At 33.4% G+C, this 62,485-nt stretch overlaps 1 pseudogene; it reads right to left on the reverse strand.

Annotated features, from left to right (window-relative positions):
- Positions 1-1,170: 1,170 nt before the first annotated feature.
- Positions 1,171-53,224, reverse strand: LOC128185413 (uncharacterized; annotated as a pseudogene).
- Between the last annotated feature and the right edge of the window lie 9,261 nt (positions 53,225-62,485).

A 62,485-nucleotide genomic window follows, 5' to 3' on the forward strand; every position in this document is an offset into this window, starting at 1 on the left:
TAACACCAGAGTAAAGCCCAATTAACCCGGGGTTTACTTTCTGGGTTTTTTTTGGGTCAACTCGGGGTTTACTTTGGGATTACTCGGGGTTTACTTTGGGTTTACTCGAGAATTGCTTTCGGGATCAACTGTATGAACTGAAGTGTGAAGCAAACCCGTATTTCATCTCACCATCTTACTGCCTGTAATTCCTGCCCCTTGTATATTCCGAATACACATGTAGTGTCTGCTTTCAGGGGGTAAACTTCTGATCGGGGTTTAATCTCTGTGTCCACTCTGGGTTTACTTTGGGTTTACTCTGGGTTTTCTCTGGGTCAACTCTAGTAAACCCAGAGTAAACCCAGAAAGTAAACCTAGGGTTGAGTTGGGGTTAACTTTCTGTAAGGTTGGGTCTGATCGGTACTGTACAATGTATATATTTACATTTTCCACTGCCATTATCGGTGAGAGCAAGATGCATATATTTTGTAACGTAAAGTTTATCAATGACTATTATGATATCGATTTTGCTGTATAGTTGCAAAAATTAATATAAGTATAAGTTAAAAAAAAAATGCACTTTATGCCCGACATATTTGCGTCGGTTTTTTCAATGGGTATGCAAAAATTAAAAAGATATAAATTATAAAAAACGTGGCTTAGCCTTTTTTTATTTGTTTTGTTGTTGTTGTTCTTCTTTTGCTTAGTTTTGTTTTCTTCTGGGTTTTTTTTATTGGCGGGGGAGGGGGGGGGGGGTTACCAAAATAAGAATTGTAAATTTTAATAATTCTATTTTTTTTTTTCAAATTAGTTCTGTTACACAAACAAGACCTTTGTTTTGATTTTGATTATCCCTGCAGCAACATTAGATGATGATGATGATGATGATAATGATGATGATGATGATGATAGCAAAGATAGACCCTATAAACGAGAACGAATGAATGACCAAGAAACGAAGAAAGTGGACATTGAAGCGTCACAGAAAGATGAAATGGATGAACAAACGTCGTGAAATGATATATGTAGGTGACTCGGAGGAAGAGAACCCGGATAACACGCACACCAGCCATGATGAGGGAAACCCAATGGTGATCCGTAGAAGGTGGTTATGTGGAAAAAGCAAAATAAACACGAAAGGTGCCAAAAATGGAGAACAAGTAAAAAGATGGAAAGAGACACCATAAAAAGTCACATCAACAGGCCGTCGTGTTTCTGTTCTTCAGGCTTAGCAACCTGAAAAGCTCCGGAATCTGATAAAAAAAAAAGAAGGACTTGAAAAGGATTTCTCTTAGATTGCTCCGCGCTAGGAAAATCCTGCAGACGACAATTCGTCTGTTGTGCCAGAAGAGGACGATGTCGAAGATATGACAGAGGAAACCGAAGACGTTAATGATGGTGATGACCTCATCATCAATCGATGATATGATTTTTGAGGGACAAATCAGAGGATATGTCGAATTATCCATAAAATTATATCGTACGCAATGTAACTTTAAAATCATTTTTTTCCCCTGTTTTGCAAAAACATGTTTTATCGCATCATCATTTCATTTCTTTTCATGTTTAAATTGTATGTTTTTCATGTGATAAAATATTTTTTTATTCATTTTACATGTATTCCGTCATATTCAGTTACATTTGTATGCACTTGATAACATTAATGGGATGTCACTTCTTTGGACATATGGTCTGATATTAGTGAGATGATTATATGTACATGTACTAAGTATTAAACCCTTTACAACTATAACATCTGTTCGTCAATTAAAATTTGACTTATCTTCTTTGAAAAGGTTGTATCTTGTCTGTACTTTTTTCCACACAAGGAATAAATCGACCGGATTTTGGACGTCTTTTCAAATTGTTAATGAAATAAAATTAAATGATTATTGCACCTCACTACAATTAGACTTAATATCCCTTTGAGGAAACTACGTCATAAGTTGGTGATTTAAATGTTTTGTTAATTTGTTTGTATCAATCGTTTAGGTTGTATACCGTCTTAGCCCAGTGGTTAAAGTTTCGGGCTACTGAACTGCAGTTTACGAGTTGGAATCCGGCTGGGGCTTTTTTGCATATTCACTGAAGTAAAGTTTTCTTTGTTGTTGTTATATAAACAGGTTATAAACTCATCTCTCTGCTGATGAATATTTTTTTTTATGGAAAAAAATCCAAAATAAAAAAATTAATATTCATAAAATTTAACGAATATGTCAATAATTATGTAAATTGAGGTGAAGTTAACGAATTTGTCAATAATTAAGTACATTAAGATGAAATTATGCGAACAATTTATTATGTTCCCCTTTTGGATAGTGAGATTTCCCATTTGGTCAAAGTCTATCTTGACTCTGCTTTTAGCGTGGTCCTTGATTTATATTTTTGTGTTTTATTCAATCTGATTAAAGTTTAATCATGAAAAAGAAAAAAAGAGAGAGAAAACATCATAAAATTATCATTTCTTGACACTATGTGATTTGAATTCAATGTATTGTTTGCCTTTTTACAATCTTTTGATTTTTCTAGTCATCAATTAGCAACCTAACAACATCGTTTTACACAACTTATCTATTACAAAAAATGTTTAAACCTTTAATGATGACAAATGTTATACTTTTAATAATTACTTTGACTATTTCCGTAACCGATTCACAAGTCATAAGCATTGAAATCACAAAATGACACCATTTTCAACTAAGATAATTCTTTATAAAAGCTACAATCGTCCACACCGTATGAAATCCCCCCTCCCCCCTTAAAAATGATTCTATACTACATCAATAAAAATTATGGAGTTTTGTGTTTTAACACCAGTAAATCGGGTGTCAAGTGTTTAAGACATAAACATTTACCAAACATTTACCAAACTTTATTATACCAATCGGAACTACACAATTAATGAATTATCAGCAAAAAAAGTCCTTAAAACCCGCAATATGAACCGAACTAAATTTGAACATCGAAAAGACCTGAGCTTCCGCTACACCTATAGTAAATGAAGCGGATCCACATTTTTTGGTTTAAACCAACTATAACGAGGGGATCTTGCTGTCCATCAATGTGTAAAGAATAAAAAATAACTCATGAAGACTAGAAATACGAATGTACATATATTTTTTTAGGACAGAGCACCCTAATATATATTTAAATGTACGGTGAAAATGCTATCTTAAACCATATGAAAAGAATATTCGGAGGGGGGGGGGGTCAAATCCATCCGATACAGGGAAGGTGGACTCTTTTCTAATATCTTTGCTTATCAAGTCCATAGAAAAATCTTTTGTAGAGAAAGGGTGGTAGAAAAGGCATGGACGTAACAATGTATTTTCTCCTTTTCCAAATTATGCTCACCTTACTTGATCAAACTGTGCACGCACAGATTAAATCTAGTCTTATATAAAAACTATGACTCATGAAAAAGAATTCTTTTAAAATTAGCCAAGCCATCAAACTCCTTTAAACATGCATTCTATTAAAAGCAGTTCTATACATAAGGGAAAACCACGTAGTGGTGTAAACAATAAAATTCTTTCGTGGTGGTTCATAGGGATTTAATGACAGTGCGTATTGCAGATTAAGTCAAATACATATCCCGCCTCATCGCCTTAAGTGTACCAAATATCACTTTAAGGAGGATGAATGCTCAATCAATTACCGATCAGATCTACTTTAAATTTCTAGATGTGAAGTTGAGTAACAAACTATATTATTAAGTAAGGAATAATTTCGATATCTGAAGTTAAAATTTGAATATTTAAAAATACTCCAAACGACCAATATTGACATAGGCAGAACATTTTTTCATGTTTTGTTTACGTTTTGATATGTCAGGTTCGTGAAGCGAATTAATTTATAATGATTTATGCAAAACTATCAATATAATATGCTTTAATACAATAGTTATACTCTGTTTTGTATATCAATTTTTAATTTCCTAAAAATTGATACCTATTTTTTAATTTGGGGAAAAACCCCCAGACGTCTTGCAAATATTACAATTGTCATTTGCGCATGGGGTGCATAGTGCTGAGAGGAGGATTACAAAAAATCAGCATGTAAACATAATTTACTTATGTCTATGAAATGTTCGATTGTAACTTTATCATTTAAAACTAAGCGTTCGGTGATTGAATTAATTTATTGCCGAGTATAGCACTATCTTGGTTGGAACATTTACCAGATTTATACAAGGAGAAGTAAAATACATGAAGATAGATTTGTACAATGCACATATGATTAAACCACTAACAAAAGCCACTAGCGAAATGTTTAAACTCGAACACTCTTTCCTTCCTCCCTGTAAAATATTTTTAGATATATATCTTCGAGAATGACGTGCCATTTATCTAGACATTATATCTAGACCACAGTGTTTGTCCCGGGAATAGAAACTCCACACTGTAAATAATCGGTATATTCAGATATCCATCCATACCAAAAGCTCTCGCCCACATTCGACCTTCTATAGCCTGTAAATAAACATGTGAAAGTCATCAGTTCAAATTCATGTGCCGTAAACGTTACTTTTTTAAGCCAAGCGATTGCTTTACAGAGCAATTTCAAGGCTATAAAGTCAATGGTACCAAATGGTTATGGTATGAAATCGCAAAAATGTATTTGATGGCGTTACACATACTACATTAATCCCTTTACATTTGTTGAGAAAATATTGTACCTATATATGTATTGAAATAATAACTCAACCCTATTATATCTTTTCCTCATTTTCAAATACAATATACACAAATTTCGACCATGCTGTAACATAATGTTACTTTCTAAAATGACTTCGACTGATTTTGCATCTTGAAATACCAAACATGTACATGTACATGTATCAATCACACATTGAAATAATTGTTTATTGAGATATCTTGCAAAATTGAAGTAACAAGTATTCTTCTACTTATTTTTATTGTAATTATTTAATTGAAAATAAATAAATAACTTTAAAGTAAATCCACCCTCCTGTGACGTCATACATTTTACATAAACCATGAATTCATTAAAATTCTTGCAAGTAGAGTTATTATAGGTGCACATCAAAAACTCAAATCAGTGTTTACTTGGAGATATTTTATAAGCGTTTTTCATACTTATATTCGACATAATTCAATAATGACAAAGGGAAATACGTAACTCTTTTCTATTTTTCTGTAAGTGATATATCTAAATGCTATAATTTTTCTAATGTAAACAATTTTTTCTTTTTTTTTTAAATTAATTTTAGTTTTCTGGCATAGTAAGCAATAAAATTTAAATATATAAACACGTATCCATCCACTTTTATTTAATTTTTAAACAAGAAAAAGTGTGATTTTCAGATGATAATTTCAGCCTTTGGTTTTTATCACCTTACATCTTAAATAGTATGGATATATATACATATTTTATTTATTTTTTTATGAAATTCAAGTACAATAAGTTAAAAAACTTAAGTTTTTTAACTTTGAACCCATAATTTTATAGGTACGGAGTTACCTTAAAGATAATTAAAAAAAATACAAAAAATAGTACTACAATTGAAATAGTTCATCTAACTTATACTGAATATTTTTTTAAATCTATATACATGTACCTTTAATTAAATGAGGTTCACTCCTCTCTTTTTGGGCAACTATTTTACGTCACCACTTATCTAAAAATTGTGCATTATATATTGATTATATTTTTATATCTATATTTTACAGTGCCAAATAAACCAAATTATTTAAAATGGTTAATAAAAAAACTATATATTTACAGAGTTTAGTAAGGGACTATATTTTGTAGCGGAAGGTTTTCAAGACGAAAATGAGGAATTTTCATAAGTCAGTAGTTTTAGAGTACTGTTGCTTTTGCCCCTTTTTTCAGCGCAAACTAAACTTCCAGATACTAAATAATAATTCAGACTATAAATATGTGTTTGATTTCTTCAAATAATCAATCTCCATGCCAAATTTAAGCAATTAATTCAGGAAAATTATCATTTCTTTTTGGGGCCCCATATTTCCAAAAAATGGCCTGTGACACAGGTCACAAATAAAATAAATGAACATCTTAGGTCTCTATATTTATGTCCAAGATGTTTTTGGATGATTGACATTACTTGTATTTCAGGGGCCAACCTCCTTAAGTCGGTATGATAAATTTTGCATTCGGAAAATCTTTGAACACAATTGCGAGCTTATTATTGCAATTCAAAGTTTCAAATGTTCAATAAAAATGAAATTATATTTAGAGCTTAAGGTGTATAGTCATTAAAATTATACTTGTACATGAACATGTATATTAATTTTTTTGATTTTTATTATCTGGGCATATAGACTAATTTATTTCAATGCTGCTACAATGATTTTGGATTTTAATCTGCATGTTTCATTTACATGTATTTCATTTTACCCCACCCTTGCGTGCATACGTTAATTGTTGTGTTTCCTCTGAAGAGAAATAGAAGTACGTCCTTAGCTTTAACAAGGACGTTCATATTTAGTAAGTCCTACCCAATTTACCTCTAACATTCGGTGATATGGGGTTCTCTCCTGCTTCTGCATTAGCTTCAGTTCCACCGACGAGTTCACAATGATCATGACCATACCCGTTAGAATCTCTTATGCTCTTGAACGTAGCCCCTAAGCTCGAACCGAGGAAGAACTTGTACCTGGAATAAACGAAGCATTGACAGTTAAAGAAATGAGAGCGGATGATAACATGTATGTAACATTATTTTTATGACGTGTTTTCCCTCTTGTGTGTGTGTGTGTGTGTGTGTGTGTGTGTGTGTGTGTGTGTGTGTGTGTGTGTGTGTGTGTGTGTGTGTGTGCCTGTATATCAAACATGAATAAATACAAAAGGAACTTGTTCAAGTATTTGTGAATTGATTCAACATGAATGTTGAGTTAATGATTCACCCAAACACTTACTGCATGTATTCTTTTCTTGTTATTCCAAGGGATCAATGCAATGTACATGTGCTAAGCATTAAAAAAATCTGACACGAGATAAAAAAAATTCTTTTACTCTTACGATGGCATTGAATAATTAAAAGGAGTGTTTAAGTTACATGTACATCATGTAAAAAGATATAATTTTTTTTTAAAAATAAGGATAATAATTAAAAGAGTTCAAAATATAAATGTGAATATTTCAATGTAAACCTGCATATAATAAAGACTGGTTTAAAAACTGCATGAAACAACAAACACTTCAAAGGACAAACGAATTCAATTTCGTAGACACGGACAATTTTACATCGAGCGGCCGAAGAGTATTTCCCTGGTATTACAACAACAAAATTAAAATTAATTCAGATTTTGACATTTTTGTCTTCATATTTATTTTGTATAGTGGTGCATCTCAGTACCACGTAAGAAAATACCTGTATGGATAATACATGTATGTTACACCGTGAATCAAATTTGTAACGATTAGAGATAAGTATAGTTACAAACATTGATACTGTAGGTAATTGAAGGAACATCATTAAACATTACTGCAGGGACAAGTGGGACATGAGGCCCCATGATCAATATTTCTGGTTTTAAGGACCATTAAACATGTTTAACCGACAGTATAAATATCAAATTTATATATTATCATATATCTTTACCTATGATTTCGTTATTCAAAATTACTAGCTGTGTTTCCTGAGTAACACGACGTACATTTTTACTTGCTACATTGTTCACATTGGGCTTTTGCAATTTGCTAATTTTAGCGTAATAAATTGAATAATAAATGATGATCTAATTTGAATAATATTTGGACACATTATCAAGGTTGTTAATAAAAGTATTGTTGGTCTATTATGTTACCATCAAATATCCATCACGTTACTTAATAAAACGAGAGGATCTTAATCAATTGTGTCTTAAATGAATAACATAAATTTAATTGTTCAAAAAAAATATTTGGGCTCACTTTCATCGAGAGCTGCCATTGGAGCCTTGAGTATTATTTTAAGAAATATTTATGAACACATCTAAAGTCTCTGGTGTTACATACTGGTAGGGTGACATGACAGACAATATCATTACTGACATACATTTACGTCAAATTATTTGACAGAAAAAGATATACACTGGCTTAAGAGGACTGGTGGCTTTTACCCAATTAAAATTTCTTATATTTTGTCAATTTGTTTTATTTTTTTTTTAAAAATGACTGCCTTATATTTCTTCTCTAAAAGACACACATCTCTTTAAAAGATTTTATAAATCGGTTTAAAAAATATGGACAAAAGATGATTTAAAAAAAATAAAATGTCTTATTGACATTTCTGGACATGATTTATTAGATATTAATATAATCAATTTATTCACACCAAATATTAAACTACACAGTGTTTCTTGCAACCAAAACAAATTTTCCACTTTCTCATTAAAAATACAAAAAAAATCGTATAAAGTAATTGAGATTATAATTATATCTCTCTTTGAAAAACAGAATCATGTTTTAGAAATGAAACTTTACCGACCTATAAAATAAAAAGAATGGTGTAGTATTCCACGTTGAGAAACTAGGACGAGTGCAAATAAGGCGTGGTTGATGGACGGATGACTTCAGCACATGTGGCGGAAAATCTTAGTCCTTGATTGAGTTATTGTGAATAATAGTCAAGATCTAGTAAATGAAAGATTGTGAAAATTTGAAATATGAGTTTCTTCAATGATATCATTGAAGAAACTCATATTTCAAATTTTCGCAATCTTTCATTTACTAGATCTTGACTATTATTCACATTAACTCAAACCCGGTAGACCTTTAAACTAGGCTATTGTATGGAGCATCGATTCTTCATACAATAGCCCAGTTTAAAGGTCTACCGGGTTTGATTTTAATTAAAGCTATACACGCTGTAATTTGCGTCAAATTTGAATGACGGGGAAAATACACATTTTCGTTAACTTACCTTTGTTCTGTAAATAACAATGCTGAATTCTAACAAAGATAACAAATCTTAAATGATAAAAAAAATTATATTCCGGCCAGGAAAGTAATTCCTCCTTTCAAATATAAATAGATCACGTGATATCGACGGCTTACATGTATTTTAGACTATTATACAAAAATGAGTGGAGGATCAACACCTTCATGATTTTTATACATTGTTTAAAGCTGCTTGGTCCGATTTTTTTTGTAATTATAGTATCAATTTTTTTTTCATACAAATCATTTATCTGAGAAAGTTATGGACTTTCTCCTATTTACACCAGCAGAATCAGTCTCCTTTCAAAGTTAGAAATATTCAAAGTAAATAAAAATAATTTCTCTTTGGGCAAACGAAAAAACAAACCAGAATGCATCACGGGAATGTTTAGAAAAGGAAACCGCTTGGTTTCGTCCCCCGAATGATTGGGTTTATTTAACCCGCATGCTATGCATCGATTGTAAAGAAAGCAGGCTTTAGAAATATTAGCGAACAAAACGTACACATGTTTATTTGTAATTTGTCTGATCAATTCGACCTTTATTTAAAGCGATGTTAAATTCGTAATACAACCATACCAGTCTCGTCTACAGGGGTGAAATTTTACATGAGGCGAAATAACGCGGTACCTTTTATTGTCGATTGTTTTGTTAGCAAATTTTGTACGTATTTTTCGTCTTTGAAATTTGGCATAATTGACGGGTAAAACTACTGCAATGTCTTATTATTATACATATACTAAGCATAGCCATCGTTTAAAAGCGTGCATAAAATTTGATATAAAATCGGACCAAGCAGCTTTAAACAGTGAAAGACTATGATTTTTTCAACAAACTTTATGGGAGTACGTGACCAATAAGGGACTTACACATATACTTCTCTGTTACAATGAGGTATATGTTTCCCATTAAGGCTATTTTTAGTTTGCATGAGTGTAATTCTATTAAAGGAGACCGAGTTTAGTTTTCATTGCGCATGTTTTTACGCATACTAGTGAAATACAGTGTATTTATTGATTTTTTTTCGATATAATTTATTAAATTAAACACAATACACAAAATACAGATATAAATATAGAGATTTTTTAAAGAAAATTTTATTTTTTTAACAGTTTTTCCGTTGTATGGTAGGTGAGCGTTGCCATTGTGCTATTATGACGTTATGATAAAATTAAGCTTTGTAGAAGTATGCTTTAAGAAATAACATAAAAAAGGTAAAAATTGTACGTCGTTGAAATTTTATACACGGAATAATGCTAATGTCAGGTTTATGTTTCTTAATTTTTGAATGAACCAATTGTACCAATCTACATTTGTAATGCTCCAAAAATGTTGCATTTTTATATTTTGAGATGGATCCTTACTAAAAACCAGACAGTAGAATTTAGTATTTTTTTTTAGCTCACCTGAGCCAAAGGCTCAAGGGAGCTTTTCTGATCACAATTTGTCCGTTGTCTGTCGTTGTCGTCGTTGTCGGCGTTGTCGTCTTTGTCGGCGTTGTCGGCTTTGTCGTCGTCGTCGTTGTAAACTTTTCAAATTTTCATCTTCTTCTCAAGAACCATTGGGCAGATTTCAACCAAATTTGGCACAAAGCACCACTAGGTGAAGGGGATTCAAGTTTGTTCAAATGAAGGGCCACGCCCTCTTTAAAGGGGAGATAATTGAGAATTATTGAAAATTTGTTGGTATTTTTCAAATATCTTCTTCTCAAAATCTATTCGGCCTGAAAAGCTTAAACTTGTGTGGAGGCATCCTCAGGTAGTGTAGATTCAGGTTTATTCAAATCACGGTCCTCGGGGGTAGGGTGGGGACACAAATGGGGGATCAAGTTTTACATAGTGATATATAGAGAAAATCTTTAAAAATCTTCTTTATAAAACGTTTAGGCCAGAAAAGCTCAAATTAAAATGGAAGCATCCTCAGGTAGTGTAGATTCAAGTTCGTTCAAATCATGGTCTCCAGGGGTAGGGTGGGGCCACAATGGGGGGATCAAGTTTAACATAGTAATATATATAGAAAATCTTTGAAAATCTTCTTCTGAAAAAATATTAGGCCAGAAAAGCTCAAATAAAAATGGAAGCATCCTCAGGTAGTGTAGATTCAAGTTCGTTCAAATCATGGTCTCCAGAGGTAGGGTGGGGCCACAATGGGGGGATCAAGTTTAACATAGGAATATATATAGAAAATCTTTAAAAATCTTCTTCTGATAAAATATTTGGCCAGAAAAGCTCAAATTAAAATGGAAGCATTCTCAGGTACTGTAGATTCAAGTTGGGGGGCCACAATGGGGGGATCAAGTTTTACATAGGAATATATATAGAGAAAATCTTAAAAAAAAATTCTTTTAAAAACTATTTGGCCAAGAAAGCTCAAATTGGCGTGTAACCATCCTCAGATAATGTACATTCAAGTTTGTTCAAATCATGGTCCCTGGGGGTAGGGAGGGGCCACAAGAGAGGGATTAAGTTCTACATAGGAATATATAGATAAAATCTTTACAAATCTTCTTCTCAAAAACTATTAGGCCAGGAAAGCTCAAATTAAAATGGAAGCATCCTCAGGTAGTGTAGATTCAAGATTGTTCAATCATGATAACCGGGGGTAGGGTGTGGCCACAAGAGGGTGATCAAGTTTAACATAGGAATATATAGAGAAAATCTTTAAAAATCTTCTTCTCAAAAACTATTAGGCCAGGAAAGCTCAAATAAAAATGGAAGCATCCTCAGGTAGTGTAGATTCAAGTTTTTTCAAATCATGGTAACGGGGGGTAGGGAGGGGCCACAAGATGGGGATCAAGTTTTACATAGGAATATATAAAGAGAAAATTTTTTAAAATCTTCTTCTCAAAAATTATTCAACCAGGAAAGCTCACATTTGAGTGGAAGCATCCTCAGATAGTGTAAATTCAAGTTTGTTCAAATCATGGTCCCCGGGGATAGGGTTGGGCCACAATTGGGGGATCAAGTTTTACATAGGAATATATAGAAAACAATCTTTAAAAAATTTCTTTTAAAAACTATTTGGCCAAGAAAGCTCAAATTGGCGTGTAATTATCCTCAGATAATGTAGATTCAAGTTTGTTCAAATCATGGTCCCTGGGTTTAGGGAGGGGCCACAATGGGGGATACATTTTTATATATAGAGAAAATCTTTAAAAATCTTCTTCTCAAAACCATTAGTCCAGGAAAGCTAAATTTGAGTGGATGCATCCCCAAATCGTATAGATTCAAGTTTGTTTAAATAATAGTCCAGGGGTATGGTGAGGCCACAATGGGGGATGAATTTTTATACAGGAATATATATAGAAAATCTTTAAAAATCTTTTTTTAAAGACTATTTGGCAAGAAAACGCTTAAACTTGTGTAGAGGCATCCTCAGTTAGTGTAAGTTCAAGTTTGCAAAATCACAGTCCCTAGTGATAGGGCTGGGCCGTGATGGCGGTTTGAATTTTTACATAGGAATATACAGAGAAAATCTTTAAAAATATTCTGGGAAAGTTTTCAGTCCAAAACTCAGTACTTAGTGTGAAAGCCCATGTTATGCAGATTTAAGTTTGATGAAACCATGAAAAGTGGGGCCACGAAATAGGGGGGGGGGGTATATAGGAATTGAGAAAAATCTTCTTACAGGTACAATAACAAAAAGGGCTTGGTATTTACTAATAAAAAAGAGGTGGATAAAAATTGGCAGATTTTCAAAATTTTTTTAGCAAGATCTATTGTACTTAGTTGTCAAGATATTTTGGTACCGTAATTCTAATTTGATCAGAATTAAGGCAATTGTTGCTCAGATGAGCGATGTGGCCCCTGGGCCTCTTGTTTACAGATAAGGCAGAGACTGATATTCCTAATCACATATTACAGTTTGAGAAAAATTGCAAATCGCTATTGTAGGATTTTTAAAATCTGCTTCGAAGTGCAAAAGTGGTCGATTTTCTTTAAACTTCGCAAATATACTAGAGTTGGTGTAAATTACTTATGGTTGAAAATGAAAGATTGTTGCTATTGTAATTTTTCTGCAAAAAACCAAAAATAGACTCTTTAAAACATGTTCAGGTAAGGTTATCATGAATAACAGACAAAATACCCTCATACATACATGCATGATTGTATTTCAAATCAATAACTGTTAAGCATATACAAAATCGTAACCTAATTTTCCGCGGACATGCGCAATGAGTTTGGTTTCGCCCTTTCTTCATCAATATTCAATAAAAGCCATTACTTTCCTGGCAGGAAAGAACAATTAAAATTTTATATCTCTGTAGAAATGAAATTCACATTGTAAACAGAACAAAAATCATTTATAAAGGTTAACACACAACATGTTTTTGCAGGAGTGAATATAATTGGTTTTGTTATTTATTTTATTTAAGTTCATTATGGATTTATTTCTGTCTTTAAAGGGGCATAGTCACGATTGTGGTCAAATTCTATTTTTCTGTATTTATTTTTAACAATGCTTTTGGAAAGCATTTGACCAATTGGAAAGTCAGTAGTGAAGTTATATGCAAGATACGGGGGTCACAATTCATTGTCATGTAAACAGGGCTCGTGTCCTGTTTTTATTTACATTAGTTAAAAATACCGGTGTTATATAGTGCGTTTTCCCCTAGCCATCTTTCCCCTCGGAAAAATGGCTATATAGCAGTCCCCCCCGCCCCCCGGAAAATGGCTATATAGCAGTCCCCCCCCCCCCCCCCCACGGAAAGCTGACTATATAGTGGGTTTTCCCCCTTTTTATAGCCAGATTACCCCCACGAAAAACCTACTACATAGTAGATTTCCCCCTTTTTTAAAATTCCGGTCATGTTTATGGCGGACCATTCGATTGATGGGTTTCTAAATCATGGGTAAGGGTTATTATAATTGATTATGTATTAAAGGCATGTGTAAAGTTAGTATTTACAACTTTGTTTTAAAGTCAAGCATATTCATATTCATGTTTTAAAGCACATTTTTTACGAAACGCGAAGTTTTATGATGTAAAGATTTTTTTAATGTTACTTTCCAACCAGAACAAAGTCGGTATCTTTGCTGGTTACTCTGAAAAATGTGAAATGGAACCTGAACTAACTTTATGTATATATTATCATTCACTGCATGCTAATTTACCGCTTTTTATTTTGCAAAGTGATTTATAAATATGAAATTTTTCGGTTGCTATTTTTATGAATAAAAATTTATTGATTTATTTATTTAGTTATTTATTATATTATTAGTCATCTTATGAATTGATTAAATATTTTGAAGAATAATGATTTTACCCGCGTACCTTTTTAAATATTTTTGTTCGTAAATTTAAAAAGAAAAGCAGAATTAAACGTAATTTTAAACCATTTTGATAAGGACATATATAATTGAGTGTGTATTTTCAAATGATGTTTTTACTTTCTAATGACCGTAAACATATGGTGATTTTTCATCTCGTTTTTTTTTTTTAGATATATGACCCTAAAAATACACTATTCGTAATAATTGGATTTTAAACATCGGGCATGGAAACATTAAGGGCCCCTACCCTGGGGACTAAAATTTTCAGGGTCATATACTAGTGCTACAGTACCCGCAACGTTATTTTTTACAATCCTATCCTATCGTATCGTGTATCAATCCTATCGTATCGTGCGTGTATACTTTTCTATCGTGCGTTAATCCTATCCTATCGTGCGTTAATCCTATCAGGTTAATCGTTTAATTTCAACAATTCTTCCGTTTATCCTATCATGGTAATCGTTTCGTGCCTTTTCATAAGCAAGTAAATTTATTACTTAGTTGCAACTCGTTCGGTGCGCCGTATACGAATATTTATCGAACAAGACTTGTAAAATCCTATCCAACATTCTGTCAGGATTCTAATTTTTTAATTTTTTAGATCAAAATTAACCAATATTATATGTAAATCATATCTATTAACATTGAAAATGAAAAACGAAGTTCTTAGGAACAAGATAACATATTTACTTGTATATCGAATATATTAAATCGTACGCAGAGTGTACAGTCTGGGCGGACTCCGAAAACGGAGTATTTGGCACCGTCATGCATTGCGATTTTCTCAACTTCCGTTTTGTAGCTAATGTAAATAATGGAGAGTTGCCTCCCTTTCCCGTAAAAAAACGTGATTGAAAAATTGAAAAAATCCTTCAGGAGAGTAAAAACGACTCAGAAATAGTTAATTTTAAAATTATACCTCCAAAGAAATGTGGAAATGTTTCGGTAAACAACAGGGAAAAAAATACAAAAATTTAAACTCACACATTGTCGACCAGGCATAGGATAAGAAAATCAGACTTCAAATTAAAACTTGGAAGTAAGGAAATGGAAATTTAAATGTTGCACTCATGTAAGTATTTAAGCCTTTAATAAATGTGATGTTTTTTTTTTAAATACGACAAATTACGATGTATACAAGGTTTTAAGAAATGCCGACTGGGCGAGTCATCGCGTGATCAAAAGAACGGTGTATTGACTACAAACGGGATATAAAACTCACAATAATAGTTTATTTCACACCCTAGCACATAACTAATTTTTAATAATAGTGAAATCATGGAAAAACATTAATTTATTCACGTTTATTGACATCGTCATCGGAAACAGAATTGACCAACTTTGAACAGCAAATAAAATTTGATTTGCCATACGAACGTATATTTTTGCCAAATACATTCTCTTGAAACATGTCTTATAAAGCATTTAAACATATTTTCAGACCTGCATATGAATAATCCGCTTTGCACGATCAATTTTCCTGAATGCCCTGTTTTCACGTAAAAATGTGATATTTTGATTAACTGCGCATGCGTCGAACTCCTTTTTCGGAGTATTTTTACTTTTGAGAAATCACTTCCGTTTGCTCCGTTTTCTGAGTCCGCCCAGACTGGTGTATACCTGCGTAAACATTAACTTTTATGCAATATAATATTTTACAGAAACAAAACTATTGATGATATAATTTATATTTAATTAAAACCCGATCTTGTATTTTGAACCCGTTATTTTCCGTGTGATATTTTATTTCAGGCTGAAATGTTCTTGTCAATCAGCTAGGATGTGTGGTAATGAAAACAATGTTAACATGGTTAACAAATCGTACGCGGAATGTGTATCTGCGTAAATATTTAGTTAACTTGTCTGAAATAATTCGTTTTTAATGCATCATTTTCACATACAGAAAGAAATGTTCTTATGATAGATTTTATATTTACTTTATACAAGTGTTGGATTTATATAATTAAACCCGCTATTTTACGAGTGATTTAATCTCGGGCTGAAATATTCGCGGCGATCGGCTAAGGTGTTCGGTAATGAAAACAATTTTAACATTACAGAACATTTATTGATCATTAAAGCTCATAATTTTAGTAAGAAAAAAAATTAACTGGTCATTTTTATACATTATATAAATTGACTCGGCAATTGTTACTAAAAAGAAATTCCACGTAAATCACATTCAGCCATTATCAGTTTGTTCGTAAATATCGTTTAAAGCGATCATACGTTTATCATGAACATCGTTTATCCTTTCCTATCGTGTATCAATCCTATCATATCGTGCGTGTATACTGTTCTATCGTGCGTTAATCCTATCCTTTCGTGCGTGTATACTGTTCTATCGTGCGTTAATGCTTTCCTATCGTGCGTGAATCCTATCCTTTCGTTTATCTTGTAAAAAATAACGTTGCGGGTACTGTACACCACTACCACTACCACCAAGATATGGTTAAGTGGTCATCTCTATAATTTTATATTCGGGCCCCCACTTATAAAACACTATTCAATCATTATAATGAGGTTTTAAACATTGGGCCCTGAAACAATGAGGGCCCCTTACCTTGAGCGCTCAAATTTTCAGAGACATCAACAAGTGGTTAACCACTGCCACTGTGAACACATGGTGACGTGGTTATCTCTAGTTTATGAGATATGGGACCCTTAAGAATATGCACTATTTTCATTATAATAGGATTTTAAACATTGGGCTCTGAAACATCGGAAACAAAATTTCTCAAAAACAGAGGTTTAGCCTGAACAAAATTTGCAGACGAAGTGATAGATTAATTAAAAAATTTTCAAAACATTTTTCACTCACAAATTCAGAACACAGAATTATACATATACATGTAAGTGTATATCTTGTAAAACCAAGTACTTTTTTCAATTAATTACCTTAATTAATTAAGTTCTACGTATTATTCCATTACACACATGTTCAATTTTCGGCATTGTATATAAAAATAATCAATCGGCAAAACGAAACTTAACCTGTACAGATGAATGCAGATATACAACCTGGAGGTGTAGAAACATTGATTTTAATCCTTACTGGGATTCCATGAATATTTTTTTATAAAATCTGAACCAAAAACGTGAGGGAGAAACCCTACTATGATGGAAAAGCTACTATATAGTAGCTTTTCCCCCCAGGGGGAAAGTCTACTATATAGTAGGTTTTCCGGGGAGAGAAGCTACTATGTGGGAAAACTGCTATACAACACCGGGAAAAGTTCTTTTTCAAGCTGATTTTTCCATCTTCATATTCATTTTAAGCATAACTAAACAGATCTTAACGTTTACCACTTTCATATTTGGTCTAAAACTGGAATTTTCACTTCAACGTTCAAAATTAGAACAAAAGCTTTGATAACATAGTAAAGAATTGTAAGCTCTGTAACTCGCTTATAACTCAACGGATGACACTAAAATTCTGGTTGTCTATTGAACATGCCTTACTGAAGCATCGTAAACACTAAAATCGGGAAATAATGTTTGACCAAAATCGTGACCATGTCCCTTTAACAAATTATTAGTCTTTATCTCAGCCAAACAAAATCCAAAAGAACTCAAAAACTTCTTTATCATTCGAAGCATTACAGATGTGACACCATTTATTCTTAGTAAGGTCCATCACACACTGAAGTGACGTTTAAAACAGTCAAGAGTTTTCGGCCATTGAATTTCAGTGGTATAACACAAAATTAACACAAACACTCCTTTTTTAAAAGCATATGGAAAGAATCTAATAACCTGGTACTATTACACAGCTGCACGGCGAGATAGGGAGCCGATGTGTAGTTGGTTCTCTTGACGAGTATCTGTCCGCCGGTACAAGGACTAGGAGTGTTGTCCACTGACACGTTGAGGGCGTACCAACAAGGGGGCGTGGCGCTCATACAAGCTGTGAGAATAAGAAGGCATGACATTTGTATCATCTTTTAATCTCTCTGTCTCTCTCGTTGAACATTACTAACCTGGTTCGTGAGGCCAAGGTATCTGCACCCCACACTCGTACCATGGTTCACTGCGCCAAACAGTGTTCCCTCCAATGCTTTGTATGCTGAATTCATTGCCCACATATCGTCTTGCATAGCCTGAAACAAGACACGAACTTTGTTTTGAATATGAATAATTGATTTCAACAAAATTTGTTCCAGAAGGTCGTTTCACTTCTCTTTAAAGTTTTGATTGTTATTGAGAAGATTAAATATTTCACACACATTTTTTGGCTTAAATTCAAATGGCGAAAACCACTGAAAATAATACTTCATATACAGTTTAGCATATATAGATATAAATATGTGTACACATAGACTGAGAGTAGTAAACAGTAACAGATGACTCATTTACATCAATTAAGGTAGTTCTTATGCTCGGTACTAAATGGGCTCAATTAGTAAAACACATAAAGTTAAAAAAGACACTGTTATTTAAGATTATAGATATGGGGGGTTGAAAATGATCGACTTCAGTAAATTTATAACTGCACTAAAATCCAGATGGATCAGACGAATACTGCATTCAAATAGTAAATGTGTTCCATACTCCAGTCAATAATTCATTGTAATTCTGGTAATATGTGAAAAAGAGGATCTTCGTTGGTTTTTGATATATGTAAACTACTGTAAATCCTTTCTGAAAGAAGGGTTTTCTATGCTGGACTCATTTTAATGAAAATACCAGTAAAACAAAAATGAACAATTGGTATGAACAAATATGGGACAACCCACAGATTCAAATCGAAAATAAACTTATCTCTCTTAAACATTACTTCAATGCAGGCATTTTCTTATTGTTTGATTTATATAACCTTGATGGAAAATTTTTAAATTACGAGCAATTTTTAGATATGAATATAAAAACAAACTTTATTGAATATTGTGGAATTAAAAAGGCAGTATCCTCGAGAACAAAACAGATAGCACTTTTTGATAAAACCTTCGGACTACATATTCCCTCTTCTATAAGAATATTTCTTAAAAATGAAAAAGGATGCAAAGATATGGATCAATTACTGGTATATGCTTGCAAACAAGTTATTACAGCAGTACAAAATGGCAAGCTAATGGAAATAATTATTCAGAAAAAAACATGGAGTAGAATATTTGAACTTCCTTTTATAGTTACACAGGAAACAGAACTTCGGTGGCTTTAATTCCAAATACTCCAAAGAATAGTTCCAATAATTGGATATCTCTTCAAGTTAAACATTTTGAATTATTATTCATGCACATTTTGCAAGAACTATATAAAAACAATTGAACACCTCTATGATTGTGTACATGTAAAAGAGGTTTGGTTTAAGATAGAAGAATGGATGCTAAATAAATGTAATATCTCTGTTTACTTTGATAAAATATCTGTCTTGTTTGGAAAATATACAAATAGAAACATTTTATTTTTTGTAGACTGCAGAATTTTATATATATATATATATTTTTCTTTAAAAAAGTTACCAATTTTAGGAAAATTAAAGCTGGATATACAAAATTTAAACTAATTGCATCATTATTTTTAATTAAATTGTTGCAAGTAAGTACACTTTATGGACCTGATGTAACAAAATGATGCAATGGATATAATATGTTTGGTCATTTTAAGGATATTATGGACTCAAACCTGAATCCATGGTGTTTATTCTGTAGAATGACTTTTTAGAAAAGATTATCTGAAATAAATCATATGTTGACGGGTTACTCTTCACGATATCAGCTCTAAACGAAGTTGACGCTCGAGAAAAATTTCGTAAAAATCACTTTTAACTACAGTTTTCTGTTGTGGGCTGTCAACAATGTCAGATATCGTTGTAACATTATTTTAGTTGACGAAAAAGCTTATGTCTTCAAATTTTAACAGATTTTAGTGAGAGAAAAAAGTAATCCCCGAGGGGGGTGGGGGGTCAAAACAAGAATATATAAGCATGTACCGGAGCTCCTGGTTAATCAGAAATCTTGTTTTTCATTTTAACAAAATCAAGTGCCTAAAAATTAATCAATTTTCATCTTTCATACAAATCATACAAATGTACATTAACGCTTTAAAGGGACTTAGACACGATTTAAGAACAAAATTCTATTTTTTAATTCTTATGTATAAAATGGTTTACTTTCGAATTTTGAATGATTGACCAAAATTTGAATGTTAGAAGTCAAGTTATAAGAGAGATATCAAGTAAGATCCATTGTTATGTAAACAAAGATCGAGTCTTGTATTTGTTTACAAATAATGTCAAGGACAGAATTACCATTTCCTTGACAAAAAGGGCCGTGACAAACAGGATAAACTGATTAAATTTGTTAATAAATGATATTATTAACAGAAAAAAGCAACTTTTATTCGAAATTTATTGCAATAAACCAGTTATGTAAACAATAACAAGGCCAAAGTTTTTTTTTACACAACAAAGAATGTCACCTTCTGTATTTTCCACATAACTCAATATTTCACTTTCAAATTTTAACAAAGCATTAAAAATGCCCATATTAATTTTTCCAATCATTAAAAATTGGAAAACAAAAATATTTTTTTAACTTCATTCGTGTCCAAGTCCCTTTAATTGTTTATTATTGCCATTGTTAACAACAGCGATTTAGGGCAATATCAATACCAGATGTAAAAGTCGAACCAATATTGTAAAATCCGCATTATGACGTAGTGCGACTACATTAACACAGTTTGAACTAATGAAATTAATTCCTTTCAGCCTACAGACTCAATACATGTAACTTTGTACAACCCCATTATATAGTATAAGGAATTTTTACTTCTTCCTGATCAACACTAAATGCAATAGATGAGAAAATTCGCAAGATCGAGCTTTCGTCTTAATAGTTGTACGTCAATCATACATGTTGGGGTATCATTTAGTAGATAAATATATCTACACCATGGGTTAATACATAATACAGTATAAACCTGTACAAATTTTACCACTCATAATAAGTTTAGGTTGTTCAAATACTACTACTAGTATAACTGCCAATTGACGGATATGAAATCAAATCATTGTGAAAACGGAATTGGTTTTCGTATGTATATAAATTTCTATATGCTTTTATAGATACGTTTTAAAATAATTGGTTGTTTACAGGACAGAAATCTAGTAGCCAACCGTAAAGATATAATACTATACTGCAATCCCTTTTGTCTGGCTCAAGCATAGTTTACCTGTCAGTGCAGGTGCGTTTACGTAGGTCCCAGGGAGAACTGCATCCATCTCTTGTCCCCCAACCAATTCACAGTGGTCAGCCCCCGCCGTGCCCTCACCATCACCAATATTAAGAAATTTATCTGTTAAATTTCCTCCAAGAAAAATCTGGTACCTGCCATTTTATTTTAAAAGGGAAAAATTATCCAAGATGTAAATATACGATATTCATTTCAAGAGATATGAAACTGTACCTTCCCTTATAATAGGCCGTATTTATATAATGATACATACGTGTAATATGATAATTACAGTTGTAATGTATGTAATCTTATTTATGTTACACGAGCTCTATTCTCATTAATTTCGATTTCTTTAAAAGTAACCTGTTTTTTTAGTCACAATAACACTTATAAACGTTACCTTTGAGTTTACTTTGAAAAATAATGTAACCATATTTTTTTTAGAAATTGGAACAGGTAATATCTCTTGTTAAAAAACTAACGGTATAAGCCTATAATGGTGAGGTAAATGCTTTTAACATATCGTTACTGTAAATTCCTAATTAAACGCGTGGAATTTATATCAGCGTAAAATCGCGAGAAGCTCGTCTCGCGAATTTTAAAATCTCGCTTTAAATATTCCGACATATGTAAACTACATGAAACTATGATAAAATTTCGGCATTCGCGATTTCATGTTCTCGCGATTTGATGGAGAATCGTTGAATCGCGGAATTAAGTTCTCGCGTAAAATGTGGAATCTACAGAATACAATTAGAGAAAAAAAGACAAACAAAAAAATACATTAAACAATAACTAATAAAACAAAAGAAAAACAAGAAAAAGCAAAAAGATAACAAAATAAGATAGAATCCCTAGCATTGCTTTCAATAGTTTACCTTGTTGAATTGCAAAGTTCTACTCCGACAATAGGAGCGGAAGTATATTTGGTCTTCATGACGTATCTCTTCCCGCCTGTACATCCGTTCCACGCAGTATCATGGACAAAGCTATACTCATTCCAGCACGATGTCGAAGTGTTGAAACAGGCTAAAAGGTGGATAAGATTAAATTAATTTCTATACAATGTTCCATATGTCTGATGTTCCAACGATCTAATTTAAATATTTTATTTTGGCTTACGAGGTTCTGGCTGTGTTGGAATAGTAATTCCACATTCGTGCCATGAATTGCACTTATAAGACGTCGCTTTACCAATCGTTCCAACCGTGAAAGGTTCACCCCAGTTAGAACGTTTATATCCTAAAGAAAATAAAAGTATTCCGCTTCAAAGACATATCATATTATCATTTTTGCAATGAATTCCCTTTTATACATTTAAAAAAAAAATCCTGTCTCAAAGTACCCTTAACAGTTGGAGCTGTTGTATAATCATTTGCCATTATAGCCTCAGTTTGGTATCCGCCTACAAGTTCACAGTGATCCGCCCCTGAACCATTACCATCACCAACGCTGAGGAATTTATCGGTAAAAGCGGATCCCAAAACTATCTTGTACCTGAAAAATAATGTTAGATTTAGTCTTTAAAATTTTCTAATGTTTACTTACTAGTCCCTTCATCAATGATTCGATACAGAATACACGTAGATATACGAGACCACTAATACATGTCATGTTTCGGAAGAAAGGCAGTTAATTTACAATGAAAGTTAAAAAAGCTTTTTAATAGCACGTAAAATAAAGCGTGCAAAAACTGGACTCTATCCTTGAGAATTTTAAAGTAAATTTTGAGTAGTGCCTGAGTAATGAAAAAAGTAGCTACAAGAAGTTTATAAAAACACCAACGAATGTGCTGAATCTGCGTCAAGCCACACAGAAATGTTGTTATTTGCCAGCTTGCGGAAAAAATAATTCATTACAAGAAACCATTTATATAACATACAGTAAGCCATATAATTTTGCAAAATTCTTTGGATGTTAGAATCTGTATGATACGGCCATAAAAATTTTGAGATTATAAAGTCTCCTCCAAAAAAGTGCTCCCAAGTTAACATCTACTTACAGAAAATAGAAATCTGTTATCTGGTGCAGCAAACAGTTATCGTTGCGCCGAGTGCAATTTTTTATTTTGGTTTAAACAGTACAGTTAGAATAAGATTCTTGAAAACCAAACAAAAGGATCCGCCTGCCTATATTCTGTCCCATAAATCTATACAGCACAGTTTCTAATACTTCATATTATTCATAAATACCTCAAGGTCTATGTTGCTGTTCATTAAATAATATGAAGAAATCCATATATGTTTACCTCCAGTGGTCAAAATGAGGTAGATTTAGAACCAAAAAGCGGTAGTTGTGTGCGCGGCCTTTTTCGTGCATATTTCAAAGCACAATTTTTTATATACTAATAAGGGTTTCTGATTAATAAATAACGATATTTAAAATATATTTTTTTTTGGAAATTTAGTAATATCAACACATGCAATAAAAAGGTTTGCATACATTTGCCTTCAAAATGATTAGTTTTTTTTTAATTTTTCTAACACATAAGAGAAATAAGAGCTAGTAGGAAATCGTATCTTCTTTTTCAGTAACAAAAACAATTGTTACTTGCTTATCACAAATCATGCAATGTTGCAATAATATAAACAGCAAGTCTAGTTTACTGTTAATATTTAGTCATTGTTAAAGCCACGTGTGGAATTGCAAGGCTTCCTCCCTGGCAAAAAAAATATAGACATGTCTTGTAACTAACGTAATCATTAGAAGTGGCTTCTTTGAAAACTTGTTATTCACCCCGTAGGCGTCGGAGGGAGAATGAGTTAAAAAGCGGTAGACTAACACGGTAGAAATAACATGTATGAATATCCCAATTTTTTTCCATTTCAAATCTCCTTTCTTTAGCTTGTCATGTTTCCGTTCCCAGCTAAAAATAAAAAAATCTTCGGGGATTTAAAACTTCAACAGACAGGTATTTCGAATGACTTTAAAATAGATAAACGATGTCAACATTTCTTATTCCAAATCTGTTTTCGTTCTTGTGAACTTTTTAAGAGTGAAATATGATAATGTGTAAATGAAAAAAGTCGTGGATTTTTTCCCCACTCATCGATTTCAATTGTCATTCTTTCACAAGTATTAATTGTCTTTTCATAAACATTCGTCATAAATTAATCAAACAATAACTTGTGACAAACTTTAGTCAAAATAAGCCAAAACAAAACTAATCAACGTAGTCATCGCATACTCAGTCCACATTGTGACGTCAAATGTATGTAATAGATCAGTTTGTTATACATTTTTACATATTTTCTTTGTAAAATTACAACAAATAAATATGCTATTCTATCTAACTGTGAAATAGTTTCCGTTGATATCTGCCCATGGTGAACAGTCATAGAAACTATTCACCGCCGGAATTCGATTTTCCTCGTTTCTTTTAGTGTAGTCCATGTCGTTACGTTATATCAAAAGTCCGTAAACTCTCATTTCTTTACCATTAAAAAATATATATTTCACGAAAAAATATTTTAAATTTGTTTGTAACGCGCTTTCTGATTTGCTGAATAAAATCATTTTATTTTTTTATTTAAAAAACAAAAACCTACGTCACAGTAAGTCTTACGTCAAAAAAGTATTAATTCACCAGTTGATGTTGTGTTTGAACGATGTACAATTTATCCCCGAGTACATGTACCCAAACAAACTCCGTCACCATAAGCAGAAAACATTCCGCGTTTTTCTGTAAACCATTTTGTGTGGTTTTAATCATTTGTAATCACTAAATATAACTTAAAACTTTATAATTTATGAAAATATTAACATTTTTTATCATTATTTAAATAAGCCCCCTGAATACGACGTTATAACACGTGCTTACAACTTATGAACCTAACTCCGTCACCCACATGTTCTATGATATGCCAGGGAAGACACATTTACAATTTAGTTTAAACTCAATTCGTATCTAGGCCAAGTTATAATAAGTAAAATTGGTGCATACAAATTAAATTGTATTTAATTTCATCGAAATGAAATTTTTTAAAAATGGGTTCTTGTAAAAACGATCACAATGACCTTTTAAAGGGACATGGTCACGATTTGGTCAGAAATTATTTTTCAGTTTTGAATGTTTAACAGTGCTTCAGTGAGTCATTTGTAAAGGTCAACCAAAATTTGAGTGTCAGTCGTCATCTTATAAGAGAGATACAGGTCATACAATTCTTTGTCATGTAAACAAAGCTTTGTTTACGTTTTAAAAATAGAAGTGAAAATTCCAGTTTAAGACCCAAAATAAAAGTAATAAACGCTATAGAAGAAATTAGAACAGATAGAATTAAGCTTGAAAAAAAGTTTACCGGTATATTGAACCAATGTAAACGAAAACGGGGCATGAGCCTTGTTTACATGATAAAGAATTATGAGCTCTGTATTTTGTTTATACCTCTGCAACTGACATTCAAATTTTGGTTTATCATTAGAAATGCATTTTTAAAGTTTTATAAACACTAAAAATAGAAATATGAAATTTGACCAAAATCGTGACCATGCCCCTTTAAGAATGTATGGATGCCGTTTAATTTCTGTACTAACATATTTCAAATATTTAATATCATTAATGAATATAAATGGTTATATTATTTATTTATTACACTATGTTTTGTAAATGTAGCATAACATTATTCTAGATAGCAGCATATCTTATAAATATATATACGCTAAATAAATAACAAAAAATACGACGTGAGCGGTTTGACGTTAGCATCAACTGTAGTGCATAAACGCTATTGCGGACTGAAAAATTGTATTCATAACCTTAATAAAGATGGATTAAATGTGAAATATTTCATTTTGACCTTTCCAAATATGACTTACTACCGTAAATGATCGAATGGGCCCGCATGTCAGAATAATTGATATTTTAGTGCACACGTGAAACGGTGTTAGTTGATTTCACGCAATTAATGGTGTATAAAATAAACAAGGTGTACGTAATATTGTTATGTTTGAACACATTCTTAAATTTAACCGTTGTAAATTGTTGACATTTGATTGAAGATTTTTGACATGCCAAAAATGAAGTCATATTCACACTTGATTTCAAACGCCGAGGAATTTCCCGAAAGTGACGGAGTTGAGGATCTATGCGACAAAGTCACTCAAGATTGAATTACACACTTGAGAAAAGGTACTCAAATTTACAGAAACTATTTGGTAATGAAAAATATAATGATTTATAAACTGTACATATCAGTTTGCTAAATAAGCGAAAAAATGCAGTTTGGGGATGAAAATAAATATCTAAAAAATTCAGTTCTGATCAGTAAGTAAACCCATGCGGGATTTTAACTCGGGGTGTACGGATCACATGCCCGACACTTTCGCCACTCGCGATCGTCTAATGAGAAAGTAACATGTTGCCCCCGATAGAATCCTTTTAATAATACGAAATGACGTAGAGGTCATCCATTTTGTGATGATGTATTATTCACATTTTAAGGTCAAAGGAACGTTTTAATGTACAACTAATAGCAAAAAAATAAGGAATAAATTCAATATTTACCCATTTTATACGTGATATAAAATAGGTTTGAACAGTTTACGCTCTTTTTATAAACCGTTTCACGGTTTATATACCCTAAACTGCCCCATCTTATTTTAAATTCGACTGAAAGCGATGTTTGACGCCAGCGACCTCATTTTCAGCAAGCGACGGACAGTGAGTCGAAGTAAAAAAGGGTCCCAAGGCTATAATACCAAGCCAATTGTTCAAACCGTGCTGCTTTTTAATGTTATCTATGGAGATCGACCTTATATTTTGGTACATGTGCAGTACTTATGTGAAGATTGCAGATTTTTTTTTTTACCTTGATTGTGATAAAACTGATCGTAAATTTTGTGGAAAAAGTCCGGTTCTTTGATGTTAATGTTTTTATTTTCCATTAAATAATTTAATAAGACATACGTAAAGTAATACTCCGTCGAAAGTTTCTGTTTCCACCACATTTTGCATAATATTTAAAAAATCAATTCATTAATCTATTTGTACCTAAACTACGTTTATCTGCTAGAATAAAATAGTCCAGAAATATTTATTTGGAAATGCCCCGCGGCAGGTTTTGCTACATTACAAAAAATAAAGATGTTTACGGCGATTTTGTATTGCAAACGACATGAAAAGTACCTGGATGATAACTTGAAATTATGCGAGGTGTCCCAAGTATTTTTGAATGGAGAAAAGATATCTATCATAAATATCCGTAAGAATTTTGTTATCGTTCATGTTAATTGCTTTGGGTACAAATAAATGAAGTATCAATGAAGGAATTTACGATTTTTTAAACATCGATTTTAAATGTTTTCATTTTGAAATGTATGTGTACTTTGTTAAATGTTTTTCAAAAAGTTACAGAAACAGTAACCTGGGACAGGGAATAGTCCTGTTTTTATTTATTTAAGCACTGTTGAAACTTACCTGGTTTACATAGTCAATCATTTACCGAATTACTTTCGATTAAAACCTTTGAAAATTATTAATCCAATTTAGGGGCAATAAACATCAACGAGTGCCGGTATTTTAATTAATAATAATTAATTGCAAGTTTATTTATAACGCTTTTAAATTGCTGATGCATTTCTCAAAGCGCTTTTACAATTATTACCCCAGCAGATCTTAAAGCATTCCAGAGCCTTCTCAGTGCAGCAGCCGTTAAGGCGCTCAGACGCTTACATTCTGACAATATCTTTCACTGTCTATAGCCAGGTACCCATTTTACACTGGGGAGGAGTGAGGAAATACATGTAAAGTGTCTTTCCCAAGGACACAACGTCGACCTGCCGCGGCCAGGATTCGAACCCACAACCTTTCGGTCATGAGTCCTGCACCTTAACCACTCGGCTACCGACGAGTGAACTTTGTCGAACAAAATGGCTGCCAATATTGCTACGCCAAGGGGCTGGAAAACAAGTTTTTAGCCTCTCTTCTAGTACCTCTAATCCAACTTTCAATTCCACTTTTTTTTCAAGTACATGTATATACGTGGTACTGTATTAGGCCTCGCTTCGCCCCCACTCGCTGCGCTCTGTATAATTAACGATATACAATGCGTAGAGTAAGTCATATAATTTCTTTGTTTTTCAGTAGTCCTATTTCTGTTTGTCTATCTGCATGAACAGATGTATATATAACATGATGATAATTGGCCGTTGCCCTCAATATTCAATCAACCCTCCAGCGGAGTAAAATCAACGATAGGAAAAGCATTTCAAACACAGTTAAAATACCAGTCAAGCACTTTTTTGAGTATTTAAAAGCAAGATACAGTTTACAAAGAAACTTTGACCCTTTATCACATTATATGTAACAACTTAAGAATTCGTAGGGTCAGTGTAAATGTACAGGAAATTTTTTCTCTTCAGCTGGATGCTTTCGTTCGAGCTTGCAATGCTGCGCTCGCTGATGGTAAAACTAAATGTCTAAATTATACTGATTGCTGATTGTTCAATTACCTGGTGGGGCTGCATAGGACCACGCCCACATACGGGGCGGAAGGATACTGAGTTCTCCGGACATAACGAGTCCCCCCGGTACATCCGTCCCAAGTGTTGTCGTAGGTGAAGTTATACTGGATCCAACACGAAGCCGGTGTTTTGAAGCAGTCTGAAGTAAAAAAACCCCACATAATTTATAAAAAATTACAAAGCTCAGCGAGACGAAGCATCGCTCATATGAGACAACTATTATCGTCATATAAGAAAATAATAGTTTGATTTGATCTATATCATGATTTGATACATGTAATTTATAATATGATATAATATAACATAACATAACATAACATAATATAATATAATACATTTTGATATATTTGATCCCACTTTTTTCATTTAGATTATGTTAATTTCAGAATTTTTATAATATCATGATTGGTTTCATATAATTTTTTACATCATATTTTAATTTAATATCAATCCTATAATGCAAAATGACATTAAGCTACTTTATATATTTATATTGTATAAAATGATATGAAATACATTGTGTCATATGTGACAGTAAACAATAGTATCACATGTTACTATATCGTAAATAAATATACATTTTTTACAATTTCATTTCATTCGATTGTTACAATGGTATGTAATGTTACGAAAATGTTATGAAAAACCCCTTTAAAAACAACATTCTAAAGTGCGTAATATTTGGACCAAGTGAACGCACCTTTAAAAAGTTCTTATTTGAAATTGCGTTGATTAGTCGATATGGAGACACCTAAATAAAAATCTGCAGGGTTTTGTAGAAATACCTCAGGATTTTCAAAATGATTAACAATTATTCTAACCGTGTTTAGCTCAATAAGAAATATTTTAAAAGCCAAGATGATTTTAAAGCTAACCTAATAAGCTGTTTCTCGATGAAAAAGTTTTCTGATAAGATCATGAAATCAGCAATGTATACTTAAGCCATATTGTGAGAATTGCTATGTCTGATTAAAACAAGAACAGCATTGCGCAGCCGTCAAGTTCTTTTTTCAATTTTAAAAAAAATATCTTTACCTTTTAAATATATTTGCAGGAAATTTATTCTTTTATAAGGGATCTTGTATTTTGTTCAAAAGATTCTGCTATGCAATAAACCACAAGAGGCCAAGGGGTTACAACGCTCAACTGATTAACAATAACCATATAACTCAAAATAAAAATCTCTGCGGTTTCAAAATAAAAATACCTGGACATACAGTGTATTCTGTTGTAAGACGTTGAGCTTCTTGGTTGTTTCAGCTCTTGAATAAAATATTTAAATTTATTTCTATGTAAAAAGAAAATCTATTCCCACACCCCAGGGATCATGATTGTAACAAAACTTAGTCTACACTACCCTGAGGATGCTTCCACGCCATTTTAAGTCTTGCATGTTATAGCATTGCTTCCACGCCATTTTAAGTCTTGCATGTTATAGCATTGTAGTTCTTGAGAAGCAGAGTTTTAAACATGTTCAATATATATTTCTATGTTAGACTTTGAACCCCTCCTGGGGAATCAGTATGATGGGGGGGGGGGGGGGGTTCAGGGTTTTAACAAATTTAAATCTACATTGTTTGAGGATGCTTGTACAGTAATCTCACATTTTTAAACATTCTCCCTATCTATTTCTGTGTCAAACTTTACACCTCTCTCGTGCCTCAGTATTAGTCCGGGGGTGATGAGTTTAGCAATTGAGAATCTACTTTATTTGAGGATGCTAGCATAGTATCTCACATATTGTAGCATTGTAGTTCTTGAATAGAAGATTTTAAAACATTTTCCTTATATATTTCTATGGTATTCTTTGAACATCCCTTGAGGCCCCAGTTTTTGTCAGGGGGTTACGATTTACAATTTACATTTTAACAATGAATAATCTTCACTATATTTAAATCTTTGGTGTAAATATTAGCATTTTTGGTTCTGTGGTTCTTGAGAAGGTTCTTTTTAAGACATGTACCCTATTTTCACCGTTTCGCAATTATCTCTCATTTTAAACGGGCTGCGTCCTTTATTTTAATGATTCAGAATGCCCTTATATAAGAAAGCTTTTTACCAAGTTTGGTTGAATCTGGCCAATTGATTTTAGAGAAGTCAAAAATGTGAAAAAATTACAGACGGGCAGATGGACGACGGACAACAGTTGATCAGAAAAGCTCACTTAAACCATCGGTTGAGGTGAGCTACAAACTAATTAAAATCGAGTTGACTTAGTCCAAACTTATGTGCACTCTGAAAACATTTTTAAACGCATACATCAATAAAGTTTGAGCGAAGTATAATTAGATTTTTTAGGATCCTTAGTAATAGCTCTAGAGACCAGAACACTTAGTCGAATATTTAAGCCAGTGCCAAGATGGTATTTTTGCAAACGTCTAAGGTAACTTTATCGAAAAATTGAAATATGTAATGATAGACCATTGATTAAAAAGTTTAAAACTACTTCAAAGGCCATTGCAAGTTTTTTCTTCGTTTAGCGTCCACCCAAAACTCAAAAACCTATCTTTCTATCAGAAATAACCCAAATCTTAGAAGAAAAAAAAACCCCACAACTTTAAAAGTTCATCAAAATAAAATTTGTTATATTTGTTGAAGTATTTTCTTCATTTTGTATCAATACTACAAAAATAACAAATGCCTACTATATGATTTCCATTTTGAATGTTGTTATATTTGGTTTCTGATCCAGATTTAAAATGCGATCCTGAGCCTGACATATGAAAAAGTGATTTAATTTTTTTTATGAACAACAATTGTGTTTTTTTTTTAATTTTTACATCTCAAATCCAAACCTTTCTGCGGACGCTAAACAAAGAAAAAACTTGGAATGGCCTAATATAGATGCCTCTCACTTGTCAGGTGAGATATTTACCTTTGAGAAATAGAATTCTTTGGAAAAATTATGTTTCTAATAGGAAAAACAAATCGTCTATAGGGTATTTCGAATTTCTTATCGAAATTAAAGAAATTCGCATAGAAATTATAATTCTTATAATACTTTAACAAACCTTCCGTAATATTTTAAAATCCGAAAGGAAATCTTAATTTCCGATAGATAAACTACCTGTCTGTCTTATTTACCTATTAAAAATTCTCCTATAGGAGATAAAAATTTTTTAGGATTTATAGAAAACCAAGCACGATTTTTCTATATTTCCCGTAAGAAAATTATATCTCCTATGGGAATTATTATATTCCTATTAGATTTTAATTTTTAAAGATAAATATCTCATGTTTAAGGTGTGGCACACTAAAACAAAAGTGGTTGTATACTCTTTAGGCAATGATCTATTATATGGTAAATGCGGATTTTTATAAAACTGCATCTTAAGAGGGTTCAAAAAGACACCTGAACAATTATATAACATAAGTATCCGGAACAGTGTTCCAGGCTCTGTATCTAAAATTAGTTTTCTGTTTTAGGTTCATAGTTTCATGAATCATGAAAGTCGTATTGGTTAAACAAACATTATCTTACATTTTTCAAACCGCTCAAAAACACTAAGCATCTGGATTATCAAAATAAGTGTCTGAAGCTATACTCTGTCCCAAGATATTTTGGATTCACGTTTGGACGATTTTTAATAAAAATACACTTACCTGTAAAAGAAGTGCAATTGAAATAGTTGAAAGGGATATTTTCCAAGATAATTTCATTGACACATTATCATCTTTCACTCGGAAAAATTCACAGGAACGAAAACAGATTCCTTACGGAGATTTATAATGGGGAATGTTTACATCTTTTCTCCATTCGGAATACACTCGGAATACATCGCGCAATATTTCAACGTTATCATCCGGGCTTGCTGCAATGCAAAATCTCCGTAGACATAACATTTTTTAGCATTGTATTAAAACCTGATAAGCTAACAGGGGCGTTTTGACTGAGAAATCTTGGAAATTTTTCATACTTTTGAATGAACATCGTTTGGATCCTGAGGTATTTATAAATATCAAACAATTAAGCCAAACGTGAATCCAAAATATCTTGGGACAGAGTATAGCTCTGTACTTCGAAAAATATTTAAATCAACCATGCAGTTTGAATAAGTTGGGATCATTATCAAACATTTGGCTCTGATTCAGCATCAAAGTCAGCCAACTGTATAAGGATAGCAAGGAACAGCATCAATTCACGTTTGTTAAAGACAGAATCGTAATAATTTAGATATGGACATAAAATTAAAGGGAACCATCTGCTCAAAAAACTTCAAACTCTACCAACATACCAAATCTTTGGCTCAAATAAGCATTTATCCCTGTCAAGTGCAAAAGTATCTCAAGATGAATCAATTAACCAAGTTGGGCATTCTCTTCGTATGAACAGTTTCTAAATAAGGCGAGGCAAGCTACTGAGAAACAAGTTGATAAAACAGGACTATCAACAGTCTCGTTTAATCTAAGTTTTTATTTTAGTAAGTTCTATGGTCGATACAACGACCTTGTCAGCAAATACAATCTTTCACTGGGTCGCATGCTGACTGACGTTTATCATACTAATTGTTAGACCATAATTAATCACCTGATTGTCGACTGACTTTCCCGTTATTTCCCGATTAAGACAAAAAATACACAGCGGGTATGACCTGTCAGCAGAGGATTTTCACTCCTCCTAGGCACCTGATTCTACCTCTATCTTCTTTAGTTATCCGTTTTGCTCTGCTTTGAATTGGTATTTCGTTTTATGGATTTTTGAGATAGTTGACAGTTTGTTATTGTGATTATTTCATCATAAATGCGATAATAAATTAAATATAATCACCAAAAGGCACCTGTTCCAAACAATATAACCGCTTTTAAAAAACTAAACCTCCTTAAACATCCAAAACCTATGGCTCAAATTCAGTAGTCAAGTGATAAGTGCATAAATATCATAAGCAGCATAATCCATGCAGGTGTTTTGACGATAGGTACATTTGACAGCTCTCTTAATGTAATGCGAATGCATTACGGTACATGCAATAGACATTGTCGATTTCCAAAATAGCAAGGCGTAATAAACTTTACTCTTTATTAGAAGGCGAATTGTACTTCCGGTTAATATTCTTACGCATGCAAAGAAAAACATGATTTTATTATCATGTTAGTGTGTAGATGTTTTACTATCAAGGCAAACACATTAAAATATTGTGTTTTTTTTTTATAATTTACATATTATTTAGGATTTTAATGAAGCTGTCAATGTATAGTACAAAACCTAGTGCAAGGCGCAATGCGTGCGCAAATAGTAAAATAGTTTTCCATATGCCTCAAGACCAAAGCCGATCACAATAACTTAGATACGATCACATTAAAGGGCATCATGCTCCAAAACCTTTAAACTGCTCCAAAACCTTAACTTCATCTAGCATTCGAAACATACATGTATATTAGATTTAGCTTCAAAGCCTGTCGAATAAATAATATTAGATGTACCATCCATGCAACTTTAATGAATATAGGGCTAGAAATGACTTAGATATAGTCATCAAATGGCATCTGCTCAAGACACACTGACCTTTACCTCCACAAAAAACATAAGGCTCAGATTCAATATCCAAGCATGTCAAATACAAAGGATCACCATGCAACATCCATGCAAGTTTCGCGAAGTTAGGACCAGCAATAAATTTAATGTAGGGCCTGATTCAGAATCATTAATTAGCGGTCGTCGTGCGCCGAGGGTATAGCATAAGTTCCCACGACTTCGTCTCAGTTAGCTAAAAACCTGAAAGAAATCGATGAGTCATCTTAATAGTGATTAACGCCTATGTTTCAAGTTCGCAGATGACCCAATTACGAATGTCTTAAACAAGGTTTAAATAATTTCTTTCACACTTAAAACTTACAAGAATGTCAACCGACCGTTCACAATGTGTATTTTACAAGTAGGTTACAACTGTATTATTGGCAATGTCTATGCAATTAGAATTAATTGCGTAATTTATTTACGTGCTTTGCATCAGAAGGTCCTACGAATTACTATATACTTGATCGTAATTACGACTTATAATGTCAGTCGCACGACTTATTTCTGGTTGTTGCCTAATATTTGGTTTTTTTCACCTTAAATTTTCCTGTAATACTTGTAATATAAACATGTTACAATTATACGGTTAAAAAGTGTAGTTTTATGCATAAACACACGCTTTTTGTCAAGTTTATTCAATTAATATTCAAAAATGAAACAGACATATAATTTCTTATTCAACTACCTTACAAACAGAAAACCAGGTAAAGTATTTGCCAAATCAAACTTAAGAAAGATGTAATGGTAAGTTAAATAGATCTTACCAGGTATGCCCCAGCATAAAGAAGCAGAAGATGTCCAAGATCCATTTCCTGTGCACGTAGAGGTCAAGATAATTGAAGTGTCCGAGTTACACGTGTAATTTAGGACGGTCCCGACCTTGGTGGAAGTTACCTTCACTGTGGTTACATTGGTGTCAGGGTGATCAGAAGGACAATCTTAGAAAATAAAAGTGATTGATGTGTTTATGTGTAAAGAACTTCTGTCATGCAGTCATAATGGAATTTCATAACTTATAATTAAGGATGTTTTATCATTTCATAGTCACCTATTTTTTCATAATTTTTTATGAGTGGTCAAAAAATGTCCTTTGCTTTGGGAAGAAATGCAATAACTGGTGTTTATCGTTTTGTTTTCCACTTGATAGTTCAGTTACAAAACAATATTCATACTTTTTATAATAAGGATTCCTTTTTCAGTTTTTAGTATATAAAAAAGTTCCTACATATCTTACAATATTGGAAACGTGGAGGAGACAACCAAAGTTACAGTCCAATTACCAATATCTTAATCAAATTGATTACTTGAAGAATACACCCTCATATTTCCTTCCCATGCATTCTATCATATTCCATGAATGAACAAGTTTAGTGATATAAAAACAAGCTGACCAATGTAATCACTAGCTTTTCCCATGATTCAATGCAAAATTTGTAATTTTGTAATCTTGTTTTCAATCCAAACACATATAATTTATTATATTATATTAACATAAGAAATATCAACTCTAAAATACTAGTAAGTAGCAGAAGCTGCACTTTTTAACATATCATACTAGCACTGTATTTGATACACAGTATAAATATGATTATGATATACCGTACAAAGATATAAATAACTGGTAGGACATCTGACAGATAATCGGCGTAGTTCATGGGATATTTTGACTATACAAATCTCAACAAACTCTTGATCTGTTGCATTTGAAGTTACTATATATATTATTTAAAAAAAAGAATACTCTTTTAAATGTCCCATCCAGCTAAACTAATAAAAAAAATAGGTATCATCTTAAAAAAATCTCAAGTTTCGACTTTGCTCTTCAGAATTTTTTAAGTGCGATAATATCGACCTTATCCATTTTTCAAAGTGCGTTGTAACAGGACTCATTTGAAAACGTTTTCAAGGAAAGGCACTATTACTGACTAGATAGACACATTGAATCATTATTATTGCATAACTGAGTTTAATAGCGTATTAATACAGGATAAAATATTTTTGTCACTAAAATATTCTAACCTGATTTGACGCATTTTGATCCAGTAGCTGTGTTAACGGAACTTCTTTTTGCTGGACAGGACGCAGTTTTTGAATCAAAATAGTCCTGAAAAAGAAGTAAAATAACATTACTCATATGTAGACTTTAAAAATATAAAACATGTATATGAACATCTTAAGGAGGCTGGATGGTCAACAAATTAACCATCAGATCTACCTAAAATTTTAAGATTTGGATTTTTAAGTCATAAACTATTTTCTGGTAAAGAAAAACACTATATTAAATAACCTTTATAATTGGGGTATTTTCTATATTTTTATATAGAGCTCGTCTTTTAAAGGAGATCAATACAGTCTAAAAATGGCCACAACCATCCAGCCCCTTTAAAAGTAAATTTGGAAAAGCTCTGTATAAAAGTGTACTTTTTTAAAAGTAAGTTTGTTAACAAAATATTTACATCTGGTATTTGGTTCCTTCCAATGTAGATAAAATCAGGATCAGACGCCATGTTAGACGGGTTTGTTGAGACGTCACTATGTGACAACTCACACTCTAAGCGTTTTCGGCTGAAATTAAGTGACGCACAGGAAACCCTTTTCGAGCATTCTTTTACACACATGACCATTCCAATCGGAGAAATTTTCTCTATGACAAATCCAGATAATCGTGACTCTAGTGTAAAGAGGTCGTAAAGTCCTGCCTTAGAACCCTTTATTATCAAAAGAACGAAAATTGCTGGGAAAGTTGGAATCATTTTTGTCAAATGAGTTCTACAAACCCATTTCTCAATTAATGAGAGCGTATGGAAAACGCAGATATTTTTATCGTTATAGGAAGACAAAAAGGGTATAGGTAAAGTTCCAGCAACCAATCAATGATTAGGTGAAGACATCCGTGATGAGTCACTATACCATGAATGATGTTCAAAACATATATCAGAAGCATTTTCAAGCTAATAAATGCCGTTTGAAATTTAAAACAATACCAGATATAGACAGAGAGTCATTTAAGCAAATAAAGATTTGTCATAAATCAATAAAATCTAAAGAGATCCAAAAGAAAACAAATCAATATCAAAGTACAGAAAGTATTGAAAAGTGCTAACCTAGCTTGGTTCTTAAAGAAATTTACTTTGTGCAGGGCTTTGCTAGAAATGAGACTTATTTTAATTTTGGCATATGTTTAATTAAAATCAAATGGTCAGACAGTTTAACATGGCGTTGAAGTTTTTCTCATTCACATTCATACTTATTCAGTTTATTATTGATTATGAAAATCTTTTTGAAATTACGTTCCTTTTTAAATATTTATTATGATTTACATTAAAGTTAATGTTAATTAAAGCTGAACTCGACTTGTAAATGGACACTTGCCTGAGACATGGTATATAAAAGCCTTTGATTTTGTTACACTTGATTCTACACCTGGACCTTGTGTGCGACGTGTTAAATACATAAATAATTAAACCAAAGCTATCTTTCTCGCTGTTCAATGAATCCTTCACAGTAATATTACAGAAATACGAATTCACAAAATGATATATATATATATGTCACATATACGATTTTTAAACGAAATATTTCATAATAGTTTTCGACATTTTCTTGCAAAGAGTCATTTGATTTTTCTACATTTCAGATTCTGTATACGCACTGTATTTCCTCATTACTGCGTAGTTGCCTCTGCAATGATGTACATAAACCCTGCACATCAGATTCACAATAGCCCGTACATTTAGACTCACAATAGCCCGTGCAATTATGTGCGTTAGCCCCTGCAACTGGTTCTATAATAAGTTTAAATGATGTATATTTTTGCTCATAAGGATGGTTATTCGATTCACCGGAAGAAGAAGTCTAATGACAACAAAGCGCTGAGCTATGCTTAGTGCTTTTAAAACCATTATAAACACGTCATGCTAAAATAAATTTAAAAAAACACCCACCTCCCCCCCCCCCCCTTTAAAAAAACCTGCAAATGAAAAGCAAGACATCTTTAAATAAATTATATGATTATAAGATATACTTATAACTTAATAATATTGCAGTTTTTAAAATAAACAAAATGAATATTTGAAAAATCTTTTTGCATTTGTTTTATTTTCGAAACAAAAAAATCCTTTTCAATAAACAAAAGCTTGTAATCGGTTTTTGGAGCTCAGTTCGCATTTCGTTATTCGCAATTCAAAAGAGAACTGAACTCTAGAACGCAATTTGCAATAAAAAATTGAAAATTAATATTTGGGGCTGAAATTGTCAGGTTATCTACTAGTGGTTAACTACTATCACTGTGAAAATATAGTTTCCCAGATTTGAGATTTCCTATAAAAAGACACTATTTATAATAAGGGGATTTTAAACATCAGGCCGGGAAACATCAAGGGCAAAACAACATGTACTTAGTCCAGTTGTCATAACGGAAAAAGATCATTAATTCTCAATGTTTCATTATTCTCCTCAACTTTTAGTCAATAACGTTAATAATTTTGTAGAAATGATTGTCTTTTACATTATAAATATAACGCACCAATATAAATGATACCATCTCTGATAATACACAGACTGGCCCAAAAGAAATGCAACAGAGTCGTGAAATGCATAAAAAAAAATGGACTAAAGTGACAAATCGTCTTTTGAAATATCTAACTATTATGGTTTCGAATCATCATTACATATACATCTAAAGATGACACAATTGATATTGCTTCAGTTATAAAAAGTAGTAAATAAGATTGTTTTAACAATGCGATCATTTAAATAGAATACTAGATACAAAAAGCAATGAACGTCGCCTTATAATATCGTAGATAAAGAAACAGCTTAGATTAAACTTTCCTTCTGAACAGATGACTTCTGGATATAAAAAAAAACAAATAGACGTGAACAGGTCTACTGATTGTTGGGAAAATAAATGCTAGCTAACACATGCAAATATATAGCAATTGTCCTGTTATTGTTAGTGGTTAGTTTGGTTGTTCATTTGTATAACTGAACTATTGGCAGTCTTTATCTACTAGCATTCGATTGTTCATAACAGATAAATGATGTTGGGGTCCATAAATTAAATAAATTGATGTCTTCGTGAAGATTTTTTTCCGTAAAAGACATATACAGTAGCAGATTAAGCTACGATGGGGTCCAGCAGTATTTAGAACATGAGACCTACAACTCTGACGGTTACGTGAGTACCATAGCCGATAGATAGACCTGTCAGGGAGTACATTGTAACATGTTTGCATGTTGAGCTTTTTTGGAAGATTAAATCCGAATCTGACACTATTCTGACTTTTACCTCCGCTTTTATTATTTGATATTTTCAAATATCAATTCATAAAAGGTATACAAGAGTCAGAAAAATACCAAAGAGACTCAAGTGAAATAAAGATAGATATTCACTAAATGGTCTTATTTATCACACAAAAACCCTAAAAAAAATTAAAAACCTGAACCCAACTTTGGCTTAATCCTACCCCTGTGGATTATGATTAAAAACACTGCATTAACACTACCTGAGAATGCTTCAACACAAGTTTTAGGTTTCTGGCCTAATGGTTTTTGAGAACAAGTTTTTTAAACAGCTAAGAAGTAATTAATTATTTTTCATTATCCTCTCTTGAAAGAGATAGTGACCCTTTATTCCAACAAACTAGAGAAGTTGACGCACGGACGGCAAGGCAGACTTTGGACAAAAGTGATGAAAAAAGCTCATTTAAGCTTTAAGCTCAGGTGAGATAAAACAGTACAGAAAAAGGAAATTAATGGACAATGTAAAAAATAGTGTTTAGAGTCCTCTACTTTTGGTATAAAGGTGAATCAAAAGGTAATGGGATTTACGGTGAGTATTTAAGTTATTGCTGCTATTTCACAATTGACAATGCCAAATACCTTGAAATATTTTGCAACGCTGTAATAATTTTTGCGTGTTCAATATTTTACTTTTTTTGAAACAATAAATAAATGCAAGACTGTTCTAAACTTCTGACACCGATGCTAACTTTTTTTGTTTATTTTGAAGTAGGTTTTTCCAAAGCTTAATTGTAGAAATAAAAAATTATTAAAATAAAATGGTCTTGCAACTGGAATGTGCTAGATTAAATTGTTTTAAAGACTGTTGTTACATGTACATGTATTTCGTAAAGGAGGACATTTATCAACAATATTATATAAGCATTTAGGAGAGGTATACAGAAAATATAATTGATCTTTTTTTCGCATGCTTGCTGATAGTTTATAATTTGTAAATTTATGTGTTAAAATTGTGTTAGACTATGGTAACATATCTGGATAAATAACTGGCATTTAATTGCCCATTTCTGCTCATTGTCAATCAGTATCCTCTTTCAGGAAACATCACGCGCTAGCGCATGTTTCATAAACATCAATTTTTCATTAAAGATTTGTCTCTTCTATACTTACTGCTAACCGAAAATATCTTCAAAGTAGCATTCTTGGTTTTGCTTAATAGCATGTGCAAGCAGTGTTTTTTTTCACACACTAATAATTAATGATAAATTTACAAAACGTGCGTCATTTCTGTCAAAGATGATATATATATTATGAGGAATAATGACATTCGTAATTGCTTTGGATCTTTTTAACTCATTTAGGCTATGGTACACTATCTGAATTATTTGTATATATTACCCACTTAGTCTTTGATATCCACTAAGTTTTCCTCGGGGGGAAATTTTACGTGAAAATTAAAAGACAAACACTCAAAATTAAACAACTTTATGCAATTTTTTTTTCATAAAGTCTAAAAGCATCTAAGTATCGTATAAATGGTCCTTAATTAGCCTTGATATTTATGTTTTATTTTTTAAGTTAATCAACATGGATATAGAAAACACATAGTCACCTTTCATGTTACCAGCGCCAACAGTTTATTTATAAATACTTTGCCGAACTAAAATTTGGGTATCAACAATTGTTATACATGTATGAAATGCTTCCAATAATTAGTACATTGTCTTATTGATCATTTTGTTTATCAGAGTAAATAAAGCCACTACAGAACACCCATAATGTCTTTAGAGTATTTTTTAAATATGGTTTTTAAAAATAATGTTTTGTTTGAAATATCTCCTGTTCGCAACCAAACACAAGAGAATGGGGTAATGTTCTAGCAAATGCAAATACATTTCGGTATATCTCTGGCATAATGTAATACAGTAAATTATACTCTTTAGACCAAATTATTACAAAGAATATGAAAACATATGATGATCTTTTACAGCAGTTTGTTTATTTCATATCTAACATGTACAGAAAAAGTGTGTCTTTGTATTTATATTCTATAACAATGTAATTGAAACATACACCAACTCAAAAAAAATTAAGGAAGCCGATTTGGTTTTTTGCGGAAAAACTACAGCAGCAAAATTCTTTATGTTTTAACCACATGTAATTTAAACCAACTCTAATTTATTTGCGAATGTTCAAGTAAATCGACCATCTAGTTCTCTTTAGGAACCATCCCAAAATACAGGTACATTTACTATAGGAATATATAAGAAATTGTCATTTTCCACATTTTAAAGCAGATTTGAAATATACTCAAATAGCGGTTTTTTTCAAATTGTAATAAATGATAAGTAATATCATTTTCTACCTTTTATGTTAAAACTACTAAACTCTACCGTCTGGTTTTTAGCAAAATATTTAAATGCACTAAATTTTACTCTATATTTGAAGTATTACAAATTTAGATTGTTATTAAGGAAGAGCTTATTTCCTAACTTGTTGAGATGGACGCCATCAGGCATCAGAAATTGGGACAGATTGGTGTGCTTAATGTAACAACACCCCCCAATTTTAGCTACCCTATTAGCCTTGAGATGGCATCTCTCTATTGCTTTGTTATCATTAAAATACCTCCATTTATTTCGTGGAAGCATCTGTGACCAAACAAATGTGGACTGTGGAAATCGAACTTCAATCAATTGTAAGTGGGTTTTCATTTTCTCAATTAGTGAATACAGATCAATAGCCCCAATATCATTCACCACATAGTGAATTAAGTAGTCTAGTGATTTTTCATATTGTGTTAGAAAAAAAGAGCATTCTTTTCAGATCCAAATCTTCAAACCTGAATATCCTTGCCACAGAATATTCATGTTCAATCTGTCCAATCCTAGTTTTTATCCCCCAGTCTGCATACTGATGCCATCATTGCATTCTTGATAATAGATGAGCCCATACACCACACTGCAACTTTCCTGCAAGATTAAGTATTGAACCTGATTATTTTTTTTAAAATTACAACTAACATGTATACGTTCCTAAGTCAGTTCAAGCATGTCTTTTAATACATACATAAAAGCATAGCATTGAAATCTCATAAAATAGCATTGAAATCTCATAGCATAGCATTGGAATCTAATACAATAGCATACATTCTCATAGAATCAAGTTCGTCATATCATACCATCGCATATCATAGCATAGCATACAACATTATTTTAACTCGGTTTAAATGTTTTTATTTGAAAAAAAAATTTCACATAATAGATTTGTAGTAGACTTTAGCTTCTTATTATTTTACTTCGAAATGTGTGGAACTCTTCTGTGTATGGAGGAGTTTTTGTTCAATTCTTCCAACAGTCTGCTTCCATTATAAGATCCTGTGTGCAACCAGCCTCAAATGCTAAAGTGACTGCCCCTATACGAAATGAATGGGCCCTATAATATCCCTTAACTTCAAGAACATGAAGTGCTTATTCGAAAATAGCTGAGAACTGGTACCTAGTAAGAGGATTCTTTCCCAAATGAATGAACAATGGGCCTTCAATTTTTGGTCGAACAGCAAGATAATCAATCAAACTAGCTACTGGACACAGAATTCCCTCAATTCTATCAATGACAAGAAAACCCCTTCCTTTCTTGATCAGTTTTTGATCTTTTTATGAGTACTAAGACCTTGGAGTAATTAGCTTGAAATTGTACATGTGTCACTTGCAATATTGAATAAAGACCATCACCAGTAAACAACGCAAATTCCCCTATTCTGAGAAAACCAAAGAAAGCTTATAGATATGCAGCTCGAAACAACTTTGTCTCAAAGGTATCATGACAAATGACTAGTAAAGTCTCGACAAGTTATTTAAGTAAATACAAGGTTATAGGTAACCTTGCATCAGCAGACCTACCAATTCTTCTCATACCTTCAAAAAACTTTAGAACAAGAAAGTTGTCTGTTTCATCAACCAAATTATGAACTTTGCATTGAAAACAAATGGATGATAAGTAAGACCTAGCCTTAGCGTAAAACATTTCTTTAGTGACAAATAAGCAACAAATGGAACAACGTCCCTGAGTGGCGGGGGCTATACAATCTCATTCCCAAATTCTCTCTGGAAATTAAAGAATGATTTAAGCCTTGTTTCATAAGATGTCTAGGTGTTGCTGGAGATTGAAGCATCTAACAATTTGTTCATTTGAATCTGTAAATCATGTTGATTAATTCCAATGGAATTGGGTCTGGTCTGGTGTTGGCCTCTGGTGTTAACCTCTTGAAGCGGTACCACTGTTTGCGAGATAAAGAATTTTCAACTTTGTTATCCAAGCTAACTTTGTGTTTTGCCCTAAATATAACATTGTTCATCATAAGTCTAAAATCCAAATGTCTTACTAATTCCATCACTCTTTTGGATTTTGAAGATTGGGTATTGATGACGCTTACTAGTGAAAGGTTATCCACATGGAACTTAACCTTTTTGTGTTGCAACCTAAATCCCCATATCTCTATTGCTAATACTACAGGTTTGAGCCATTAACAAAAGTCATGTCCCTCAAAATATCTTAGTCGTTCCAATGAGTAAGCCATTGTAGAAAAAACCAACTCCCCCTAAAGAAACCCACACAACCTAAATGACTTGAGCCTGCACTATCTGTAAATAACTGCAAACTGTTAGAATCTTCCCATACAGCATCAGGAAATTATGCAACCTCATTGAAGTAGTTTAAGAAAACAAGCCACATTTTAAGGTCACTTTTAATTTCAACTGATAATCTTATATGATGGTGTGTCTTAAAACCCCCACTAAATGCATCATACATTCTTAGATTAAAGGCTCTTCTAAATTTAATTGTTTTTGAGAAAAAAATCAGCATTCCAACTAACGATTGCATTTCTTGCAATCTTATCTTTTCTCTATATAAAAAGCTCTCAATCAGATCCCTGAGATTATCTACCTTTGCTTCTGGGACCTAATAATCATCTCCAATGTATCTATTTCAAAATCTAGAAATATTAACTTAGTTGTTGAGCCTGAAGTTTTATCATGAGCTAGTGGTACCCCTATTTCTTTAGCTAAGTGACTAAAAGTAGAAATAAGTATTGCACATTATTGACTTCAACACCTTCCTGCACAAATGAAATCATCCAAATAATATTCTAAGGTATTCAAGCCCAGACTTAGACTGTGTAAGCCAATGTAGAAAAGTTGCAAATGTTTCCCAAATTTTGCATCTTATAGAACATCCCATGGGAATACATTTATCTATGTAATATAAGCAATTTACAGAAAAACCTAACGGATCAAAATCTTCTAGTTAGATAGGAATTAAACGAAATGCATTTTTAACATCAATTTTTCCTATCAAGGCACCCCTTCCCAAATTGGTAATCATGTCAACTACTCCATCAAAAGATGCATATTGTACTGTACATAAATCTGGATCTATAAAGTCGTTGATCCCGCGATCACTTGGGTAGGATATATGAGTTATCATTCGCCAACCCCATCCGATTTTGAAACAATGCCAACTGCCGAAATATGAAAGTTGGAAATACAATGTAAGCAGTTAGTCAAAAGGACCCATAATTCTGCCCAGCTTAATTTCTTTATTTATCTCATCCATCAAATAATCATGGTGTTCCAATGCAGACTTGAGAGATTTTTTGAATACACATGAACCCTTGGACCATAATTATTTATGTCAAAACCTTTGGAAAAACCATTTTTAAGTAGTAAGCAGCATATTTGTCTAGGTATGATTGTAAATATTGATCCAACTCTTTAGTTGTAATTGGTGAAGTTCCTAAGGCCCATATATCTTTGTGATCCTGAGGTTTTTGTTTGTTGTGACACAGGGGGTCTAAACTGTGGTTGTTCCTGCAGTGGTGCCCTAGGACGATTTGTGGCATTGAACACATGGTTAGAAAGGAAACACTGGTAATGTTGATGAGCCCCTGTGTCACAATTTACGTCCATAATTACTTTCCATACATTTTATGCTACGTTTATATTGTTACTAATTTATTGTCAGAGTTGCTTTCCATAGTTTAAAGCTCACTCAACTGGTTTTACTAGGCGGGTTGTAATCCTGTGCATTTAAGAATTCAGTCTGGGCGTAGCAATTGTAGAGAGCGGACGTTTTCAACCAGCTCCCTCATTTCATCCTTCATGTAACATATAAGTATTACTGACCAGAGTCCAACTATTCTGGGTAAGTTTGTTTTTATTTTAATGAACCGGATTTAATGCCGTATTTATTCCTGAAATGGCCAGATAACCTTGTTTTATATTTTCCGTGAGTAATTTGGAAGTATTTTGAAGTAATGTGTGATAATGAGTATTTGCTTTGTAAAAGTATGTGTATTGTTTTAATGTAAACATATGTTGTCTGTATTTCAGAGTAAGGCGTGTAGTAGTTGCCGTCAAATAAATGTATTAATGTAGTACACAAGTATATGAAAGTGAAGTACGTGTACGAGTCTAGTGATTGTGTAAAGTAAAGTATATGTAGTGAAGTAGTAAAGTTATGTACAGCAAAATGTGCAAATATAAGTGTAAATACAGGAAAATGTATTGAGTAAAGTAATGTGCAGTAAAATGCAAGTATGAGTAAAATAATGTTATCTGTGTATTTATCATTTCATTTATATTTCAGATCCCTTTTTGTACCTTAATCTCAAGTCTATTGAAGAATTCCCTTAAAATTGAAATTATAGCACTTGTTATATGCAGAGCTATTTTGGGTAAGTGTATCTTTAGATTGTGGAGATGGTGTAAACATCAACCATAACTCGTAGTCTACTTTAGACCATTCCTTAGTGGGATCGATACTGCAGCGAGGTCTAAATTGTTCATCATATTTCTTCCACCCCAAATCTCCCTCACCACATCTTGATGGCCCTTGTCTAATGTCATGCAAATATTTTAGAAGACCTTGAAAAGATTCTGGATGGTCTGAAGCATAGATACTTGCATAAACTAGAAATGCATCTGTCCATCTACTGATCGATTTAATCTTTATGATGGGCCTAACTACCTCTCTTATGACCAACTCACCCTTGACTTTGTCATTAAAAAATTTTCTCTGAAGATTCCGTCAGAGAGTTATTATCAAGCAATGTCAATGTATGATTAACTAATATTTTTTTACTTCATTGAGTTAAAGATATTGCTAGATAACAATGTATGAATGCTATCTACGATTGACTTTCAACACCAATACTTGTACCTGATTGAATAGCTAAAGCAGGAACAGGTGTTTGAGGGCAAACTTTGGTTCACAGTTGCCACATCTTCACTGTTACACCCGTACAGGCTACCATAGGTAAAACTCTTTTGTCAAGTGAGGTAATTTTGTATCTTGTTACGTTATTCTGTTATTTGGCGGTAAGCACATGGTGCAGCGAAGTCAGGAAAACCCTCATATATTACGAAAATAAGGCACAAGGAAGTTAATACATTTATATTTTGTGTAAAGATCATTTGCTTATACTAATATTAATTTTCAATACAAGTATATTGAATTCTGTGTAATTGTTTACAGTTTCAAGTGAAGTTTGGTACTGTTTGTGACTCTGCGGCGGGAATACCCGTATTTTTGTTCTACATTAAACTTCATCAGTCAAAACCAAGTCAACCTTGTTTTATCTACGGGAGGGTCGATCCATAACCGCACATCTCTGCCGTAACAGTGAAACTCCTTCCAAGGAATCGTAAAACGGTGAGTGTGACCCATGGAAGCCTGAAGACGCCATTACCGATGTTGTGTTTGAACGTAACTGCGACATGTGATGATTCTTTGATGATGTGTAACTGTGAACGAAATATTTGCGATTTATAGTGATAACATTGCGATTTATATTGTTGATATTGACTGGTTAAAAATTGTGTGGCGGCACGTTTGCGTTATAAGGTGACAACTTTAAACATTACATTTTGTGTTTAGATGTGCAATTAACTGGTTAAACTTAAGTACTATAGTTATAATATCTGTGCATATGAACAATCATCAGAACTGTTCTGTAGATTTGAACTGCGTTGACACTTAATTACAACTGTTTATTTTGCATGTTTTACAATATACATGTTTTGTAATCAGTGTTTATGCATGTGTACATGTACATGTATTTACCTCATGTGCTAAGCGAAGGTTCAGATATTTTATTGCAACACTTTATTGCATAATAGCTACAGGTATTTAGCATTCTATTGTTTGTAAGTGCAGTCTTACTCTCTGTGTTACAAATATGTCGGACGACTGGACGCCTTATACAGATGCATTTTCATCTATTTCTCCCGAAACAAGGAACGAAGCGAACACAGATCACGACAAAGAAAATACTAAAGAAACTGCTAAAGGAGCTACTAAGGACTCTGAACAAGCAAACCAGATCAACACATTAAGGCCGGGTGAGCGCAAGATGACCCCGAAAGGTTTAGATTGGCAGGTCGATAAGATATGCTCAGAGTTTAAGCTTCATGTTTCAAGATGGCGGAAGTGTGCCTCTTGCATTGAAATTCTTATCTCGGATTCGAGTTATACCAAGCACGTTAGACGAAAAAGAGACATTCTTATGAACATTATGACTACTCTGAGTGAAATTTATGATAGGCTGAAACAAACACTTACCAATGAAGAAGATGTGAAGTACAGAGACTTATTAGATCAGTATCAGGGAAGATTAGAGATTACTTCTGGAGATAATCATACATTGATGAGTTTAAGAAAACTAGAGTGTGACTCGGTTTCCAGGGCTTCGAGTAGATCACACAACAGTCGTACATCAAGGTCATCGAGGCATTCCAATACGTCCCGGGGTTCTAGAGAGTCGATAGATACAGTCATAGAGGCAGTGGCCCTGAAGACAAAACTGAAGTATATTGATGCGGAGGCAAAACACAAAGCAGACCTTGAAGTATCAGAGTCAAGAAGGAGCTTGATATAGCCCAGGCTAAGTTAGAACCACTTGAGACTTTGGAGGATACTGGACCATTCTTATACAGTGACTTAAAACATTCCGTCACGGAGCTGGACTCCAAGGAGCATGTTAAAAGATTTATTGATACTCAGGTCAGGCCAGAAGAGGATAAGGCCAAGATAGAACCAGTGTCTCAAGCACCTCCAATTCTGCATAGGAACCTCATGCTGCCTACGTTCACTTCTCCACAAACACAACAGGAAAATGTTGCCACCAGTAATGCATCAAGAGTTCCGCTAAGCAACGTAGACTTGCAGTCACTTAGTAATCTACACCGCCTAGTAGTGGTCTTAAACCTACGGAGCAAGGCTTATTAGATCTGGCTAATTCACTAGCGAAGCAAGTTAGTCTAGGTCGGTTACCTCCTCCTGAACCTACAATATTCCTAGGAGATCCTTTGAAGTACCCTAGCTGGAAGGCATCATTTTAGACACTCATAGAGCAATGTCAGATTCCAGCATCAGAAAGGATTCATTACTTAAAGAAGTATCTGGGTGGATCAGTTAAAGACGTTGTAGAAAACTATTTTCTACTGTCGACAGATGATGCATACGAGGAGGCGAAAGGACTATTAGAACAAAGATATGGTAATGCGTTTGTTGTTGCCAATGCATTCCGAGACAAAGTGGAGAAATGGCCGAAGGTAGGACCAAGAGATGGTGTTGGGCTGCAGATATTCGGCGACTTTCTCAAACAGTGCTTCACAGCTATGCAGAGCATTTGGGAGCTTAAACATCCTCAACGACGACAGAGAAAACAGACGATTACTAAGCAAACTACCAGACTGGCTAGTAACAATATGGCGTAGAATTGCCACTCAATACAAAGAAGAGAGGATGAAATTTCCTCCATTTAAAAACTTCATGGACTTCATAGTTAAAGAAGCTAAGATTGCAACAGATCCTATAACCTCCATAGAGTCTGTGAAGAAGTCTGAACTCTCCCATACAGAGCCGAGTAAACCACGACCTGATTTCAAGGCACGACAGCGAGGTACAGCTGACTATGGAAAACGGTCTTTCCTGACAGATGTTGATGAGGATCAGGTTGCAAATGTGAATGTTGCGAATAGGAGTGACAAAAGAAGAAATTGTGTTTTGTGTGAAGGAAATCATGAACTAGATGACTGTAAACAGTTCTTAACGAAGAGTTTGGAAGGAAGGAAACAGTATGCGAAACGGTAAGGTCTTTGTTTTGGATGTTTACATGCGGGTCATTTAACAAGGAAGTGTCGTCAGAGAAAAAGATGCAGAACTTGTTCCCAGTTTCACCCGTCATCCCTACATGGGGACGTATATCAACGAGGACAGCACCAGATTGTGGAGGATATTAAGACAGTAGTGTCAAAAGAGAGTTCATCAGGAACAACATTCTTGAATCACTCTGGAGCATCTAGTTAAAGTACCATGATACATCCAGTGTATGTTTCACATAAAGAGAACCCAGATAGAGAGAGCTTGATAATGCACTACTCGACACACAGTCGGATACCACCTTTATTCTGGACAAGACTTCAAAGGCCCTTGGACTTGAAGGAAAACCTGTGAAGCTCATGCTTTCTACCATGTATGCAGAGAATAAGGATGTAGATAGTTGTAAGATTGGGGGACTTGTGCATGGTTTCAACAGTGAACATAGGATACCATTACCGGAAACGTACACAAGAGAGATCATGCCTGCCAACAGATCTCATATTCCGACACCGGAAATTGCAAGAAGATGGCCTCACTTGGAGGTTATTGCAGATGAACTTCTACCTCTTACTGATTGCGAGGTTGGATTACTTATTGGCTACAACTGCGTGAAGGCTTTGACGCCTAGAGACGTTATCGTTCCATCCGTAGACGGACCTTATGGTCAACGCACTGACTTGGGGTGGAGTGTAATAGGCATAGTAGAGAATGACTGTTCAACGGAATGGGATGAGGACCCCATAGGAATTAGTCATCGTATTGTTGCGTGCGATGTGCCTACAGAACTTTGCAGATCTGAAGTTTCAAGACCAGACCATGTTGTATTTTCCTTAAGGAACAAGATAAAGGAAGTAATCAACCCTGAAGAGGTAGTTAGGATGCTTGAAGTGGACTTTAGCGAGAACTCAACTAGTTTTAAACACATTTCCTATGAAGACAGAACATTTCTGGATGCCATGGAAAAGGGGATTCATAAGCTGGATGGGCATTATGAAATGCCATTACCTTTCCGAGAAGCTATGCCATACCTGAGCAATAATAGAGACATGGCATTACAGCGACTGCAACATTTGCGGAACCGATTTGCGAAGGATGCACAGTATTGCGAGCATTACATTTCTTTCATGAGAGAATTGATTTTGAAGGGCTTTGCAGAAAGAGTACCGGAAAAGGAAATCAACGTTGATAGTGGACAAGCATGGTTCATTCCACACCATGGTGTGTATCATCCGCAAAAACCAGGAAAGCTGCGTGTAGTCTTTGATTGCAGTGCGAAGTATATGGGTCAGTCATTAAATGACCATCTGCTACAAGGACCTGATATGATGAATATGCTCGTTGGAGTTTTGTGTCGTTTTCGCAAAGAGCCTGTTGCCTTTGTTTGCGATATTGAGCAGATGTTTCACCAGTTCAAGGTAAATGTGGAGCACAGAAATTATCTACGATTCCTGTGGTGGGCTGACGGCAATTTCAGTAAGGATCCTACTACTTACCGGATGACCGTACAGCTGTTTGGAGCAGTGTCCTCCCCAGGATGCGCCAACTTTGGCCTGAGACAAGCTGCCACTGATGGAGAACTTTAGTTTGGATCTGATGTTGCGAACTTTATCAAACGAGACTTCTATGTTGATGACGGATTGAAGTCGGTTGCTACTCCAGAGGAAGCCATTAGCCTTATAGAGAGAAGCAAAAAGTTATGCTGTGGAAGTGGTTTGAGATTACACAAATTCCTTTCAAACTCGAAGGAAGTTTTGGAGAGCATTCCAGCTGACGATAGGGCAAAGGGACTAGGAGATATTGACATACATCAGGACAAACTTCCCATTAAGAGAACTCTAGGTATCCAATGGTGTATTCAGACAGATGCATTCAAGTTCAAGATTACCCCAAAGGACTGTCCCCTTACTAGACGAGGTGTTCTTTCGACGTTATGTTCCGTATACCACACACTTGGATTCATTGCGCCTTTTGTCATAGTTGGGAAACAAATCTTGCAGGAAATGTGTAGAAACTGAACAGATTGGGATAGCCCTCTAGCAGAGAACTTGCAACCAAGATGGAGATGTTGGAGGGATGATCTCGAGAAGCTTGGTTCCTTGGAAATCAAGAGATGTCTGAAACCTGAGAACTTTGGAGATGTCGTAGTGGCCGAACTACACCATTTCTCAGATGCAAGCACTATTGGATATGGCCAGTGTTCATATCTTCGTCTTATAGATGACAAGCAACAAGTACATTGCTCTTTAGTTATGGCCAAATCAAGAGTCACGCCACTAAAGCCAGTTACTGCACCTCGGTTGGAACTAACTGCTGCTCTCGTTTCTGTTAAAGTCAGCTCCCAACTTCTAGAAGAGCTCGAAATTAGCAATGTCGTTGAATGGTTGTGGACAGATAGTACTGTTGTCCTTGGATACATTGCTAATGATTCTCGGCGTTTTCACGTTTTTGTCGCCAACCGACTTCAACAGATTCGTGACCACACGGAACCCTATCAGTGGAACTACATCAGTTCAGCAGAAAACCCAGCAGACATAGCATCACGTGGAATTACAGCTGCTGAATTACGAAACAGGAAGGAATCGTTCAGAGGACCAAATTTTCTATGGAAGTCCAGTTTATATTTTGTGTAAAGATCATTTGCTTATTCTAATATTAATTTTCAATACAAGTATATTGAATTCTGTGTAATTGTTTACAGTTTCACGGTGAAATTTAGTACTGTTTGTGACTCTGCGGCGGGAATACCTGTATTTTTGTTCTACATTAAACTTCATCAGTCAAAACCAAGTCAATCTTGTTTTATCTACGGGAGGGTCGATCCATAACCGCACATCTCTGCCGTAACATTCACTTTTTATTGCGATGACGCCTCCCCTGCTTCGTGATGGACCTGGTTCTTGTGATGCCTGATCATCAATGGATGGAGCTGATCGCCCGGGTCTTGAGCTCATTGACCTTGATCATTTTCCCTCGTGGCATCTGCAATTCTGCTTATTATACCCCCCGCAAACGAAGTTTGGGGGGTATATAGGAATCACCTTGTCCGTCCGTCCGTCTGTCCGTCCGTCCGTCCGTCCGTCTGTCTGTCTGTCTGTCTGTTCAATTCATGTCCGGTCCATATCTTTTTATGGAGAAACATTGGAAGGTCTCACTTCACACAAAGATTGCTTATGACCTAAGGGTGTATCATGACCTTGAACCAAGGTCATTCGGTCAAGGTCAAGGTCACTGACAGAAAAACTGCAAAATTCCTGTCTGGTCCATATCTTTCTTATGGAAAAACATTGGAATATCTTACTTCACACAAAGATTGCTTAAGACCTAAGGATGTGTCATGACCTTTACTGAAGGTCATTTGGGCAAGGTCAAGGTCACTGGCAGAAAAAAGTGCAAAATTCGTGTCCGGTCCATATCTTTTTAATGGAGAAACATTTGAAGGTATTACTTCACACAAAGTCAGCTTATGACCTTTGGATTTGTCATTATCTTGACCCAAGGTCATTCGGGCAAGGTCAAGGTCACTGGCAGAAAAAGTGTAAAATTCGTGTCAGGTCCATATCTTTGTTATGGAGAAACATCGGAAGTTTTCAGTTCACATAACGATTGCTTATGACCTATGAATGTGTCATGACCTTAACCCAAGGTCATTTGGGCAAGGCCAAGGTCACTGGCAGAAAAGTGCAAATTTCATGTCCAGTCCGTATCTTTCTAATGGACAAATATTGGAAGTTCTTAATTCACATCAAGATTACTTATAACCTGAGGGTGTGTCATGACCTTGACCCAAGGTCAATTTAGGAAGTTCAATGTCATTGTTTAAAAAAAATCAAATACAAAATGTTTATATTAAATGGCTGCTTGACATGTGGAATTTTGTTTGATTCGAGTCATGTTTGTTAACATAAGGATGCATATGCCCTCATGCATTAACAGTTAACTTAAACTAAAATGGAATTTAAAGAAGAGAAATTGGTCTGTGTACTCATATTAGCATTAACAGTTTTAAAAAATAGAGCAGTTGTTATTTATAGAAAATGGACGGTGAAATAGATTCATCCAATATTTTCTATCATAGAAAAAAATACATGAGTTATGATTTTTTCTTAGCGGGGGGTATCAATTGTGAGCTTGCTCACAGTACCGCTAGTTAATTTTTGGGTAGCATTTCCGCCCATTAAAATGAACAATACACATACAATAACTCACTTGAAGTTAAAACAAGATTTTTTAAAAAGTTGACTTAAAATTTACAAATTATATGAATGGTGCATACGAAAAACACCCTGCTTTTAATATGGCCCCATCAATAAAAATATAGACGCCGGATTAAAAAAAAATATAAAAAAACAGATAACCTGTCTATTCATTATTGAAATTTCATATATATTTAAGACGGATGTAAAAATTTTACGCAAATAATTTACGCAAAAAATTTCCCCTAAACATTGTCAACCTATAGCTACTATCTATTCAGCAACACTTGGAAAAGAATGGTGATCACGAGCTTCCAGACGTAAATAATAAAAGAAGGCCGCAGGCCGATCCCGACCAAAATTAACATAAAGTCATTGATTTTATATGCATAAAATAGATGATATTATTATTTGTAATTGGGTAATTCTAATTAATGTAATCAATTACTGAAAACATGTAAATCATTTAAAAAGAAATTAGATAAGTTAGTTTTGAAGAAATCCAAACAAAATTATGATGAAAGTGTTCTTTCATCCATATTTTTAAACACAATGTTTGCTTCTGATTCATTGAGTTTTGTACCAATATATTGAATTTTGATCAATAAAAATCTACTGTCATTACTGCATGACGTGTAAATGTACATGTATATCTATTGATCTTTTAATGGAACATTTTTACACAACATTGTATCACACTAGCTTTGATCCACCCATGGGCAATCTTGAGTGATCTCAAATAGCATGCATGTACATGTACGACAACAAGAGACCAGTAGACCAGTTCTTTTTCATGATTTATAGTCACAGAAGTCACCAAGACAGATGAAAAGGGGAATGTCAGACGGATTGTGAAATCAAGTGGCAGCAACATATCTAAATCAAAACAGTTCTGCAGATTGCATTAACAAACGAAAAGCCGTTGCAAGGTGAAGAGCAGGAGACAGAACAGAATTGGTCGCGTGATAAGAAAGAATTTAGAGGATTACTGTGCTGTAGCCCTCAGATGGACGTCTGAAAAAAGAAAAAAAAACATTGCGGCGGATGGCGGAGGATAATGCGGGCTCCTGAAACTCGCCACGCCGTGCAGCCTCAGACCAGTCTCAGTGGAGAAACAATGTTTCAATCTTTTTCGATTCCTAAAACAACGAGAAATAAGTAGCTAAGTAAGTAAATGCATTTGCTATGCGTAATACCAAGAACCTGTTTTAAGAAAAAAACATATTCACCATCTTAGGACTATGTGCGGTATGGTCAAATATCTGCCCCCGATTTTAACCAATTTTTAAATAGTGTCGTATGAAAATCAAATCTTCGCAAATCTTTGTATGGAGGATGCCTATAACTTTCATCATTGCTCATTTGCTCTTTATCTATGACGTCACCTAAATGACCTAATTCCCGCAAATGTGCAAACAAATGAAAATATTCTCATTTTTACTCTATATTTTGCAATCGGAAGTATAGAGCGCAGGTCTGCTCAAGTGCGATTTTAAAAGATGTTTTTCTTCAGATAATTATACACATTATACTAAAAAACGGTACTTGAGCAAGCCTGCGCTCGATGATTCCCAGTCGAAAAACCATCGGAAAACACCCATACCCATAATTTATCAAAATAATGCAATTTTCATGACGTCATTTCTACATTATGACGTCACTGTGGCGATAACCTTTTACACTTTTATTTCAAGTATGACTTTAACTATCTTTCACTTATTTTTAAAGCTTTTTCTAAAACTTTGATTTTGGGGGCAAAAAATGCATAAAACCGCACATAGTCCTTTAGCAAGCCCAGCTAAATTATGCATGTACATTTGTTTATTCGACAGAACAAAAAATTATTTTGTGCTATGTTTGCATCATGCCTCAGATATGGCAAGAATAGATTACGAACAGGCATGGGGTAATCGTAATCGAGTAATCGTAATCGATTGTAATTATTACTCTTTTTCAAGTAATCGACAGTAATCTGTAATCGATCGAAGAGATATCCGATTACTTGTAATCGTGATTTAATTGATTACAGCAAAAAAATGCTGAGTAATTATAATTACTTTTTCGATTACTTTCGATTAAACCTCACATAGATATTTTATAATCCATGTATTTTATGAAAATATACTCTACAATTGTTGTTTTAATACAATTTATAGAATAAACTGTTTTCTACTTTTACTTAAAGATCTCCGATCATCAGACAGGTCTGTTAACTCTAAATTATCCAGATTTTATTTATTCTTAACATAAAAATGCCTCTTACGTAGACAAATTCAATAGTTTTCTGATGTTAATAGTTCGAAAAGTTAATCAACGAAATGGCTTGCTTAGTGGGTCTACACGGAGATATATAGCTTGTACATGTAAGTACGTGTACATAGGTATAGGGGTTCGAGCCAGCGCTGCACCTGTATAACTTTTTTTTAACATTTGCTCCATCATATTCATCGTGGGCAAATACTTTGTAAAATGCATGGATACTATCAATGAATTTCTTGTTATTTCATTTCATTTATAAAGTTTGAAGGGTTAATAACATTTTTATGGTGAAAAATATATTTTTAGGCTGAGGGTCCGAGAACCTTAAGATATAAATAGTAGTTCACATGAGTACATATTCAGATAATCAGTTGTTCACAATGGTTGTTACTTTCTTGCAGATTTTTTAATTATTTAACCTACTGTTTGAAAAATCACTAGAGCAACGTAATGATTGACCATGAGAGAGAGAGAGAGAGAGAGAGAGAGAGAGAGAGAGAGAGAGAGAGAGAGGTGTTATATCTTGTATTTATTATGTGATTTCTGTCAGAGAAAGAGACAAATAGGTGTATTAGTATCACTAAGTGTGTTTGTCCTGGTCAGTTGGGGAATCAACAATGCAGTTAATGAAATAAAACCACCCTAATGGTTAGATAACAAATTATTTTAAAGCCACAACAAGGATTATTAAATTAGAACAATTACAAGCTCTAAAAACAATTCATTTAAATCATAAAGCTAGGTTCCCCCATAGTTCTATGCATGTTGCAAATAATATTTTATTTATCAAATTCTTTTATTTTTTGAAAAAGATTAAAGAAAAACAGTTTTTATTATCATGGCTAAAGGTGTATGGTTAATATTTCACATAAACTTGTAAACTTCAAAGAAAAATCTCGTTTACAAGATTGAAAAGACTGAGCTATCCATTCTGTGCTGTAATTTGACATATGAATAAGCAGTATAAATTATAAAATGTTATCCTATTGATATTGAAATATGAAGTTAAATTATCATGTTATTCATAAAAAAACCATCTAACTCTAAATCTTCATCAACTTGAAGAGTTGATGCAATATGTTCAGAAGAGGTACCATTCAAATTTTATTTTAAAAAATTGAAGCAATCGATTATTAATCGATTACATGCTATGAAGTAATCTATTACAATCAATTACACGGCAAAAATGATTGTAATCGATTAATAATCGATAACACAAAATCCCCTATGTAATCGATTATTAATCGATTACATTTTTAAGTAATCGTGCCCATGCCTGATTACGTACCCGAAACCATGCATGCAAACTACAAATCAGAGTACTGAAGTACTGACGGGAGTTCATTTTATCGATTATTATTTATCTTTTAATCAACGATATGTTATTTTGCTTGGCAAGTAGTTTATAATCTCTATTTGAATTACACACATTTTTATAATATGGATTCTCGGACTTTTCCGACAAGAATTTCGAGAAAACCTCTTATGAATCATGTTGTGTTATATAAAAAAACAGAATTGATTTCATCAAACTATGTATCGGTATTCAAAATATTTCAAAACGTGTATGGATCAAACCAAAAATGAACTTTAGTCTCGTTCAACCAGATGCTCGACTGTCTCCGTTAATCTCCGACAAGTAAACGATACCAGGTCACGTGATAGCTTGATGATGCGACTTCTAAATATAGACTGACTCCCTGCTTGTCGGAAATGTACGGAGACAGCCGATGGTTGAACGAGACTATATTGAACTCTGGCGTAGGAGTACATACGACTGAAAAAAAACTTTTAAATTGTTCGTACTATTTAAAATCTGACTATTTCTCATGTATTTATAAATGAGTTTCTTTAAAAAAAAGCTTCATCGTACATTACATCGAATTTATCGATTATTTTCAAGAACTAACTCTTAACACACAGCGGTGATGATTTTTTGCGTAGGTCCAAGCATTGTTTCAGTTTCAGTTTGCCAGGGTAACTACATAGGAGAGTTGATTAAAATCAACTCCCAAAAATAACACTTTTTAAATTTTTCAAAGTTTGCTGGAAATCGCCAAAAATATTTAAGTGGTAATACATGAAAGTGCAAATTCCAGGGTTTGTTAATCACTGGAGAAAAGAATAGGAGTTCTAGGCAGAAACACACCAATAAAACATATTTGAAATCTGTGTTAGCAAGACATTTCCCATAACAATAAATTTGGAGACACTGCATGAGCTGTGTTCTGAGACTTGTTGATAAGAGAAAACCTATCCGTCTTGCAATTCTGAAATTATGAATGAAACCACCTTGTTATTACAAATGTGCTCGTATGAAGAATGTGTGCATTTAGTAATGGTAGCCAGGGACATTTAATATCATATTATAAATTATCTATCTATATATCATATATTAAATATTGTTAGCAGAACTACTTTTGTATTCTTATGAACCAGAATTATTCAAAAACTTGTACGTAAAAAAAATAAATCACTCGCTGTGGCCTTCAACTCAACATTCAGGTGTATCGACGACGTATTATTTATCAACAATTGTTATTTCCATACTTACATCGACTCGATATCCCAGTGAACTTGAAAAAAAGATATCACAGAGTCTGCGTCATCTGTTTCATATTTGGATATTTTACTAGAAATGGACAGTACTGGTAACCTAACAACAAAACTTTATGATTAACGCGATGACTTCAATTTTTCTATAGTAAACTTTTCTTACTTATGTAGCAATATACCTTCATCACCTGCATATGGTGTTTTTGTCTTTCAGTTGATTCGATACGCAAGGGCATGCTCTTCGTATTTTAATTTCCCCCCAGATAACGAAAAAGAGCACACGGCGGGTGTGACCGGTCAGCAGAGGATGCTCACTCACTCCACCTGATCCTACCTCTATCTATTTGGAGGTCTGTGCTGCTCTGCTTTGAATTTGTATTTCGTTTTATGGATTTTTGAGATGGTTCACGGTTTGTTTTTGTCATTTTTTTTCATCTATTATACATGTATATATCATAATATCTAATATCAATTTAAAACAGATGACATGGTAAACAGTTGCTCTGACACACTCATGCTGAACATTTACGATCGACCAAATTACGAGACAGGCCATGGAAGACTAATGTCTATGAAAACTATTTATATTGAACTAGCGAAGTGGAAAACGGCACCTTACAGTCCACCGTAAATAACCTGTGAACAATGTTCTTTTGACATAGTATATCAGATACCTGTGACACGTTGATATCTAAAGAACATAGAGTGTCAGGTCACCTCGTCTTCCCGACTTTTTCAAAGATATTATTGCGGAGTTAACGGGGATGGACACGACCTCACCCCTACTGTAACATGTAAGCTGTCAATTCGAAAAATGTAACAGTCCAGGGGTCCGTTCCAGAAAAAGTAAAAAAAAAGACTAGTCGCTGAATCTAATATAGACGGCCTAACTTATGCCTACCCATTAGTAGACGTACCATTTTGAATTATTTTTAATTAACTTCAGTATGGTGGAAATATTATCTTTACTGCTATTTCCTCTGATATGTTTTGCGTGCAGTTTAGTTATTTCACATTTCACTGTGTAAAAATGCTCTAAGGCTTCCCATCATAGTCTTTCCACTGCTTGGGGTAGTATAAACTGGTCTAATATATATGTGTCAAATGTATCTGTTTACAGAAAAACAGACAGAAAAAGAAAACTCATAAACAACTAAAACAGAACAACAAAGTTCCTAACTTGATTGGTTAATTACCTGAGAGGACTACACAGGACCACACCCACATTCGGGGCGGAAGGATACTGAGTTCTCCGGACCTAACTAATTTCCCCGGTACATCCGTCCCACGTGCTGTCATAATTGAAATTGTACTAGACCCAACATTAGCCGGTGTTTTGAAGCAATTTATAGAGAAAAAAGAATGAAATAAACATTGATTTTATAATGCCTAACGATTTAAAACTTTAGGAAATGCAGCACAAGCCTAATTTTACAAAATATTACCAAGAAAAAATCCCTTTCAAACCACCATAATTAATTTCATTACTGTTACGTTACAAAGTATGGATTTTAAAATAAGTGAGGTTTTATCTGATAGAGAAAGACATTTGGACATAAAATAATAAAACAATGTATGCAATATAGTTACATCGATTCGATATAATTTGATTGTTTTAAATAACGTAGAATCACAGTATATAAACCAAAGATATATAATAAAAATACATTGTATTTTATATATTGGCAAGACAATAGCACGAAGGGAAATAAAAATTGCATATTGTATGACACAGCAAGTGAAGCAATGAGCTGTGATTTACTTTCTTACAATTGCCGTACGTCGGTGATGCAATTATCAGATTTAGGTTATTTTTTATTCAAATATTTAACTGTCAAAATAGTAATAATTTCGGTCGGAGCATTGTCTAATCTATCATAAAGCCCTTCAAGATTTATATGATTTGAGCACGCCCCGACCAAAATTATCACCTCAACATCTTACAAATAATTAGGTGTTCGCACTAGGTCGTATCGAGGTTTTCTTCATGTAAAGAATATAGAAATTAATTTTTAGCTGGGTATTTTACGTTAACATCGTCTTTAATTTATTCTATTCCGCTTCATATTTACGCAAGCGCAGGTAAATGTAAATACTGCAGCGTGGGATACTAGTATATCATGAACAATCGACCTAGTCTATCAGTGAGACCCGGTGCCTTCAATACCTTATTTGTATTTTTTTGTTTTTAAATGCATCTATTTCTTCACCCGATGCATCGGTTTCACTGTTACTTGTTCTGAACAGCAGTCGCAATCATGTGACACCGACATAAATGTCAAAAACACATATTGTTAAAAAAATATTTACAAGAACTAGACGCCATGTGGGTGGTTAGGCTAGAATAATGGTCAGGATATTTGTTTAAAAATTCATGAAACAAATTAATATATAAACATATACTGGTATATCATTGTTTCATGTAAGTAAACGTTTCCCGGGAATAAGTAGATCGCCTTTGGTCAGAATGCATTATTGTTGGAAATGATTTTATAATACTTATAATATATTTCCTACGGCAACATCGCAAAGAATTAGTTTGAATATGATTTCCATACATTTTAAATATTTGCTTTTGGTTTATTCATGAGCTATATAGTTCTCATTCTTATAACAATAGTTTCTATTTTTTTACTTCAGGAATATTACATGTTCAAAAATAAGATTAACAAAATAATTTTTTATTCAAAATTATATTAACTCGATTTGACGCATTTAGGTCCTGATGCTGTGCTGAAAAAACTACCTCTAGCTGGACAAGACGCAGTTTTTGAGTCAAAATACTTCTGAAAAAAGAGGAGAACACGGTATGATACTCTTGTAAACTAATAAATTTAAAACGAAGTGATGTATATATTTCTCTACAGTTCATTGCTAAATAGTGTACACATATTGTTTTAATGTTATATTAGTTTGAAGTAAAAATCACCTGTGGAATTTCATTCCTTCCAATGTAGATAAAGTCAGAATCTGACGTCATGTTGGATGTATTTGTTATGACGTCACTGTATGACAACTCACATTCTAATCGTTTTCGGTTGAAATGTAGCGAAGCACACAAACGTCTAATTGAACATTCTCTAACACACATGACCATTTCAATCGGAGAAATTTTCTCTATGACAAATCCAGATAATCGTGACTCTGGTGTAAAGAGGTCGTAAGGTCCTGCATTAGAACCGTTCATTGATAAGAGAAAAAATATAGTTTAAAAATTGCAACCATATTTGTCAGATGAGGTTATTGAAACTTATCTAGCGGTTAAAAAAGTCTTTAAAAATTCAAATCTAATCGTGATATACGAAGAAAAAAGGCGATGATAAAGTTTTGCAACCATCATTGATTAGTTCTAGACCATTGAATATCTTTAGGACATGAATGATTGGCAAATAATCTATTTAAGCAAAACTAACAACTGATAACCGATTTCCAGGAAGTCATTATAAATATGCGTATATTGAATGAATCGATGAAAGAAAGTATTCTTATTTTGATTTACCCATGTATAATCATTTTGATGAAATATACATGTACTAAAACAGATTTGCACCTTTTCACGGAAAAGATACATATCCTGATAAAAATGTAGTGATGTTTCATTCGTTAGAAATAAATTGTGAAGAATAATTGATAAATAAATGAATGATTCAAATATTCAAATTTTATCTTTTCAATAAAACAAAGGACATAATTATGACATATTGTATATTCATATCAATAAAACACTAATGCAAAAGATTTTTTAAAATACATTT

This window comes from Crassostrea angulata, chromosome 5, assembly GCF_025612915.1.
Source record: "Crassostrea angulata isolate pt1a10 chromosome 5, ASM2561291v2, whole genome shotgun sequence".
Taxonomy (NCBI): Eukaryota; Metazoa; Mollusca; class Bivalvia; order Ostreida; family Ostreidae; genus Magallana; species Magallana angulata.